Below are 72,089 nucleotides of genomic sequence, written 5' to 3'. Positions count from 1 at the left end.
AAAAAAATTTTCGGGAAAGGAATCAAGTATTGAAAAGGCAAAGGTTGTTGGAGTTAATGAAGGAAGACTATATAGAGTTATAACACCATCTCCTCAATCCATAGTTCACATGGAGATCAATCCTATTGAACTTTGGCATTAAAGATGTGGGCATATTCATTACAAGATAATACCCTCTCTTAGTCAAATGGTAAAGGGAATCCCCAACTTCAAGGAAGACCATGAAGGAGTATGCAAGGGATGTGCTTTGGGAAAGAACACTAAGAAACCTTTTACAAGCAACGACACAAGGTCTAAGGAGATATTAGACCTCATTCATTCTGATGTTTGTGGGCCCATGTCTAATAAAACTCTTAGAGGTCATATTTACTATGTGACCTTCATTGATGATCACTCTGGAAAGACATGGCTCTATCTCTCAAGACAAAGGATGAAGTATTTGAAAATTTCAAGGAATTTAGATCTGAAGTTGAGACCTTAACTGAAAGGAAGATAAATACTCTGAGATCCGACAATGGAGGTGAATACACTTAAAAAGAACTTATTGCATATCATAAAAAAACAGGTATTAAGAGGGAGCTCATTGTTCCCTACAACCCTGAACAAAATGGAGTAGCAGAAAGTAAGAATAAAACCATTGAGGAATGCATAAGGACTATGATATTTTATCAAAATATACCAAAATTTATATGGGGAGAAGCAATGACGAAAACAATATATATACAAAATATAAGTCCTCATAGAATTTGTTATCACAAACCCAACCCTGATAGGTTGTTGATCAAGAAGACTTTGAGTAACTATTTCAAACCAAACTTTTGGCTGAGGCTTAGCCTCCTCAACCTAAGAGGGCTCTCTCATTGGGTTAAAAATTTTACTTTGAAGATTAGATGGCTAACTCTATGGAAAATTCGAACAACAATGTATAAATGGTTTAAATACTAGTTAACAAACTTCCATTGGGCTATGGAGTTAAAGTGTGTTTCAGTACAACAGTAAGATCAATTTCACATGGAAGTCAAGGCATAGAGGGTTTTAACATAAAAGCAAAACAGAGATATAATGTAAAGAACACAGCGTACAAACACATGAAGGAAGTTAGAGCATCATCAATGAATTCTAAGTAACATGTGTCTATACTGCTGCAAGTAAGTATATGAATGAAGCCATGAGGAAAATCAAACATTAAAACCCTTTTTGAATCCTGACTAGTGAAAACAACTCTTTGAATTAACCTGAAAACATACAGTCACATACAATGACACAATGTGCTTGTTTCTTTGAAAATTGCCCCTCTTTAGTGCATTACATCTCTTGTCATATATAGAGTTCATTACAAGCTTGGATTCCTTCCTCCATCATGAGGGGAATTCGAATTTCACTTGACCTGACACCTATTGATACTTAAACAAACTATTAATTACAACTAGTTGTTAACTAACAGTCCTAGAGACCTAATACAACTAGGAGTGTAACTCCTTATTATGACTAAACCACCTTAACTAAACATTGAATGCATTCTTTGACAGCTGCAACCTCATGAGGTCGAATTTGATAAAGCCTCCCATGTTGTCACCTTACTGTTGATGATAAACCCTATAAATTAGGGGACATGTTTCCCTGTTTTTAGGTTTAGGATCCTTGAAAATTGGTACGTGGGACAGAGCCTTTATCTTCTCATCCATGACATATTTTATGAAACTAAAGGAGGTTTTTGTATTCCATGCTGTCTAGAACAAAAACCTCTCTTGGTTTTTTAAAACACTTCTCCAACTGTCCAGAATCTGTCCTTGAAAAACACGTGTAAAACCGGAAAAATCTGTTCTCTGAAATTAGGGTTTGAAAGAAAACTTAGTATCTCCCAACTGATAACACTTATGAAGAAAGTGATATAGGTTATTGTAGCTGGAGAGTTGATGAAGAGAAACCTCCTTCAAAATTCCAAAATACCTTTTCCTGTGACTAGAAACTGATCTTGAAAAAGACTGCTAAAACTAGAAGACAAAGCTTGACTTTCAACAGTTTCGTAGCGCAAGTTTAACCATAAATTCCTCCCACCTCAGAACGAATTTGAAGAAACTGAAAGAGGTTTTTGTATTTCAGTATGTTAGGAAGAAAAGCCTCTTTCAATTTTCAAAATTGAGTTCTCAGCTACTCAGGAACCCTTCTGGAAGTTGACTAGTAAAAGCAAAAAATAGAGTCTTTTATGCTGAAACAGGCTTTTTCAGTGGTTTCGTAGCGTGCTACGAAAACTCCTAGTACAATGGATTCGTAGCGCAAAATAGGCTTTTTACTCAATATGCACTACGAAAATGTGGATTCGTAGCTAATTTCAAAATTTCTTCAAAATGATGTGAGATATGACTTCTAAACACATGGTGAGGCTTCTAGGACATGGAATGTGGTTGTCAAATTTTATTTGGAAAAGAGAAAGCCACTATTGATATGAGATGAATCAAAACCTATTATAAGACTATGACTAGAAATAAGGCGAAATTTCCAAAGTTTAGAATAAAATTTTTTAGGGTGATAATAGAATCCTTGATAATATGACATCAAAATAAGCATTCGTAGGGAAGAAGCCATGTGTAGACAACCTTTGAATCTATGGGTGTCTTGCATACATTCATGTTCCTAAAGACAAGCGAAAGAAGTTAGACTCTACAAGTATAAAATGTATCTTCCTTGGTTACAATGTTTCATCAAAGGCTTATATAATCTACATCAAGGAAGGAAGACAAATCAAAGTTAGCAGGTATGTTATGTTTGATGAAAACCATGCCTACAAAAGATCCAAGGATATACCAATCGAATATGATGAAGAAGATATGCCTTTAATTGAAGAAGAAGAGAAACATGACAAGTCACGTATAAACCAAGAAGAAGAAGGACCAAGAGAACCTATTCAACCTATGATCATTCCTGAAACAAAGAAGAGGCCAAATTGGTTAAAAGATACACTTGAAGATGTTGAAGGACATGGAGAAACTAAAGGATCTTTCATAGAAAGTAAAAGACCGAAAAGATACTCAGGATATGTTGCATACATGATGAAGTTAATCGAAGCAAAACCAACAACCTTTGAAGAAGCCACTTTTCAAGAAGAATGGAATAAAACAATGTAGGAAGAATATCAATCTATCATGAAGAATGGGGTTTGGGAAATCGTTCCTAGACTTAGTGACAAATTTGTTGTCACTTCCAAATGGATTTACAAAATCAAACATGTCATTGATGGAAGAATAGAAAAATACAAAGCTAGATTTGTTGCAAGGGGTTTCTTTCAAAAGGAAGGATTAGATTATGAAGAAACCTTTGCTCCTACTACTAGGTATAGTACTATTAGATCGTTGGTTTTGCTAGTTGCTACTATGGGATGGAATATCCATCAAATGAATGTCAAAAGAAAATTTCTAAATGGAACGATTGATGAAGAAGTATATACTGAACAATCAAAAGGCTTTGAGATAAATAACATGGATACTCATGTTTGCAGACTCAAGAAAGCTCTATATGGCTTGAAGCAAGCTCCTAGGGCTTGGTATGCAAGAATGGATGCATATATCTTAAGGATTGGGTTTGTCAAAAGTTTTGTCAATGCAAACCTCTACATCAAGATAGTGAAGAATGAACCAATCATTATACTACTATATGTGGATGATTTATTTATTACAAGTGTGGAGCACAAAATTCTAGAATGCAAGAAAATGTTGGCAGCAGAATTTGAAATGAAAGATCTGGGACTCATGCACTATTACTTGGGCTTGGAATTTTGGCAGAAACCCAGTGAGATATATCTTAGTCAAGGTAAGTACATAATCAAGATGTTACAGAAGTTCGGTATGATGCATTCCAAGCATATGACCACTCACATGATCACTAATACTAAGGAGTTGAGAAGCTTCAACTCTAGTCTCGTCGATCCTACAAGTTGTCGTAAGTTGGCGGGCTCTTTGATGTACTTGGTAAATACTAGACCTGACATATGCTTTGTTGTAAATATTCTTACTCGATTTCAATTAAAGCCTCGTCATGACCATTGGATAGATGACAAGCATATCTTGAGATACCTACATGGTACAATTCATCACTGCCTGAAGTATGATGGAAAGGAAGTTAAGTTAACAATTTTGACCGATTTTGACTGAGGTGGCAGTGAGACTGATGGAAGAAGCACTATCGGTTGTTGTTTCGGTTTGGGATTTGTAATCATTTCATGGATGAGTAGAAAACAAGATCTTGTTGTGTTAAGTAGTACTAGTACTGAAGCATAATATGTTGTTGCATGTGCAATAGGAAAAGAGGCAGTTTGGTTAAGAAAACTCTTGTCAGATTTGTTTGGAAAACCTCTAAATCCTACAGTGATAAATTGTGATAATCAAAGCAACATTAAGATGTATTAAGACCCTATTTCATGTTAGGGTGAAGCATATAAATAACAAGTACCATTACATTATGTGTTTGGTACAAGATAGGGTCGTGAAGCTACAATATATTCCGATGAATGAACAGGTAGCTAACGTGTTGATGAAATCTCTTTCGAATAAGAAGTTTTAGTATTTTAGAATCATGCTTGGATTGGTTGATGTTACAAATTTAGTTGATAGGGAGAGATGAAGCATCTTGTGGCAACAAGATGCTTTGGAGGACATTTGGTCGACCTATGTGTTGATGTTTAGATCCTAAAGTAGGGAGGGTGGCATTGGTCATGGAGCTCCGACCTTGGATACACACTTAGCTCTTGGGTTCGTGTTAGAGCTTAAAAGCCTAATGGTACCTACAATGGATAAAGATTGAGTACACGTTAGTCCCACCAAATTAGATTACCTTGGTCAAGTATCTAATCTGCGACACTGTGTGTGCTAGAACTCTTCATAGTTCATATCATTTTGAGATCTTCCATGTACCTATATGTGTATGTAATTATGAATACCTCCCTAGTTAAGAGGGAGTGTTGAAGAATGTAACTAGTAATTTCTGAATTTAGGCTTCTATGATCCATAATGAATTAAGAAAAGTCTTTCGGTAGAAATCACATAAGAGAAATTTCCCTTATGTGATTTCTACCGAAAGACTTTTCTTAATGTAACTAGTGTGGGTCTTCATAACTATATTTGTCAAAATAAATTATATTGTTAAAGAAATTGACTTATTAAAGCATGGGTTTCATGCTTGGGTCAATGATTCTTAGGTCAAAGCCTCCATTGAAGACTTCTAGGTTTTGTCTTGAGTCAATAGAGTCATTGTCATTTTTATAGACCCTTCTTGGTCTTTTGTATTATGTAAAAATATTCATTTTTGAGTCAAAAGAGTCATTTGTCACCTCCACACCAAGTTGGCCCTATCCTCAAGAAGTCGGCCTGGATTAGGGTTATTCGACCCAACAAAAAGGCTATATATAAAGGCAACTCGACTCATTTCAAGCACACAGTCAACAAGTTCGATCTACAAGACAAAGAGGTAGAAAAAGAAGAGAAGAGTTGAGGGAAGAGAAGGAAGAAATAGTATAAGTCAAGGATTGAGTTTTGGGGCATCTCTATCTCACATGTGTGAAGTTACTTGATTGTTTCTAGGGCTGAAATTTATGAATCTACTATAGGATCAAAACTTTGTAGCTGGGGGCTGAAATTATGGATTGAAGTTGCATTTGAGAAGCTAACACTTGGAGACTTTGGTAGGGATCATCTACTGTAAGGAAGGGTTGACTTCGTGACTGGAGGAGGTCTTTGTCTATGTCTAAAAGGTCTTGGATTGTCTCACCTTGATTTGAATCTACTAATGGAAGAATTGGACTGGGTTTTCCCCTTGGGGAGGATTTTCCCTGACTGAGTGCCTACATCTTGTGTCTCTTGTTCTTGTGGTCTTAATATACATATAGTTTGGTAATTGCTCGATGAAAGATAAACTAACAAAGAAGTAAAATAAGCCAACATAAATCATAAGTAAAAATCAAGAAAGCATAATCAAACCCTAATTCTTATAAGCATTAATTTGTCAACGGGAGATTCTCGTCCCATGTTCATGGATACTTAGAGTTGTACATGCACAGTATGTGCATTATCATTCTATTGATGACCTTTATCTGGCCATCAGTATGGGGGTGGAAGGAAATTGACTTAGTGAGCTTGGGATCCAACAGTGACTAGAGGCTCGACCAGAATGCGCTTAGGAACCTGTTATCCTGATCATATATGATGGTATGTGGGATCCCAAAATGTGCCCACACCCATTTGAAGAAAATCTTGGTAGCGACCTCTGCCATGATACTCCTTTTGTAGGCAGCCAATATGGCCATCTTAGAAAATATATCAACGACCACAAACACAGTCATTACCATGCTTGGTAGAAAGAAGGCTACACATATAGTCCATGGAGATGGATTACCAAGGTCGATTAGGAGTAGGAAGAGGGTTGTACATGCCTTGCTTCTTAATGGTTGGATTGGTGATGACACAAGCAATGCAGGATCTAATATATTTGTAAGCATCCATTCAGAGTTTCCACTAAAAGAAAAAATTACTTCTGCAGTACTGCCACCATCTTCTCCATGACAAAGTACCCTGCTACGTGACTATAATGTGCCTCTTAAATCAACTTGGCACACCCACTTGAAGGAACAAAAAGATGTCCTTCTTCATCTTCCCATTGTCATTATTTGTTTGTGGCTTCAATGGGTTGTCCTAGGTTGTTCCACCTTGGCTCTTTCCTTTTTTTTGTGGTGTGTGGGTGCCCTTTCCCTACTTCAGATTCACAGAACCAAAGTCTCACATATTATGTTTAATTTTTTTCTCGATTCGGGTAGCATATCAGTATGTTGCGCCAAGCGAGGATATGTCCAGGAACTCCATCTCCATCTGGATGTATTTGTGTAGACAACCATGATACTTGAGCACCAGATGACACTTAGAGTCCTTGATACCCAACTCTGTGTGCAAAGTATAAAAGATATTCATGAACTATGGCACATCTTAGCCCCTTTCTTGTCGTAGTGTGGTCCATCTTATATATTTGTCTTTGTAGCTTTTGACACGATAATATTGTTGCTTAACGACATCCTTAAAAGAGTTCCAAGAGGGTGTAATTGAAAACAATGCAAACTCCTTTGTGGTCCTTTTATCATAGTAATTTTTTGACCAGTCCTTGACGTGTTAGCAACTTTAAGCCATGCAAAAGTAATCTTCTCTTTATCAGAAAAATCATGGGCCAAAAAATAGCCTTCCAACAGACTTAACCATTTATCTACAACATCTGCATCTATATGGTCTTCAAATTTAAGAATATAAAAGTTAAATTGTACCTTAAAGGGGGTGACACCTTCGAAGTGGTTGCTTGATGAAGATGCGTCGCCTATTGGTAACCGCTAAAGGATCTGGGAAAAGTTAAGTTCATTTTGTTCCTCTATCGCTCGAGAGCTTCTTCGAGCAACAATTTGATAGGATTTATTTCTCCCTCATCTTTCTTTTATTCTTCCATGGGAGGCCATCGGGATTGACAAGGAAAGTCTTGCAAGGATTCAAACAGTTTGAGTCCCAACTCCTTATATCCCCATCTCGTTGGGGACAACAATTCATCTTGGAGGTGGAAGTATAGAACTTTCCTCCCTTCCATCGACATCTTATATATGGTGGTGAATCCTAGATAAAAAAAAAGTATAGTTGCGTCCATCCAATAATCTTGTGCCTACAAGAGTTGATAACAATGGCCAATGCCACAACCGAAGGCTAACTGAGACAATCTGCAATGTGATTAGTGCTACCCTTCTTGTATTTAATGTTAAAATGGAATTGTTACAGATATGTGGACCATTTTTTATGGAAATCATTCTGTAATTTTCCCTATGTCTGCATAAACTAAAGAGGTCGATGGCCTGTGTGGATGATCCTCTCCATCCCGATAATGTAATGTTTCCACTACTGATAGGCCTGAACGATGGAACACATCTCATTATCATAAGTGGGGTATCTTCGGATAATATTAGAGATTTTCTCACTGTGATAGGCCATTAGATGTTGTTGATGAGTGAGGATTACACTAATAACATAGTCAGAGGCATTTGTCTCAATCTCAAATCGTTGTTGTAGGTATAGCAATGTGAGGACTGGTGCATAGCAAAGGCAGTGTTTCAACTCAACAAATTCTTTCTATTATGACCCAGACCATTTTTTTTTTTGCTTTTGCTCCACCCTTGGTAACTTGACTTAAGGGCCAAGTAATATGAGAGAATCCTAACATGAATATGTGGTAGAAACCAATAAGGCCCAAGAAGCTGCGAAGCTCTGTGAGACTTGTTGGGTTTGACCAATCCCGAATGACTTGGATCTTAGCTGGATCCTCATTCAAACTTGGCTCATCGATAATGTAACCTATATAGTGGACCTTGTCCATGCTAAAGGAGCAATTTTTCAAGTTCGCACATAGTTTGTGTTGCAGAGTATTAAGGACCTGCCAAATATGTTGCGAGTGCTCTTCCCAACTCTTGTTGGAGATGTGAATATCATCGAGATATACAATTATGAATGAGTTGGTGAAATGCCGCAATATGTCATCCATCAACCTCATGAAAGTTGCAAGGGCATTTGTCAAAACCAAAGGGCATGACAAACCACTTGAAAAGACCTTCCTTGGACTTGAAAGTAGCCTTCCACACGTCTGTGCGTTATGTTGGAACTTGGTGATAGCCAAACTTATAAATAAATATTGCTGAAGTACTTGGACCCCTTGAGCTGATCAAGAAGGTCGTTAATCAGTGGAATCGAGTACTTGTTTCTAATTGTGATTTTGTTTAGGTCTTGATAATCAATATAAAGTCTCCAGGTCCCATCCTTCATTTGAATGAGTATAATTGGGCTCCCATAGGGTGAGGAACTTCATTAGATGTGCCCTTTTTGTAGTATCTCATGGATCTGTCGCTTTATTTTCTTGATTTACAGAAGAGAGTGAGAGTAGATTGGCCCATTGGGTAGAGGTGCACCAGGAGTCAGATTGATGGGATGCTTGACCTAACAGTGCAAAATAACCCCTGTGGGTGAGGATAAGATGTCTTTATAATCTTCCACAACCTTATCCATTTTCTTTTGCCCCGCTGAGGATCCCTATGTGGAGGCCATAGATGTGGTTGTGATCTTCCCCTTACTTTGAGATTAAATCAGGAGGAAAACAAATTTCCTAGTATGGGAGATGATCTTGCTACATTTCTTAGCAGAGATAAAAGAAATGGCAATAGGCAGAGATACCTCTGGTATCCTATACAATTTTTTGCCCAAGGTAATAATAACAAGATGAGGTTTGGATGCTTTCACAAGTATAGTCAACCTAAAATAACATCACAAACTTAAAGGGGAGAAACATCACACAATACCTTTTCCATGAAAGCCTTAATGTTGTAGGGTAGGTGACATTGTTTTTGGTCTCAGAGATCTCACCCTTGGTGGCGCCACCCGTGTTGAGAAATGGCGACAATAAATTCCAGTTTAATTTGTCCTTGAATTAAACTAAGAATTAAAATCGAATTCTATTCTCATAAAAACGTGTAAATAGTTAATTAAGTTTAATTAACTTAATTAGCTTAGGAATTTCGAGCTGGAAGTATTTCTGTAGTCATGCATATGTTCTCCCTAAGTTTTAGGGGTCCAATATGAGTTTAAAATGAGTTGGAAATTAGATCACTCATTTTATTGAGTTAAGGTCAGTTAAATTAGTTCTAAATTGTTTTTGGAACTAACAGAGGACGAACAGTCAGTTGGTGCACTAATGCATCCACTAGTGCTACTCCAGTTAACTAAAGATTCCCTCATGAGAAACTCATGCATGTTAGTTCACAGAAAGACCCAGTTGAGACTAGAGTGTAGGGACAATGTACTACGAGTGGTACTATTTATTGGAGTGTAAATATCATGCATGCATCAGAGATTGATCCTATGTTTGGATTGCACAGTTTTGGAAGAATGAATTCTCTTTAAATACAGGCTATTCATCCTAGGAATTATGCAAGAGATTAAGAGCTTGGAGAACTGCAAAATTGTCTAAGTGTTGGCCAAGGGCTAGGTTGTGAGCTGAGAGAGTTGAGCATACTTGTGCAGAATTGTTCTAGTGAGAACAAACTTTGTATCTTCACTCATATTTCCGATATATGCAATAAAGTTAGCGGGGTTTTGAGCAATGACTTTCCCCAGATACATCTTGTGTTATGTTCCATTGATTAATCTTCTTCTTGTTCATATTGGTTTCATCGATCTATTGGCTTCCTCTGGTTGAAAGTAGAAGTATATTCTTGTCATGTGCTTTAGTACATTGCATGAGCTTGTGAATCTATAGAATTTTCTACATGGTATCAGAGCTGAGAACACTGTATTAGAGGAGATTTCTAAGTTTTGAGTTTTGGGTTACAGGTGAAATTCAAATTTGCAATACATACTTCAGGATCGACATATGGCATTCTATGGTTTGCGACTCAAGTATGACTTGGAAGGCAGCTCGAATTTTATAGCCTGGAGGGACATAATGGAGGTTGTGCTAGAGGATAATGGCTTGAAGGAATTCATTGATCAAGAAATTCCTAAGGCAACAACATCGGATGCACATAATTTGGCTGAATGGAAGAAGTGTGTGGTGAAGGCGAGGTGGATAATCCTTAAGGGAGTTCAAGCCCACATTGTCTCGATTCTCCATGGAAAGGAAACTTCGTATGCTACATGGAAAGAATTGACAACCTTGTTTAATAACAACAGTGACCAAAGGAAATTGGTACTGAAGGACAAAGTATGAAAAATAAAAAATGGATAAAGGTGAGATAATTCCAATATACTTGACCAAGTTCACTTAGTGTCGTGATGAACTTGGAAGTGTTGGAATCACGGTTGGCGATGATGATATGGTGAGTCTTTCTCTTCTAGGACTCCCAAAGAGTTGGCATAGTTATCAGGACTCTGTCAATGGTTGAGAGAAGCTACCATATTGGGAACAACTGTGGTCAGATTTGATGCAAGAGGAGATCAGGAGGAACACCAAGGATGGCTGTTTATCAAAGATTAATGATGAAGAGAATTGTGCCTTATCGATTAAGGCGATGAAGGGGAAAGGGAAAGACTCCCATTCCAAATTGAATTATTATCATGGAGTTAAGAAGAAAGACATGACGAAAGCTAAGTGCTTTCATTGTCATGAGCTAGGCCATTTTCACTACAAATTGTCCAAGAAAAAGTCCTCAAGAGGAGAGGTGGGTGAGGCTTTGGCCTCTCAATTCGAATTGGACTTTTCCCTCATTTCATGCATGGTGTCATAAATGATGGGAAGTGTATGGCATTTAAACAGTGGAGCTTCATTTGACATGACTAGAGACAAATAGTTATTCAGTGACTTGGAGGAGAAAGATCTCTAGATGCATATTGAGATGGGTGACGATGGGAAGTATAGTTTTACTGGATTAGGCACGATTACTTTTCAGAAGGAGCATGGGACTCCACTCACCTTGAAGAATGTTATGTATGTTCTCGGGCTGAAGAAGAGCTTGGTATTTGTTGCCATGCCTGAGGATAGAGGCTATGATGTGATATTCTCGAAAGGAAAGGCATTCCTTCGACACATAGTCACGGGTCAGGTAAAGAAGTTAGAGATTCAAGTGAAGAATCTCTATAAGCTGGAGGTAGAGCAGTGTGCTTCTTTGAGAACAAAAGTAGAAAGGGTGTAGAGCCGAGACATTGGCAAGTTGTGGCATAGGTGATTAGACCACTTGAATCACGGGGCTTTGAAGATATTGCAGCAGATCTCTACTCGTCTTCCCAAAGGTACGCTTGAGAAAGTTGATGCATGCAAGGGGTGTACTTTGGGAAGATACACCAAGTCTTCCTTTCACGAAGAAGACAATTGAGCAGAGGCTATTCTAGAGCGAGTCCATTCAAATGTGTGTGGACCATTCTTGACATCATCCACCGCCAAACACAGGTATTATGTTATATTTGTTGATGACTATTCTCTTAAATGTTGGATATTTTTCATGCAGAAAAAAAGGATCAAACTTTCACAAAGTTTTGTGAGTTTAAAGCATTAGTGGAGAAAGAGTCAGGCAAGAAGGTTAAATCTCTACGAAGTGATAATGGTGGTGAGTATGTCTCAGACGAGTTTAAGAACTTCTATGCAACGGAAGGGATTAAACGAGAGTTGACGACACCCATAACCCTCAGCAGAATGGGGTGGCCGAGAGGAAGAACATAAGCATAGTAGCGCCAACAAAGGCAATGTTGCATGGTTAGGGCCAACCACTACACTTGTGGGCTAAGGCATGCAACAAAATGGTTTATGTTTAGAACTGTAGCCCACATTAGATGCTTGAGATGAAGACACTAGAGAAGGCTTATTCCGGTAAGAGGCCAGATGTTGGTCGCTTCAGGATTTTTAGATCATCGGTATATTACCATGTGACCAAAGATGCATGGAAGAAGCTTGAGTCGATATCAGAGTTGGGGATATTTGTGGGGTACACTGATACACCTCATAACTATTGAGTCTACTTGCAGACCAGCAGGATGATAGTTGTTCGTAGGGATGTCAGATTCGATGAGGAGAAGGCCATGTGAGATTCCTTTGAGAGGGAGCTTGAGCTACATGCGATGTAGAGCTTTTCGCTTGTAAGGTTGAGGAGCCTAAGATTGATGTGGAGCAACCACATGTAGAGGATCCAAGAGTGGAGACATCCACTCAGGCAGAGTCTTCTAGAGAAGGAAGAAAGCAAATCAGAGAGGCTGACAAATTGTTGGATGATTCACATGTGAATGTGGGAGCACCCACTTCTTAGAACAGGCATAGGAGGTCATCTGAGAGGTACACTGAATACATGGATCTTATGGTCGAATGTGTTGTGACAAAGCCATCTTCCTTTAAGGAAGCAGTGCAGTAGCCGGTTTGGGTTGATGCCATGGTGGAGGAGTATGACTCCATACTTCGTAACAGTGTTTGGGGATGTCGTCCCGAGACCAGAGGACAAGTCGGTGGTGAGCTCCCGTTGGCTTTACAAGGTAAATCAAGTTGCAAATGGTAGTGTGGAGAAGCATAAGGCTAGATTTGTGGCCCGTGGATTTTCACAGGTAGAGGGGATTGACTATGATGAGACCTTTGCTACTATTGCAAGGTACTTGTCAATTAGACCTATATTGACACTATCAAAACAAATGGTTTGGAAGATACATCAGATGGATGTAAAGACAACCTTCCTTAATGGCATGATTGAGGAAGCGATGTACATAGAGCAACCTGAAGGTTTTGAGACCTTTGATCGTGAGTCGCATATGTGCCAGCTCAAGAGAGCGTTGTATGAGTTGAAGCAAGCACCCGGTGCTTGGTGCACCATGATAGATAGCTACTTCACCGGGTCAAGCTTCATGAAGAGTGAAGCGGATGCGAACTTGTACCACATAGTGGTGGAAGGTAAGTTGTTGATTATTGTACTTTATGTTGATGATCTCATACTGACAGGTGATGATCAGCTAATCAAATCTTGAAAGGAGGACCTTGCAAGAGAGTTTGAGATGAAGGACATGGGGCTCATGCATTACTTTCTTGGCATGGAGGTATGGCAAGGAGATGGGGAGTTGTTTGTGTCTCAGGGCAAGTATGCGAACGAGATACTCAAGAGATTTCACATGGAGAGATGCACACCCATGGAGACTCCTCTAACAGGTAACTGGAGGAAGGAGGATGCTACTTCAGGGGAAGTAGTGGAAGCTACTATTTACAAGCAGCTTGTGGGTTCACTCATGTACTTGGTGAACACACGACGGAATATGTGTTATCCATTTAACCAACTTAGTCAAGCAATGGCTAGGCCTACCAAGTTGTATTGGAAGGCAACAAAGCATGTGTCAAGATACCTCAGGGGAACTTCTCAGTATGGATTATGGTACAAATGGATAGAGGTAGTGAAACTTTAAGGCTTCATCGATGCAGATTGGGCAGGGAGTCCATCGACAGGAATAGCACATTATAAGGGATCTTCAATATTGGGTCAGCTGTAGTTTCTTGGTACAACAGGAAACATAGATTAGTTGCACTCAGTTCGGTAGAGGTAGAGTACATGGCTGTGAGTTAGGTATCATGTGAGGCCATCTGGATGAGGAAGATCCTGGTTGGTTTGTTTGGTCAGTAGATGGATCCAACTGTGATTTACTGCGATAATCAGAGTTGTATCAAACTCTCTGAAAATCCAGTTTTTCATGATCAGTCCAAGCATATTGATATCCGATATCATCATCTCAAAGATTGTGTATTGAGGTGGATTATGTTGTTAGAGTACATTCCCACAGAGGAGCAAGATGTTGACATTTTGACAAAGGCATTGTCAAGATGTAAATTCTAGTTTCACAAAGACAGGATCGAGGTACCTGATAATACCTTTTTTGTTGAGAGGGAGTGTTGAGAAATGGCAACAAGAAATTCCAGTTTAATTTGTCCTTGAATTAAACTGAGAATTAAAATTGAATTCTATTCTCATAGCAACTTGTAAATAGTTAATTAAGTTTAATTAACTTAATTAGCTTAGGAATTTTGAGTTGGAAGTCTTTTTGTAGTCATGTATATGTTCTCCCTATGTTTTAGGGGTCCAGTATGAGTTTAAATTGAGTTGGAAATTAGATCACTCAATTTACTGAGTTAAGTTTAGTTAAATTAGTTCTAAATTGTTTTTGGAACTAATAAAGGACTAACAATCAATTGGTGCACTAATGCATCCACTAGTGCTACTCCAGTTAACTGAAGATTCCCTCATGAGAAACTCATGCATGTTAGTTCAGAGAAAGACCCAGTTGAGACTAGAGTGCAGGGACAATGTACTATCAGTGCTATTATTTACTGGAGTTTAAATATCATGCATGCATCAAAGATTGATCCTATGTTTGGATTTCGTAGTTTTGGAAGCATGATTTCCCTTTAAATACGGGCTATTCATCCTAGGAATTACGCAAGAGATTAGGAGATTGGAGAGATGTAGAATTGGCTAAGTGTTGGCCAAGAACTAGCTTGTGAGTTGAGAGAGTTGAGCATACTTGTGCGGAATTGTTCTAGTGAGAACAAGCTTTGTATCTTCGCTCATATTTATGATATATGCAATAAAGATAACGAGATTTTGAGCAGTGACTTTCCCTAGACACATCTTGTGTTATGTGCCATTGATTTATCTTCTTCTTGTTCATATTGTTTTCATTGATCTATTGGCTTCCGTTGGTTGAAATCATAAGTATATTCTTATCCTGTGCTTTAGTAGATTGCACGAGCTTGTGAATCTACAAGATTTTCTACAACCCGATGGTGTATGGTTGTCAGTGTGGTGTTGTTAGCAGGTCCAACCACTTAACGACCTCTTTTTGGGATGAGGTTCTTTTGACTCCCACTATTAGTAATGAAACGCAACAAAGTCCCCTTTTCCCACGATTGTGAGTGGAATAGACACTCACCTTCATCTCAATCTTCAAGCTCCTTATGTTGGACCTTGGTGGTAGCAACGATGGCACTTGGTTCTGCATCAATGGTATGTTCCCGTTGTTGGGGTATAGTCCAAAGTTGGAACCTACATTTGACTTTGAAGCTTTCATCTCGGCCCTAGTGACTAGTTTGCATGACACTCATTTGTGTTATGAGTGGGGCTCTTATGAAACCCACACCACTTTCTCATGTCCTTCTTTGTCTCCCATTTCTATTATTTGTTTGTGGCTTTGATGAGTTGTTCCACCTTAACTCTTTCCTTTGTTCTGTGGTGTGGGGGTGCACTTGCCGTGCTTCAAATTCGCAGAACCAAAGTCTCACTTATTATGTTTAAATTTTTGCTTGATTCAAGTAGCATATCAGTATGCCATGCCAAGCAAGGATATGTATATGAACTCCATCTCCATATGGATGTGTTTGTGTAGATAACCACGATACTTGAGCACCAAATGATGCTTAGAGTCCTTGATACCCAACTTTGTGCGCAAAGTATAAAATATATTCATGAACTATGACACATCTTGGTCCCTTTCCTACCGTAGTGCGGTCAATCTTATATATTTGTCTTCGTAGCTTCTGACATGGTAATATTGTTGCTTAACAAAATCCTTAAAAGAGTTCCAAGAGGGTGTAACTGAAAACATTGTCGACTCCTCCATGGTTCTTTTATCATAGTAAGTTTTTTACCAGTGCTTGACGTGGTAGTGGCTTTAAGCCATGCAAAAGTAATCTTCTCTTTATCCAAAAAATCATGGCCCAAAAAATACCCTTCCAACGAGCTTAACCATTTATATACAACATATGCATCTATATGGCTTTCAAATATAATAATATAAAAGTTAACTTGTACCTTAAAGGGTGTGACACCTTCGAAGTGGTCGATGGATGAAGATGTGCCACCTATTGGTAACCGTCGAAGGATTTGGGAAAAGTTATCCATCATTTCGTTCCTTTGTCACTCGAGAGCTTCTTCAAGCAACAATTTGATAGGATTTCTTGCTCCCTTGTATTTATTTTATTCTTCCATGGAAGGCCATCGGGGTTGGTGAGGAAATTCTTGCAAGGGTTCAAACAATTTGAGTCTTAACTCCTTATATCATGATCTCGTTGGGGACAACAATGCATCTTGGAGGTGGAAGTCTAGAACTTGCCTACCTTTGATCAACATATAATATATGGTGGCAAATCCTATATCATTTTTGTATAGTTGCGGCCATCCAGGAGTCTTGTGCACACAAGAGTTGAGAAAAATGGTTAGTCCCACAACTGAAGGCTAATTGAGACAATCTGCAATGTGATTAGTGCTACCCTTCTTGCATTTAATGTTCAAATGGAATTGTTGCGGATATGTGGACCATTTCTAATGGCAATAATTCAATAACTTCCCCTGTGTCTACATAAACTGAATAGGTCGATGACTTATGTGGATGGTCATCTCCTTCCCCATAATGTAATGTTTCCACTACCAATATGCCTGCATGATAGAACACATCTCCTTATCCTAGCTGGGGTATCTTTAGATAGTATCAGAGATTGTCTCACTGTTATAGGCCACTAGATGTTCTTGATGAATGAGGACTACACCAATAACATAGTTAGAGACATATGTCTCAATCTCAAATCGTTGTTGTAGGTCCAGTAATGTGAGGATTGGTGCAAAGCAAAGGCAATGTTTCAACGCAACAAATGTTTTATTTTGTAACCCAGACCAATTTTTTTGCTTTTGATCCACCCTTGGTAACTTGAATTAAGGGCCAAGTGATATGAGAGAATCCCAACATGAATCTGCAGTAGAAATCAACAAGGCCAAAGAAGTTGCGAAGCTCTGTGAGACTTGTTGGCGCTGACCATTCACGAATGACTTGGATCTTAGCTGGATCCACATGCACACCTTGCTCATCAATAATGTAACTCATATCGTGGACCTTGTCCATGCTAAAGGAGGAATTTTCAAGTTCGCACATAGTTTGTGTTGTCGCAAAGTATTCAGGACCTGCCAAATATATTGCAAGTGCTCTTCCCAACTCTTGTTGGAGATGAGAATATCATCAAGATATACAACTATGAATGAGTTTGTGAATGTTGTAATATGTCATCCATCAGCCTCATGAAAGTTGCAAGGGCATTCATCAAAACTAAAGGGCGTGACAAACCACTCAAAAAGACCCTCCTTGGACTTGAAAATAATCTTCCACATATCTGTGGGTTCTATTGGAACTTGGTGATAGCCAAACTTACAAATCAATCTTGTTGAAGTATTTCGATCCCTTGAGTTGATCAAGAAGGTCATCAATTAGTGGAATCAAGTACCTATTCATGATTGTGATTTTGTTCAGGGCTTGATAATCAATACGGAGCCTCCAGGTCCCATCCTTCATTTGAATGGGTACAATTGGGCTCCCATAAGGTGAGGAACTTCATTAGATGTGCCCTTTTTGTAGTAGCTCCTGGATTTGTCACTTGATTTCCTTGTTTTACAGGAGAGAGTGACAATAGATTGACCCATTAGGTAGAGGTGCACCAGGGGTCAGATCGATGGAATGCTTGACCTGACAGTGCAAAAGTGCCCCTGTGGGTGAGGAGAAGATGTCTCTATACTCTTCCACAACCTTATCCATTTGCTTTTTCCCCACTAAGGAGCACTATGTGGAGGCCATAGATGTGGCTGCGATCTTCCCCTTACTTTGACAGTAAACAAGGAGGAAAACAAATTTCCCAGTATGCGAGATGATCTTGTTGCATTGCTTAGCAAAGATCAAAGAAATGACAGTAGGCGGGGATACCTCTGGTATCCTATACAATATTTTTCCCAAGGTAATAATAACAGGACGAGGTTTGGATGGTTTCACAAGTATAGTTGGTCTAACAAAACATCACAATCTTAAAGGGGAGCAACATCACACAATACCTTTTCCATGAAAGGCTTAATGTTGTAGGGTATGCGACACTGTTTGTTGTCGCAAAGGTCTCACCCTTGGTGGAGCCACCTGATGGTGTATGGCTACGGATGTGGTGTTGTCAGCTGGCCCAACCACTTAACGACCTCTTTTGGGATGAGGTTCTTTTGACTCCCACTATTTGCAATGAAATGCAAAAAAGTCCCCTTTACCCACATTTGTGAGTGGAATAGGCACTCACCTTCATTCAAATCTTCAAGCTCCTTATGTTGGACCTTAGTGGTAGCAATGATGGCACTAGGTTCTACATCAATGATATATTCCCCTTATCCGGGTCTGGTTCAAAGTTGGGACCTACATTTGACTTTGAAGCTTTCATCTCGGTCACGAGCGACTACTTTGCACGACACTCATTTGTGTTATGAGTGGGGCTCTTGTGAAACTCACACCACTTTCTTGTGTCCTTCTTCGTCTTCGCATTGCTATCATTTGTTTGCAGCTTCGATGGGTTGTCCTAGGTTTGTTCCACCTTGGATATTTCCTTTGTTCTATGGTGTGGGGATGCCGTTGCCCTACTTTAGCTTCGCAGAACCAAAGTCTCACTTACTATGTTTAAATTTTTGCTCGATTCAAGTAGCATATAAGTATGATGTTCTAAGAGAGGATATGTCCAAGAACTCCATCTCCACCTGGATGTATTTGTGTAGACAACCATGATACTTGAGCACTAGATGATGCTTAGAGTCAATGATACCCAACTTAGTGTGCAAAGTATCAAAAATATTCATGAACTATGGCATATCTTGGTCCCTTTCCTGCCGTAATGTGGTCCATCTTATATATTTGTATTTGTAGCTTCTGACATGGTAATATTGTTGCTTAACAACATCCTTAAAAGAGTTCCAAGAGGGTGTAACTGAAAACAATGCAAACTCCTCCGTGGTCTTTTCTCATAATAAGTTTTTGACCAGTCCTTGACGTGGTAGCCGCTTTAAGCCATGCAAAAGTAATATTCTCTTTATCAGAAAAATCATGGGATGGAAAATACCCTTCCAAAAAACTTAACCATTTATCTTCAACAACTGCATCTATATGGCCTTCAAATATAAGAATATAAAAGTTAACTTGTACCTTAAAGGGGGTGACACCTTCGAAGTGGTTGCTGGATGAAGATGTGTTGCCTATTGGTAATCACTGAAGGATCTGGGAAAATTTATCCATCATTTCGTTCCTCTGTTACTCGAGAGCTTCTTCAAACAACAATTTGATAGGATTTGTTGTTCCCTCGTCTTTCTTTTATTCTGGCATGGGAGGCCATTAGGGTCGACAACAAAAGTCTGGCAAGGGTTCAAACAGTTTGAGTCCCAACTCCTTATACCCTGATCTCGTTAGGGACATGCACATAAAAATAGAGAAAGAGCACACTGCTTTGATACCACCGATTTAGATTTATGAATGAACAAAATGAAATACATATTTAAAACCAAAAACATAGAGATACAATGAAACCTAACTTCAATTAATAACTGGTGTATGCTGAAAATTGTTTACATGCATAATGAAAGCGAATTAGCTCGAACGGTAGTAGCTTACCTTTGAGAAGAGATGTGTCAGCTACATGCCTTCTGAACTGTGTTATAATGAGGTTCTAATTTTTTCACCAAGAAACAATTAGAAACCCTAAACATTTAAAAACCTAACCTTAGGAGATGAAGTGCCAAAAGCTTATGGGCATCGATGGGGTTAATTGAAATGTCAACTTCTTGGGGTCATAACTTTGGCATATGATCTCCATTTGGCATGCACAATAGCTCGTTAGAAAGGTCTATTTGAGGAAAACAACTTTCGACTGCAACTGTAAGTTAATGAAAAGGTATTCCATTTCCCCAAAAAACGTCATTTAGAGCCTCAAAACAATTCCATAAGTTTAGGACCCGAAAAATTGCAAAAGATAGGAAACCACCGAAATAGGAAACTATGCTGAAAAATAAGAAACTGATAGGAAACAATGTTGAGGGTCCAAGTGGAATAGGCAGGCGGCCACCAATATCCACTTGGATCACAATGGGAGACAAATTTTAAATTATAGAAAATATTTCAAGATGCTGAATATAACATTTATTCCACATAATAATGGGGGGCACCTTGGATAAACATGGTCCAGTAAAGGCCACTACAATGGACATCATCCCTAGTTGAGGCCCACAATTAATTATAAATCTCTCACTAAGATTGGAACCTTAGATTACAGAAATAAAGTCCCTAAAAAACACCAATGAACCAAAACACAAAATCTTATTTTTTAATAAAATACCCACAACTAATTATAAAGCCATAGTATAACTAGCCAGAGGAATTGCTCGGAAAGTTATGAAAATTCTTGTCATATTTAGAGAAAATTCAGCAAGGATTTTTGTAAATCCAAGTTATAGTTGTTAAACTTCAAAATTTTAGGTGTCTTAGACGTTTTTGATGGTGCTGAATCCATTTCCACCATCAAAAACACGATTCAAACACGGTCTCTACAAGATTTTTTGAAATTTTTTTACCCGAATTTCGACCACTTTTGGCCGTCTGGGCTATTCCTCCACCTCGTTAGACAACTCTAATTATAAATCTCTCACTAAAATTAGAACCTTAAATTGCAGAACTAAAGTCCCTAAAAAAAGATGAACCAAAATACAAAATCTACCGCATACGACATATCTATTTATTAAACCTAAAAATTATATTCAAACTAAAAAAAATATACAATATTTTTTGATAAATAATTTTTTTTTTTTTTTTTTTTTAAAATTACTTTTTATGGTTGATTTAACCCTATGTATGTATCTATTGAATGTGGAGAGAAATGAAATTCTTTCAGGTGAATTTTAATAAAAAAAATACAAAATGTAAATTTTACCCGTAAATAAATTTTAATTTCCTAGCACGACACTTTGCAATTTCAAAAATATCTAAACCGCCTTCTCTCTCAGATCCATACATCACAAAAGAAACCTAATTGAGTTAAACACACCCTTTCATGAATCATGTCAGCCCTTCGATGGTGTCATTTGACCCTCGATAATCAACATGATAAGAAAAACAGTGTAATCAGAATACTATGAATGGCAACCCTGTGAGAGAGCAGAAGAAGAAGCTTGGTTTCGCTGTTAGTACTCTCTATGGCGCCGCTGCAACGCGCATCCGCTATTTTCAACCATCGATTGCATTTGTTGCGGACGACTCAAACTAGTACTCACGTTTACTCTCGATTCCTTCACAACCAATTTTCTGGTAAGTAGATACTTCTTCCTTTGATACACACTAAAACCCTAAACCCTAATAAAAGAATTGAGCTTTTCGTGTTATAAGGGTTTATTTCCGTCTGTAAAGCAATTTAATGCAGAAATCCCACTCATCATGTATTTCCGACAATGAAACAAATCACCGGGAAAAAAGCCTAGACGTGTAATAAAATAATTTTTATCTCAGACAGTGAAAAAAATCATTGGGAAAAATAAACCCTAGATCTGTAATACAATATAATTATCTCAGCAGATTTTTTTTATTGCATTGCTGCATTTAAACTGATTTTTGATTTTGAGCCGTAGAAGCAACATGACCCACAGTTTAGTGCAGGGATACATTTGTATGCGAATGGTTAGTATTTTTGCTCATACTTCCAAAAAAATGAATTGACTGTTAGACACTTAATGATTGGGTGAGTAAATTGTAAATATGTAAATAAATGAAAATGAAAATGAACAGTTAGACTACGAAATGACCTTGGAAGATGAATACCAAAGGTCACACCTCCATGTTATATAACTCTGCTCACATTAATGCAAATGCATCAATTCGGGACTTACTCATTGGCTTGACATGGTATCCGAGCCAAAATTAGGCATTTCTGCTCCACTCAGAATAACTCCTCTGCAAATCCTCTGCCGGCTCTGCCCTTTCCACGCCAGTCTTCACTGTCTGTTTGCTTGTCTTGCTCATTACTCTGACACGCCCTTTCCATCCAATCTTGCCCGTTACTTTGCCACGCTCTTTCCATGGCAGTCTTGCTTGTTGCTATGAAGCACTGACCTAGAACGTGAAATTCCCAGCTTGACTCCTCGTTCAATGATCCATCGAGCATTATTGTTAAGCCTCCTACTAGAACAGTTCCCATTTCTCGAACAAATCCCTCACACCAATCAACGATATACATGCACTCTCTTGCTTTGCCAAACTAACAACTCTCTCGACCAACTTCCGCTGTAGTATTTATACCATACCATTCAGCTATCACTCTATCATTGTGGCATCGACCTATCGGTCAACACTTGCTTTTTGTGTGCAATTTGTTTTCTAAAAGAGCACTGCTGGTGGATCTCCCCTCGAGTGCCAATGAGAGGGTTTTTCTTAGAGAGGATGGTGAGTGCTTGGGTGAAGTATTTGAAGAAGTAGTCCTCACTTTTTGCCATCTTTTTTCACATACAACCTTGTCCCTAAATCTGCATACAGTCATTGGTCTACTATGAGGAGCCCCTTGTTGTTAATTGTAGTAGTTGTTGTCTAGCTTCATAGGACTTCTTTGGTTGTTTTGCACATACTGCGAACACTTATGCTTTACATGCCCCATGTGCCCAGTGTCCAGTGCTAGATCTACTTCCGAGTAGAGGCTATGTACCAACTTCATGTAGGAAGCAGAAGTAGCTGGGATGTACCCACTAGTTTTGAATGCAAGACTCTCAACTAGTGGGTCGAGAGGCTCAAATGTCATGAGACTATGGTGAGGCTCCATCAAATAGCTAGCAACACAAAAAATAAAGAAGGCTTCTAAGCACAAAGACAACAATATAGAAACAATGGTGAAGAATTGTTTGCTATTTGTGTCCAACATTTGTGGAAGTATATGTAAATGTGGCTGCAAGTTAGTCATCATATAGTTTCAATTGCAAGTTCTTATGGTGAATTGAAAATGCTAGAAGATCTATATGACTCACACTCAAAATTGGAAGTTGTTCAGTTGATGGTCAAACTCTTCAACCTTGACTTGAAAGATGATGACCCCTTGGCACTAGCCTCCGAAATTAGAGCCATCATGCATGATGTACATGCCACTAGAGTTCAGATGGACATACCTCTCATAGTCTTTGTCAAGGCCCTCTATCCCATACACTCTCACTATCTTGAATCCCTACAAGCTAGTGCACAACTCAGGGCCATTACTTTTGACTTTCTTGTGGAGAAGTTTGTAGAATGGGAGAAGGCTTTTGGGAAGAGGAAGACATCATCTTAGTCCCTTGAAGAAGTAGCGTGTCTTGCACAGAAAGAGAAGAATCAGTCTCATGATTCTCCTAAAGGAAGAGGTAGTAGAGGAGGACGTGGAAGAAAGAATCACAAAGGCAGTGTGGTAAACATCATCAAGGAGGAAGATCTGATCTCCACTACATTCGCTTTGACAAAGATGGACATGACGCATCCACATACAAAATCCCCTAGCAGAGAATCAATCAAGATTGCAAAGAAGTCAAAGGTAAAACACTAGATCCAACAAAAGGTAAAGCACTTGAATTTACTTGTTATTGGTTGCCCATTGCAATATTGGAGTAATTGAAGATTTGTTCATACTTCCTTTGCTTCTTGGAAAGATGCATGGTTGCTTGATAAAGGTGCAACTTGCCATATGGCCTTTTAAAAGACTTCTTTGAAGACCTCAATGATAATGTAGATGGTGCACTGTATTTTACAAACAAGTCAAATCTCAAGCCATCCAACTTGGCACCCTCAGGGTTAAATTTCCTATAATTTCTAACTTTCTTTTGCATGATGTACTCTACCTTCTAGAATTGCAGAGAAATTTGTTGTCCCTTGTTCACATTCGCCAACAAGGACACTCCATTCATATGTTTGATGGAAAAATAGAGATAAGAAAAGCATCAGACAACACAATTGTCATGATTGGAATAGAGGAGGAAACACTGTTGAAGTTGCAAGGAACATCTGCTCATGCACAAAACTTTGCATGCCTTTCTCAGTACAATGAAGGTACATTGTCATCCAGTCTTCTATGGCATGCAAGATTTGGACATCTTAATTATGATAGTCTTCATTTGTTGAAAAAGAATGGTGTTTATGGTTTTCCAACTATTCCAAGGAAACTGAAGCAATGTGATGCTTGTATCCTAGGAAAACATAACAAACAACCATTTCATGATTCTACTTCCAGAGCATGTAGAAAACTTGCACAGATTCATTTTGATTTGTGTGGCCCTATGCCTATTCTTTTTGCAAATGGAGATAGATGTATGATGACTTTTAATGATGGTTACACTGGGATGTGTTGGGTATACTTGTTGAAAAGTAGATCAAAAGCTTTTGAAACTCTCAGAAATTTTCATGCATGTAGTGAAAATGATGCACAATCACATATTGGCTCCTTTCATACTGATAATGGGAAAGAATATACTTCTAATGTATTTGAAAACTATCTTTGCAACATGCGATTCAATGTCAAACTGCTGTTCCTTACAATCCTCAACTAAATGGCATAGTTGAAAGAATGAACATAACTATTTTGAATATGGCTCGCTCCATGATGTTTTTCAAAAATGTGAAGTTGAAGTTTTGGGCTGATGTAGTGCTATGTGCAATATATGTCAAAAACAAATGTACATCTCATGCTCTTAGAAATAAGACTCCTTATGAAATGTGGTACGACCACATTCCTTTGGTAAGGCATCTCGGGATCTTTGGTTCCACCTACTATGCCTTGATTCCTAAGGAACAAAGAAACAAGCTTGATGCAAGGAGTTGTAAATGCATCTTCTTAGGGTATTCAGATACCAAAAAGCACATTGACTTTACGATGAGGTAAATAAGAAATTTATATTGTCTAGAGATGTGATTTTTCTTAAATTTTCTAGGATTGACAACATTCTTGAATGACAATTTGATCATTTGGATAGATTTAATCATGCAAAAACTTATCATGAATTTGATAATGAGATTCCACATCTTGAAGGGGGGATTCCTATCTCGGACCAGTATATGGAATCTCCTTTTGAAGCGTTGTCTCCCCCTAGTGAAGGCCTAATCATTTCTTCAGATCAAGAAGACCCTTTAGGTGATGTGATTGAGAGGATTGGAAGGTTGAATCTTGATGCTGGCCCAACTTAATTGATGGAGCAACCTGAACCATCTTATAAAGGTCCCCCAAAATGGCTCACTAATCCTGACGAGATTGAAAACATAGGAACTAGAAGCTCCACCAAACAAGATGGAGGTGATGTAGATAATTTTGATTTAGTTGATGATATGGATGTTTCGTATGATTGTGAGTTGAGTTCGTCTACTAATTTTTGTTGAATTTTGTAGCTATGGTTGGTCTTCATAATTTATATTTTAGCCCCTGCAATAATTAATATAAGACATGTTTTTCATGTTGGTATCAAAAGAGAAAATTTTGAATTTTGAAGTTTTGGCTCCAAATTTGTCAAGTCGACCTTCCTTGAAGTCAAGTCGGCACCAGTGAAGAGACACCCATACGGACAGACAGGACATTATATTTAAGGCACTCAACCTCCTCCACAAGGCACCATTCGATCTCACACAAAAGACAAGATATATTCTGGGCATCCAAGCGAAGAAGAAGAAGGACGAATTCATTTAAAGTATCTCTCTCTTTCCTTGACTTTGCATGTGTGACTTTCTTGGCATATTCTGGGTGGCACAGTTGAAATTCTAGGCAATATATTTTGGCCAGAAGGGCTGAATTTCTAGGCTGCTTTTGGAAGGTTGAAATTCGTCCTAGGCAGATATGAGAGGGCCGATTTTGTTGGGTAGAAGATTGACTTGACAAGAGGGCTATTTGACCAGGTTTAACCATAGCATCATTGGTTAGTTTGACCATCATAGTTGACTAGTAGGATTAGGTGTTTCTCTTGTTGAACTGAAGAATATCTCTAGAGAAAAGGTTGCTGAGTTTTCCCCCAAGTGGGTTTTCCTAGGGTAAATCTTGTGTTCTCTTTATGCATTGTGATCTCTATTATCCTTGTTCATTTATGGTTGAATTTCTGAAGTGTAATTGCTTAATGATAAACTGGAAGTGCTAAAAGAGTATCTACATCATTAGAAGTAGTTATCAGTTTTTTTAGAAATTAGTGCTTGTATCTATTGCACTCGAAAAATCAACAATTTTGAACCAACTTCCTTTAAAGAATCTATTTCACATGATGAATGGAAGGAAGCAATGCAAAAGGTATGATGCTCTCATAAATAATGCGTTAGTTTTCTCTGAAGCCCAACAAAATGATTAATGTGCCAGTGAATTTTTATACCCATAATTTTATTTTTACTGAAAACTAGAAAACTCAAACATGAAACCTACGCACAATTAACACAGTCGAGCTTCTAACAAATTATGCACAACAGAAACAAGAAATCCAAGCACATATACTTTTACACAACTTTTAGCCTGGAAAACCCTAGTGTGGGGAAAAACCAACAAAGAGGGATTTTATTAGGCTTTAGAGAAAATGCCTAGGAAATAATTATCTAGAAAATGTACATCCAAGAACAGCCACAAAAATTGGCCCTCTATCATCAACAGTGGTTTGGCCTGAAATACGACCTCTCTCTAGTAGAGTATGACCCCTTTTCTTTAGCATATCTCGGCCTAGGTCAACCTTTCCTCCAACAGGAAGCTTACCCTCAATACTGAACCTCTCTCTCTTGCAAACACCCTAGGGTTCAACCCCTCTCTTGTTGCTCAATACGACTAGCCTACGACCCCTCTTTATCTAAACAAGACAATCCCTTCTCTCAACTACTCAACCTTCCTTCTTCTCACCCAAATCGACCCTCCTCTCTAACTTGATGTGATCTCTAATGTGTGCTTCACCGTCTCATTCTAGGAATTTATAATTTCTCTCATAGCCCTATTTCCTCCTTGAGATCTTCAAAGAAAAGATGAAAGGCCAAAATTTAATCTTATCACTTTCTTTGAATTTGTTAAATGGAAATATTAATTTCCAAAATTATAAACTTTAGAAATATGAGTTACCAAGGCAATAATATCTAATTAAATTAATTATCATGCTTTTCCTAAGTTTGGACTTTTAGGAAGAATAAAAAAATTTCCGAAATAATTTTTTTTTCAAGATATCTTTTGCATTCTTGGACACAAGGCTTATGTAGAGACACCTATTTGAGTTACAGTTTCAACACTCCCTCTTAGCGAGGAATGTGTTTTGCACCACCGCCAACTCGTCCTTGAAGAATACAAACTTTCCTTCATTAAGGCCTTCGTGAGGATGTCTGCAAGCTGCTCATTTGTAGGTACATATTACAGCGTCACTGTGCCTTTCTACACACAATCCCTAATGAAGTGTTACTAGTTCTTTATGTGTTTCAACCTGTCATGGAACACTAGATTTTCCGAGAGCTTGATGTACATCTGATTGTCACAATGTACATCTGGTTGTAGGCATACCCTACTTTAATTTGAAGTAAAAAAAGTGATCACTTAAACCATACTTGGATCCCTCTTGTATTGCATAAAAGGTCATCTAGTGTTTACACCAATGTTCCACCAAGGTTCCGGGACGAGGGGGCGAGGGAGCGAGGGGGCGCGGGAGCGGCCTAAGCAAAAGCTCCCTACCATTTTTTAGGAAACGTGGGGGAGCGTCAGGGTCTTAAAAATTTATAAATATAAAATATAATTTATTAATTGAGTCCACTATGACAATTTAAATTGGTTTGAATTGAAAAGCTGCAAAGCATGATCATTGATATGAATATCATTTGACATTATCCAAATTTATAATATCATATAAAATAATAAATTTAAAATTCTAATTTATAATCATACATCAATGATCATACATTATGATTAAATCATTAAAGTTTAAAGTTTAAACCATATTGATGTTCCACTTCCTAGTATCCTACTATGAACATCGAATATTGAACAGCGAATATTTAATATTAACATAAAAATTTAAAATTATAAAAGTAAAGTTTGATACATCATACATCAAGAGTCCAAATTTTATAGAATTATAAAAGATTAAACTTTTAAAGTCAAGTCTGATACATCAAGAGTCAAAATTTTATAGAGTGAGAATCTGAATAACTGATAACACAAATGATAAGAACTGAGAACATCAACATATCAAAAGATAAACAAGCATAATGCAAAATATGCCTCAAGGTAATGCTCAAGCCTCAAGGTAATGCCCCGCTAGTCTCTGCATCCAGCTGCTGCATGAATAAATCAGTATCAACCATATCACCATCTGAATCTGAATCACTAGCATTCTCAAACATGCTAAGTGGCACACCAACCAACCCCATCTGTCTCTCATCAAGTCTCTCCTCCATATCTACCTGTGCATCATCCTCTGGATCAACATCCCATCGTGTTGCTGGTCCCTTCAAATACTCAGGTGTCTTCCTATGCTCAAGACGTAGGGCACTATGCACAGCGACTAACTTCTCCGCTCTTTTAGAGGTAAGCCTGTTCCTCTTGATAGAGTGGATGAAGCTATATGTGGACCAATTCCTCTCTGCTGCAGAGGAACTAGCAATCTGAGACAACAAACGCATGGCTAGATCTTTGAGCTCTGGAGCATCATCCCCATGCATCCTCCACCAACCAATTGGGTCATCTTGGGCTAGATCTATGCGATCTTCTCGAGCACCACGTGTGTTGAAGGGCCCACTAAGAGATGCAAACTGAACAAACTGTCTTCGAAATTTTGACCCCTGCTCCTCACTGTACATCTTTGCAATTGCATCTAGGAAGCCTTTCTTTACCTCTGGATCATCAATAGGAGGCACCCTCCCAGGTCTCTCAACATACCATTTTGGGTTTAATGCATATGCTGCCATGTGCAAAGGTGTGTTCATGCGATCCCACCTACGCTGAATGATGGGTCGAATCTGGGAAGTATAGAACTCTAATGAGGGCTCCCTCTGCTGAATCGCTACCTTCACACGACCCAACATGCTATCAAAGGTCTCATAAATTTCTCCAAGACTAGGAGCATCTGAATCTGTGTAACGAATGACCTCCACAATAGGGCCTAAGAATGACACCAAATAAGAACAATCTGCCCACCAATCATTGTCCAACACCTGAAGCCTGACCTTCTTCTCGGTTTCTGTCTTTGATTCTGACCACCTTCCCCACTCTGAACTCACAACCAAGGATTGTAGAGGTGCTTGTACCTCTATCATCCTCTCCAATAAGAGAAAATAGCTAGCATATCTAGTATCAGTGGGCTTGAGGAATTCCTTCCTCGTGTGAGCCCTGTACATAGCCAAGGAGGTGTGGTGGTTGCAGATAAACATCTGCACATCTCTTGCCGCTGACACCAAGTCTGATATCCACTGAATCTTGCCAATGTCCTTCAGTGCATTATTGAGTGCATGCACACAACAAGGAGTCCAAAAAATGTGTTGATACTTGTTTTGAATCAATAACCCAGCTGATCTACAAACTGCTGCTGCATCTGTCACAACCTGCACCACACTATCAGGCCCAACATCCTCTATAGCTTCTCGAAGAATCTCAAATTGGAAAGATGCATCCTTGCGCTTTCCAGAACAGTCAACAGCTTTAAGAAAGAATGGGCCTAACGAAGATGTCACTATGATGTTGATTAGTGGGCGTTTTCGGATGTCAGTCCATCCATCCATAACAATAGAGCAACCAAACCTCAACCATGTTTGTCTCATTCTCTCTTTCTGTACATTAATTTTGGACACTTGTCTATCCAAAATTGTTGTTCGTAGTTTATGTTCTCCAGGTGGTACATATGAAGGCCCTATTTTTGCAATTGCTTGGACCATTTCCTTGTAATAAGGAGAACGAACAACATGGAAGGGAATCCCATTAGCAAAAAGAAATTTGCCAATTGCATCATCTGTGTCATCTCGATCTAGAATGTTGTACATCCCAGACACTGTACCAGTACCACCCATTGCAGAAGAACGAGATGCACCAGTGGAAACCTTTGTCTTTTTTGATGAAGCACTGGATGGATCAATATGTCTACCAGAGAACAATCCTTTTCCAGTGGATGCCCTTTCTAGCCTCCAAAGTTGCTCTCTCAAAGCTGAATCCAGGTTCTTTGAGGGACACATATTCACTCCTTTACCTGTAATAGCCAAAATGTGTTGCTTCACCCTGGTATAGCTGCCAACAAAGTGATGTCCACAAATATTGCAGACCCAATCACGTGAGCCACCACCAACTTTTGGATTCTTTTTCGGCAGTCTAGTTGCATAGATTAGAAGTGGTTTTAGAGGATTAAATGTCCCCTTTGCAAATTTTTCCAGCTCTCTTGGCGGGCCTCCAGAATCTACACCATGCCTATTCTGGTATCTTGCCCCCTTGTGACCACTTTCAACTTCTTCTTCTGCATCGTGTGGCTCACTACCGTGGTAGCTACTGTCACTGTTAGTGTTTTCAGAAGAAGTTTGACTTTGACTCATAGTTGTAACTTGTAACTTTGTAAGTTGCAAGTTGAATGACAAGTCAAAATGTATGTTGCAGCCTGTAGGTTGCAACCTGAAATGAAAAAAAATAAAAAAATAAATTAGAAACACTACAGCCACAACACATGCCACACACATTGCAGTTTTCAAGTTTTGAAGTTTGAACACTGATTTTTTTTTTAATTCACAAGAAAACTTCACAGAAATTTAAATTATGGATTACTACTGCACCTGAAAATTCACAGAAATTATGGAGGTTCAGGTAATCAATGGTTCGTTAAACAGATTTTGGTCCTTGGAGTATCCACTCCAGAATTCATTTAAAATAGGGTATCCACTCCAGAATGAGAATCTCAGAATTCTGTATAAACAAAAAACCAAGATCAGAAGATCAAGATTCTTAAAACAATTAAATTATTAATGCCAAATGGCAAAACCACAACTATGCTGTTAATTTTAAAATTTAAACATCTGTCTAGGTGAAGGTGTACCACTGTACACTGTACAGGTAACAGCCCTGATGTGGTCTTTTTAAGTTTTTAATATGGTTACTGTTGGGCTGGCAATAGTAATGATTAATCACTAATAGTAATCATTCAAGATGACAAGGTGGCTTGGCTACCAGTGTGGCTACTGCTCCCTTGAATGCAATCATCTCTTCGTTTAGATCTGCTTTAAAGTTTAATGTGTGTTAAATAAAAATTAAATTTTCATTGGTACAGTTAAAACTTAATACAATGACTGTGTTTTCTAAGAAATATATATAAATTGCATCCTCAACAAAATATTGTCATCCATAATACACAGCCTGAAGTGGTCATCAATTCTAAGTTCTAACCATGCTAGTAAACTGTAAAAGTAATTATGCTTTCGGTGTGCATCATTGCATGCATCTTGATCTAAACAGTGGATCATTTTAACCTGAATCTATGTTGTAAATGTTCCGTTGTTAGTTGACTGAGTATATTTTGTGATTTAATAGAAGCCTCATTGTAATGATATCCCTATATCAAGGTAAGGTTGGGTTTGGTTTGTCATTATCGAATTCGCATGGGGCCTAGAAGTGGAAACTAATAATATAGCATAAACTATCACACTGTATATATGTATTTACTATTTAGCTAGCGCTGGAAAATAATATCAATAACCTCCATTGTAGAGGAACTTCTGAAAGGAAAGCCTTTGCCAGGTAGAATATGCTTTCAAGAATACAATTGTTTATCCTTCCAGAGGCCCATTTCTAATATCTATTGCTTCCGTATATTACATATCTGATATCCAGAACAGGTATTCGGTATTCCCAGGTATATTACTATATTCAGATATCTTAATACGACAGGTCATAATTTGACAAATCAAGCCGGTGAACTGCTTTCAGGTGAGGTTAGAATCAATTATCTTGGATTAAGGTCCTCAACCATTAGGGGATAGATAAAAGGTGTGTGTGAAATTCACCAATGTCAAAGAAGAGAGAGTTGGGAACTCAGCTTAAGATCAGCGTTAAGTTCATTGAACTCCCTCAATTCTTTTCGGCTATTAGTGGCTTTCTCCCACCAATGGCTGCTCACAGAAAAACTTAAAACCCAGACTCTCATACTAGCAGATGAAGTTATGGCCTACAGGCTACAAGCACAAGGTTGAACAGTTTCTTGACAAGGTTAACGACATGAAACAAAACCAGAACCAGACTAGAAACGTAAGAGGAAGACTTTCAAATTACTTTGGCGTATAGGACATGAGAAACTCCATTAATATAAGGTGATTAAGAAAGGCGTTGGGCCAAGACGGGTGATTCAAAGGTGAAGCTGGAAAATGCCAGAGAAACACTAAAAAATTACGCCGAGAATCGACCAGGCTGAAGATTTAGATAACACTAAAAAATTACGCCGAGAATCGTTATGTTACTAACCCGTTAACACGCAGTGGATTCGTCAACACGCAGTCCGCTGGAGGTGCTGCTCGACCGCGCACGATGGGAGCTGCAGCGCTGCTGCTTCAACTCGTAGACAGGAGTCAGGACGCTAACACTCAGAAATCGGACTCGAACTTGCAAACAGAGACTCGAACTTGCAAACCTGTGTGTCGTTCATGGTCCAACCTGCCTTTTTTATAAGATGAAACCGCCATTTCTCCCGCCATTTTCCAAAACCCTAAAGCTAATTACGCTGTTAACAGTTTAATTAAAGATTAAAGATCAAATACGCACTTAACGCTTAATAAAAATGCTTTTTATTTCATTAACGACCCCCCACGCCCCCTCTCGTCCCCCCTCGCCCCCTCTCGCCCCCTCTCGTCCCCCCACGCTCCCTCACGTCCCCCCACGCCCCCTTTTTTGGAAACGACCCCTCAGGGAAGGGAAACGTTTCCCTGGCACGTCCCCCTGAGTTTCCTGCATTTTGGGAGCGTGGGGAAACGTCCCCTACTCGTCCCCAAGTCCCCGGAGCGCGGGGGAGCGAGGAAACTAGACCCCTAGGGGGGGGGGCGAGTCCCCGTGGAACACTGGTTTACACTGAAGGCATATCCAACCATTGGATCAATTCCCTCATGCACTTTATCTAAAGCTGGAAAAAATAAACCTAAAACAAAGCTTCCCTAAATATGAAAAAGTAACTTAAAATTAGAAGATAACTAATTCTAGAGAAACTACTTTTCCTAAAGCCAAACAAGTAAATTTCTAAATCTAGATTGCTAAAATTAGAACTGCGATCCCTTTATAAGATGAACTGTCTTCCATAGTCAATGTACCATATAGGATTGAAGACACTGGCCTAACTTAGGTTGTACACATTGTTGCTGCAATTGCATGCTACGCTCGGGTTTGTAACATGGGCACCATGGCTAAAGGACTCTTTGGAGGTATAAACTAACACCCCCTCTTACCGAGGAAAGTGTTCTTTGCCAAACACAAGATGCTCCCTTTGCATCTCAAACCCCCCCTTTGCTAGGGGCTTGATTGACTTATTGACCTCTTGCAAACTGAAGAAACATGACATTGGATCATTGCTTTCTTTTGTACTTTGAACTCTCTTCAAAATTGTAAAGGTGAAAGCCTTTTGTATAATCAAAATTGCATCAACAACTTGTCAACATGTCAACTTCCCTAGTCAAACACTTATCACACCACAAATTGAACTCTTTTGGGTTTGTTGTGATAACAAGATCATCTGTATACGGGCCAAGACAAGTGTCAGAGCCATCTATTAAATATTGACATATGCACTAAACTCTTAAAAGCCCAACATGAGTACAAACTCATTGATACTGAAACTTCAAACTAGTGGTGCATGCATCAACCCATCTTGGCAAATCCCTCTTTTCAGTAGAATCCTCCAACTAGATTAAGAGTCTTATCTTGGTCAACTCCCTTGGTGAGAGAATCCTTTTGTAACTGTCTCTTTAAGGCTAGAGGAACCCTCCTCCATCATGACATTCTGACACACTAGCTTGACTAGATTTATAAGTAGGTTGTAAAGGTTACCTTCTTGACTCCTTTGGCTAAAATTGACCAGATCCATGGCTACTTTCTTTTATGATGACTTGTTGACCATCAAATAAGAGAGAGAAACCAAATATGAAAAGATAATACAAGGAGTAAGATACTTATCTTTGGAAAAATGGTGAAGGCTCCCTCTTAATCCAATCTCGAGGGATACCTATAACTTCATCAAAACAATTCAAAAATGTTTTTCCAAAGCATGTTAAACCTATAAATACTAGAAATCAAAGCGTAAAGGAAAACAATTCAAAACTTAGAGTAGAAGGATTTGTAAGGGATAGAGTCCCTAGAAAATAGGTTTTTGACTTCAGATCATTCCATCTTTTTCTTCTTTGGCAATGTTTGCTTGATCCCTATTTCTTCTTGGATTCTCAGGACAGTTACTTCTATAGTGACCCATCTTGTGACAATTGTAGCATTCATTCTTGGATAGATCTGTCTTCTTCCTTGGCCCTTTGGACTTCTTGAAGGTTCCTTTATTCTTGTGATGAGTGGAATAGGCATTCAATATTTTCTCATTTCTAGTTGCTTACTAAGGATATTCTGACTTCTTCTTTACTGCATGCATTCTCAAATGTAGGAGTATCCTTCCAAATCTCTTGAGCGGAATCTATGTTGGATATATATGGGATGAGGTTAGCCTTTATTCCATCCACTATTAGGCTCATGGCCAAGATCTCTGCTTTTCTAAAATTTGCTTTCACTGCTTCACTTGATTCATCTGTGGGTTTCTTTACTTTTCCTTTGACTAGATCCAAGACTTTATTCTTCTCAAGGATGAGATCTATCATCTTTTTCCATGCCCTACAATTGGAGGCTTGTTAATCTTAGATAACAGTGGTATGTTTATGCTTAAGAGCAATTTACTTCAATTTTCTTATTAGCCCAATATCAATTTCCAAATTAGCAATCACATCAACATGACAGTAAATGCAGATAGAACATAAATAAAACAGTAGAAGACAAGCCAAGGCAAGAGGACACAAGATATGGCGCCTGCCAGGGACAAACCCCAATGTGGGGAAACCCTTTGATCAATTCTTCTTATTATTCTTCAAAAGTTCAGTAGAGAGAAATAGTACAATATGCAATGTTCACTTGCCCAATCAAAGTGAAATCTGTCCAGTCAAATAGTAGCTACATGAAGCCCTAACCAGAAAGTCAACACTGGTCAATATGGTAGAATTTGATCTCCAAAATAGCTTGGTCAAACCTAGTCAACTCGGCCTCCGACAATAAATCAAATCAGCGCAAAACAATCAGAAAATACTAAGTCAAACGTGGTCAATGCAAGTAAACATTGCAGTCAAACCCTTATGCAGTCAACGTTGGTCAAACAATACGGTCTGCCTCAATTTCTGTGCCTAGAAATGGGGCATGCCCAAACAGAAATTTCCCTCACAAAACACAGTCAAACAGGTCAACGTTGTTGGTCAAAACGCTGGTCAAACTTCCCTAAAATTCGGTCAACGCAGAATTGTCTTCTTCTTCGCATGTGTGGAGAGAGGCTGTTGTGAAATCCTTACCCAATCATGTGAGGAGAGAGAGATGTGTGTGAAGTGAGTGATGTCCAAATGAGGCAAAGGCACCTTCTATTTATATGCAAACGTTGAGGATGAATAAACGTGACTGTTGGGCTTTTGAGCCTACATTAGTTCGCTAGCCGACCTTGACAATTTGTCCATAAACAAAATAAATTCATAATTCCATTTGTACATGTCAGAATGAGATGATCTTTAGATCAATCCTACGCCTCTCGGAGAGAGGAATCCAATAAAAATATCAGCTGCATCATATCCCTGTCCAAGGTGGAGTTTGGCCCTAGTTGCCAAATTTAACACTCCCTCTCAACTAGGAAGAACTCCACCTGCCAAACCATCTGACAATTAGTACCATTCTTGTCATCTCTGCTCTGCTCTGTTGAACCATGAAGAAATAATGAAGAAGAAATGATCGAGAATGTATCATACCATTCTCCTCTGACTCGAAGTCAGTCTCCAATAATCGAGTGTATCATACTACTCTCCACTGACCCAAAGTCAGTCTCCAATAATCGAGAGTGTATCATACTACTCTTCACTGACCCGAAGTTAGTCTCCATTGATCCCAGATCAATATCAGACATCCTAGCATAGGGAGTATTGTAGTACATGATGCATCCATTGGTAGTACTATGGTCCCTATCCTCATTTCCCTACTCATTGGCCAGATGAGAGGTACTTCCCATGAGTCCCAGACTGCATGGGTAGGATGTACTGGCAGGAGAAGGTGAACCACTCATCCTATGCCATAGGAGCAGGTGAACCACTCATTTTATGCAGATCTCAACATGGGGCATCACAAGGGAAGTTGAACCACTCAACCTATACATTGCGCACCACTAGGGGAAGGTGAACCACTCACCCTATGGTCGCTCATCGCTCCAAGAAGTACCCCAAGCCCCTCGGAGCTCTTAGAGCTCAACATCCATCTCATACGAGACCCTCATAAGAGGGTCTCTCCACAACTCCAAGTCGTTCATTGAAGGTTAAGAATTTGACCTCCCCCAGGGGCTTCATATGAATATTTGTGACCTGATCATCAGTCCTAATATGATGGAGCCTTATTGCTCCTCGTTGTACCATATCCCGGATAAAGTGGTCCCTGATATCAATATGCTTGGAGCGGTCATGAAACACGAGATTCTCAGAAAGACGAATCCCACTTTGGTTGTCGCAATATATCACGGTGGTATCCAGCACATGTCCAAACAACTCACTAAAGAGCTTCCTCAACCAAACAGCTTCACAGGAGGCCATACTAGCAACAATGTATTCAGCCTCAGCGGTGCTCAAAGAAACCGACTTCTGCTTCCTGCTCATCCAGGATATTGAAGCAAAACCTAGAGAGAAGCAACATCCAGATGTGTTTTTACGATCCACCACACTGCCAACCCAGTGAACATTAGAATAACCATGGAGCCTTACATTCCTGACAGTGTATCTCAGTCCATAGGTGATTGTGCCCCGAAGATATCTCAAAAGATTCTTGGCAACAATCCAATGAATGTGATGAGGCTTGACCATAAACTGACTTAATGTGTTCATTGTAAAACACATGTCTGGACGGGAGTTCACCAAGAACATTGGGGCCCCCCACGAGTTGACAATATTCAAAAGGATTTCCCAAATCGGGCCCAACAACACTTCTGCATAACTTCTTGAAGTTAAGTTCCACCAGAGTAGTTACGGACTTGCAGTCCACCATCCCAAATATTTCAAGTAGCTTCACGGTGTATTTTTCTTAAGAAAGGAAAATCTCACTTGGCTTTTGCTAGACCTCCAACCGTAGGAAGTAATGCATCAATCTTAGGTCCTTCATCTTGAATTCGAAAGCCATCTCCCTCTTACATTGATGAATAAGAGGGTCTGCACTAGTCAAAAAGAGATCGTCCACATAAAGTACCAAGATGAGAGGTCTATCATTCTTAACCTTAAAATAAAGATTTGGATCAACTTCACTTCTCGTAAATCACAACTTCATCAGATAGCTGTCAATCCTCTCATACCAAGCTCGGGGAGCTTGCTTCAACCCATAGAGGGCTTTCTTCAATCTGTATACATGTGTTTGATGATCTTGAACTTCGAACCCCTCGAGTTGTTCAACATAGACTTCCTCCTTAATTGAACCATGTAAGAAGGTGGTCTTGACATCCATTTGTTATAGATTCCATCCTTGCGAGGCAGCGAGGACTATAATCGAACGGATGGTGGTATATGGGGCCACATGTGCAAATATCTCATCGTAGTCCACACCTTCCTTTTGAGAGAAGCCTCGAGCAACAAATCTAGCCTTGAACTTTTCAACACTTCTATCAGCTCCATCCTTGATCTTGTAGAGCCATTTTGAGGTGACAACAAATTTGTCCTTGGGTCTAGGGACCACGTCCCAGACATCATTCTTCATAATCGACTCATACTCTTCATTCATAGCATCCTTCCAAACTTGGTGCTTCACAACTTCTTCGAATGTGCAAGGCTCAGATTAAACAATGGTGCTCATTGTAGTTAAGTACCCTTGGTACCTATTCAACTTCTTACTTTCACGAAATGTCCCCCTAGGTGCAATATGTCTCTCGACATCTTCGAGAGTTTCCCTGAACCATGAGGGTCTCCTTTTTGAGGAGGGCTCATGAGGGGGTGGATTAATGGGATCCATTGGTCCTTCAGCATTGGGCATCGGCTCATCCTGCGGTTCTCTTTGCTTTCCTGAATCTGCTTCTTTGTCCTTCCTTGAAATAGGAAGGTGACTAATCTTCCCAACGGCCACATCCTCATCAAAGGTGACATCATGATTTATCTCCACTTCTCTTTGATTAGGCACATAGATTCTATATGCCTTAGAAGTTTCACTGTAGCCCACAAATGTTCCTTTCTTCCCAGAAGCATCCAATTTGCTTCTCTTTTCATTCGGCACATGAAAATATATGGGACTACCAAAAATTCTTAAGTGAGAAACATCAGGTTTCTTACCGATGAAAACTTCTTCAGGAGTTTGGAGTCCAACGCTTGACGAGGGCATCTATTTTGAACATACACGACAGTGTTTGCAGCTTCGGCCCATAGAAACTTCAGAAGGCTTTGATCATGAAGCATGGCACGAGTGGCTTCTATAATAGAACGATTCTTCCTTTCAACAACACCATTTTTCTCAGGAGTATATGCGGTAGTAGTCTCCCTCTTAATGCTAGCTTCTCTACTATAGTCATTGAACTCATTTGATTTATATTCGGTTCCATTATCGGTCCTCAATATTTTGATCTTCTTCTCGGTTTGATTTTCGACCAAAGCTTTGAAAGAACAGAACCATGAGAATACTTCGTCCTTCTTCAAGAAATATATCCAAGTCTTGCGAGAGAAATCATCCACAAAGATAGCATAATATAAATATCCTCCCAATGAGTTCACGGGCATCGTTCCAGATAGATCAAAATGAACCAATTGCAATATGTCGGTAGTCTTTCTATCACTTGAGGGGAATGGTCCCCTTGTATGCTTTCTTTCGACACACCTTTGACAAACACCTTCATGTTCTATTTTAAATTTGGGCATACCTGTCACCATCTTCCTCACATCGGGTAGAGCCTTATAATGTAGATGAGCAAACCTCTGGTGCCATAATTCGGATTGAAGTGATTTGTCGCAAGACATAGCTCCCAACAGACTTCCTCCAACTTGATATAGGCTATCAACCCTGAATCCAAGTGTAAATGCATCTTTGAAATTTTTATTCCACACATGTACCTTTCCATGGATGAATGCCACCTTGAATCCTTTGTCCTCCATTGCCGAAATAGAGACCAGTTTCTTATTTAGATCAGGTACATAGAGTACTTCTTATAGATGAATGGCGTTACTTTGATTCAATTGAAGAGTAACATTCCCAACTCCTTTCACGGGATAGGTGGCATTGTCTCCAAGGATAATTTCCAAATTTGTATAATTTTCAATCAGATTTCAAAGAACTTCCTTATACCCAGTGAAGTGCCTTGATGCACCACTATCAATCAACCAATTTCCTAAAGTGTTCGGAGGAGATGCAGTAGAGAGGTAAGATATAAGATATAATTCTTTTTGCTTGTTATCAACAACATTAGATTCATCATATCTGGTGTTTCTTGATCTCTTGAGAGGGCGACCATTTCCATTTTGAGAAGCGGGAGCATTCCTTTTTTCTCTGTTGTTGAACCTGCCATTCCTTTGATTATTGTTGCCCCTGAAATTGTTGTTGTTGTGGTCGTCATCATCATGAAGTGTATCCCTTCTATTAGGACACTCCCTAGCATAGTGGCCAAACTTGTTGCAAATGGAGCATTTTCCCTTCCTTCCATTCTTGAATCTCGACCTTCCTTGACATTGATTCTTTGAAACTGCATTGTTCTTCTTTTTAGCATGAGCGGAGAATGCAGTAGGATCATTCCTATTTGAAGGCATATCTAGTTCCATCATCCTTGTTTCTTCTTGAGAACATCTAGTCAACAATTTTTCAAAACGTAGAATCCTGTTGTTGTTAAGAATAGTGGTGTTGAACACGTGCCATTCATGAGGGAGTCCTCCAAGGGAAATGAGAGTGAGCTCCCTATCAACAATAACTTCTCCAATCGAAAGAAGATCATTTTTAATCTCAGTAATCCTCATGAAGTAGGATTGAATGTCTTCACCTCTTCCCTTTTTTATATCCTTCAACTTGTTTTTGAGAAAGAGAACTTGGTTTGCATGCCAACCAACCTGTCATATATCTCCTTTGATGTGTTCAAATTAGAGACGTAAGCAACTAAATGCTTATGAATAGAATCCCTGATGATCTTTTTTGCTTTGACTTTACCCTTCTTGTACTTTGTCTCAGCAACAACCGGTGCATTAGAAGGAGGTTTAGAAATCTTTCCCTGCACATAGTCCATAACATCTTGCTCTTCTAAAGTCAATCAAGAGACATCTTTCATGCATGATAATCAAACTTATTATGAAGCTTGTAATCATATTTGAACTAGGATGTGGAGGCCATTGACTGTTGTCTTTGGCCAACAAATCTCAGCGATTGCTCTTTTCACTCTTGCTTGGGTTTTGTCTTCACCTCAACTTTGATACCATGTTAATTTTAGATAACAATGGTATGTTCTATGCCTAAGAGCAACTTACTTTAATTTTTTATTAGCCCAATTTCAATTTCCAAATTAGTAATCACATCAACATGACAGTAAATGCAGATAGAACATAAATAAAACAGTAGAAGACAAGCCAAGACAAGAGGACACAAGATATGGCGCCAGCCAGGGACAAACCCCAATGTGGGGAAACCCTTTGATCAATTCTTCTTATTATTCTTCAAAAGTTCAGCAGAGAGAAAGAGTACAATATGTAATATTCACTTGCCCAATCAAAGTGAAATCTGTCCAGTCAAACAACAGCCACAGGAAGCCCTAACCAGAAAGTCAACAGGGTAGAATTTGACCTCCAAAATAGCTCGTTCAAACCCAATCAACTCGACCTCCAACAACAAATCAAATTAACCCAAAATCAGTCTGAAAATACCCAGTCAAACTTGGTCAATGCAAGTCAATGTTGCAGTCAAACCCTTCTGCAGTCAATGTTGGTCAAAGAGTACGGTTTGCCTCGATTTATGTGCCCATAAATGCGGACTGCTCAAACAGAAATTTCCCTCAACAAACACAGTCAAATAGGTCAACGCTTCTGCTCAAAACGATGGTCAAACTTCCCTGAAATTTGGTCAACGCCAAAAATTGTCTTCTTCTTCTTTGCACATGTGGAGAGAGGTTGTCCTGAAATCCATAATCAATCACGTGAGGAGAGAGAGATGCGTGTGAAGTGAGTGATGTCCAAATGAACCTTCTATTTATATGAAAACGTCGAGGATGAATAAACGTGACTGTTGGGCTACTGAGCCTACATTAGTTTGTTGGTCGACCTTGACAATTTGTCCATAAACAAAATAAATTCATAATTCCATTTGTACATGTCAGAATGAGATGATCTTTAGATCAATCCTACACCTCTTGGAGAGAGGATCCCAATAAAAATATTCGCTGCATCATATGAGCTGTCCAAGGTGAAGTTGGCCCTAGTTGCCAAATTTAACAAGGCTCCTTTTGATTTGTTTTCTCCCTTCAATGAGTTAGACATGGTTCTAATAGATCTTTACGCTGCCTTTTTCCTTCTTCTTCACCTTAGCTTTGATACCATGTTATAAAATCAGATAGGCAAAAAGATTTTCTTTATGTTCATAATTACTTGTGATATTCTTATGTTCTTATTAACTTTCTTGTGGTCTTCTTTTATCTTAGTTCATCAAGCAATTACCAATAACAATAACACGAAGATTAAAGACACCAGATGTAGGCAGACAATCGGGGAAAAACCCCTATCTAGGGGAAAACCCAGTCAACAACTCTTCCTTGAATATTTTCACGAGATGATTCAAGACTCCTGACCTAGACACAGACTTCCTCCAATCACCAAGTCAACCCATCCCTTCTTCTGTAGATTATAACCTTCCAGTAACAACTTTGACCTAGAATTTCGACCTTGCAACAACAACTGGCAACAGTGGCTGAACTTCAACCTAGAATTTCGACCTTGTAGCAACCACTGGCAGCAGTGACTGAACTTCAACCTAGATGCAACACTTCGATCTTGAAGAAATGCTTCGACCTAGAGGCAGTAACAAAATTCTGACCTCCCCAACAATAGAACTTCGACCTAGTAGCAAAAGAACTTCAATCCTGATGCAGTGATTCGACCTTCTAGCAATAGCCCAACAATTTCACACGTGTGTGAGAGATGACCCAAAAAACTTTGATCTAGCAATCCTTCTCCTTCTACAATTTTGTACACTTCTGCTTGTATATTGAACTTGTGAGTGATACTCCAAATGAATCGAACTGCACTGTATATATAACCTCTTATGGAGTTCAAATTACCCTCATGTAGGCCGACTTGATCAGGTAAGGGCCAACTTGGTGTGGAGGTGACAAATGACTTATTTTACTCAATAATAATTCTTTTTACATGATTCAAAAGGCCAAGAAGGGTCTTATTAAATGGACACTGACACTAATGACTCGAGACAAAACCTAGAAGTCCTCAATAGGGACTTTGACCTAAAACATGATGACCCAAGCATGAAACTCATGCTTTAATAAGTCATAATAATAATAATAATAATTTTTTTTTCTTTCTTTTGATAAATACATTTCATTATGACTCAAATACAATTATGAAGACTGAACCTAGTTACATTCTTTAACACAGAAGGGTTTGCTTGTCAAGGGTAAGGAAAAGGAAGAAGGGTTACTTCATCAAATCGTCATTGAGAAAAGAATTTAGCTCTCATCAAAGGAAGAGTCGAAGAGAAGGCTACTAATCTCTCCTGGAAGGAGATCTACTTAAAGGGCATCTTTGAGGGAAGCATCAAAGGATCTTGATATCATTCACCACTCTTGGGAAGCTGTTGTTAGAGGAATCCTAGGAAACATCTTTCAAGGACATTATTGAAGTCTCTTCAAAGATCTTCAAGGCATCAAGAAGGTTGGAGACATCATCAAGGAGAATATTGGTTATCAAGTAAGTATCATAGAATTACTCCATGTCTGAATCTATAGGTCATATGGGTTCTTTCTGCAAGGAAAGCAATAAGCTTGTTGTGTCCTTGAATTTCCTAGCATGGAAGAAAATGATTGACTTGGCACTTACCGGACATGAGGTAATGGAGTCTGGTGAAATCATAGCAAGGACGAGACTCAAGAACTAGCGAAGTACAAGAAAGGGGAAGTAAGGGCTCAAAGGATCATAGTTGAATCCATTAAGGATCCTCTAGTTCCATTTGTTGTAAATTTGAAAACTTCCAAGGCCATGTATGACAAGCTATTGAACTTGTATTTTGTAAGTACATCAGGACAAAATATGTCTTTGCGGAATAAGCTATATAAAATGAAGACATCAAAGGATGAGGACATGGCATCCTTTCTCATGAAAATTTCTCAATTCATAGACTATCTGCAGGGGCTTGGAGAATCGATGTTTGATTCGAAAATGACCATTTGAGTACTAAATGCATTGCCACCAGAATGGAGTAGCTTTGCAACAAGCATCTACTCTAAGAAAGCTTCAACTCCTTTTAATGAGTTGTGGGCTCAATGCATTTTGGAGGAATCTAGGATCAAGGTTAAGTATGACATTGGATCAAATGAGCTGTCTCAAGCCTTTTTAGCTCAAGTCAAGACGCTGAAGAAGGGAAAGTTCGAGAAGTCCAAGAAGAAAGATATGTCCAAGATTCAATGCTTTAAGTGCAATGAATATGGACACTTTAAGAGGGACTGTCCAAGCCAACAGAACAACAAGAGAAAGGAAAGAAGTGAGGCTCACATAGCTGAGGAAACAAGAGAACCTGAAAAGAAGTTGAAGAAAGAAGATGTGAAAGATCTTTACTATTGAAGAAGGCACACTATTTGTCAGGTTCTTTATGAGGATTAATCTTTCCTTTAGGATAGCATGCATTGTTGTTTATTTTAAAAGAAATCTTGATTTTGCATAACATCATAGAGAGAAGCATGTGATAGTAGCATATGTAGAGTCTACTTGGTTAAGTTGCTTTGTAGAAATCATCTAGTCTTTAAGAATAGATAGATAGACCATTTTGCATATTGTTCATCTAGGCATTATCTAACATTATGTTAGAGGCAGTCATCTTGCTTAGATGGATCATCATGATCCTGGAAGGACCATCATTTTGGAAGGTTCTTGGGAGAAGCATTATGACAAGGTTAGTATACATTCCATGTAATGTGGGAACAATACTATTAAAGGGATGAAGGAATGCAATGGGTCAGGATGCAGACTCATTATGAGACATATATCTAGATGATGGAATAAGAGGCAGAAGGATACTCATTAGAAGTGAATAAAATTCATATGGAATCTTGTAACATGCTTAGTTTGATTGTATGATGTTTAAAAGAAAGAATTTGACTTACTCAAGGATGAACAAAGAATTAAGATTTTCTCTAGATTATGTAAGAATAATTATTAATATCTAGTATAATCTCCGGAAGAAAAGTTCTAACTTGGTAATCAAGTTTGATCCTTGGGCACTTTGATGCATGAAGGAAGATTCAAGTGGAGATGGATTATAAGGATGTTGATGCTTGGATGAGAAGGTCGTCATGATGCGGTAAGTCTAAGTTTAATTCCTGGTGGTTATATGGTTAAAATATTATTTTTGCTACCTGGAAGAATGTTACAGGGATACATGATGACAATTGAGGCCAATTCAACTGTATGAATGGAAATATATGAAGAATGTTGAGGGAAGCTCAATATTTGGTACCCGCCAACTGTGAAGTCAAGATGTGTCCATCTTGGGATTGAAAGGTAGCAACACAAGAAGATAACCTGAAGGTCAAAGGAGATCACTTTCATGAGGAAGCTATGATCAACATGAAGTTTGGAAAGGCTCAATATAATGCCTTCATCATTGATGACAAGATGAAATGATGTACAAGAAAAGTGACCTGTTTTTGTCACAAGATTAAAGAGTGAAAATGGCTCCATGATACCTCAAAAGGAAGCAATCTTGATGCAAGAGATGCGAAGGAAAGAGGGAGCCATATGGCTATGAAGAACAAGTAGCTGATACTCTCATAAAGACAAGCTGTAAGACTTGTGGTGTTGACTTCCCAATTTGAAAGGAAGTCTGGAATCTCCTCTGGTTTTTGAAGGAGTAAAGGAGTCTCCTTCAAATAGGTGCAAGGATCTATTCCCCAATTGAAAGGGAATAGGGATATCCTCTCTGATTGAGAGGGAATGATGTTGAACATCACATGTGCATTCTCCTCTTCAGGTGATGAAGAGAGAATGGTGGAGGATTGGATAAGCATATGTGGTTTCCTTGAGGACATAGAATCGAAGAAAGGAAAGGTATCGACACTCTTTGAGGGTGGGACATGTATCCAAGAGAAGAGTGGTCGAAGAGGACCGATATTCTTTGAGGACTTGGGAATGGAGATCCAAGATAAGGATAGTCCTAAAAGGACATATCTTGTGAACATCTGAAAGGGGTATGTGCCTTGTAGAGGTAGTGCGGTACCACACATAAAGCCTCCCAGCATAATTCTCTCAAATGAAGTTGAACTTGTCAAGATAGTCCTAAGTGATAGTGCTAGTTATAGTGATGATACTTACAGTTGGCTTATCATTCCGACTCTTCTTATGAGAACTCTTCAGTTTGAGAATGATGTTTTACTGGTTGTACAATTATGAATACCTCCCTAGTTAAGAGGGAGTGTTGAAGAATGTAACTAGTTTCAGTCTTCATAATTGTTGTTGTACTCATTTCAATATGTATCATATGTAAAAAAACAAAGAAGAAAAGAAAAAGTTATTATTTTAAAAGCATGTGTTTCATGCTCATTATTGATGGTCTTCTAGGTAAAAGCATGTTCTTCATGCCTCTGGGGTTTGTTAGGTCTTAAGATTTATTGTCATGAGTCGAAGAAGTCAACATCATGTTTATAAGACCTTTTTGGGAAAAATGTAATTGGAAATATAATTATTTTTGAGCCTAAAAAGTCCTGGAAACTCCAAAAGTACAAGTCGGCCTTAAGGAGGGAATTCAACCCCTTGAGAAGGCTATAGAAAGGAGTAGTTCGACCTTATTTGGAACACACTCATCCACAAGTTCGATTATAGAAGAAGAAGTTTGATCTTTAGCTGGAACGCAAGAGAAAAGAAGATCGAAGATCTAAGAGACAAAAAGAATCCAAGAAGGAAGCAAAATCTCTGTCTTTGGGCACTATCTCTCTCACACATGCGAGGTTCTAGGGTTTCTGGTGCTGCAAAGGGAAGCCGAAGTTACAGGAGGACGAAGTGCAGTATCTTGTAGCTGGAAGGAAGAATACTCTATCTTGACCTCGTTGACCTTGAGAGGCGCTGTCTTGCTCTAGCAAGGTCTCAGGAGGAAGCTGAATTAGTGTTTCTATAGCAGCTACAAGGCCGAAATTACAGGGTCGAAGTTGCAAGAGGAGTTGTAGTATTGAAGCTGGTAGGTCGAAGTTTGCAGTTTGAAGTTGGTTGGTGCAAAATCAAAGAACGACTTGTTGGAGGGCTGACTCGGTACTTGGAGAAGGACTTGGTTTGGGGTTTGGGTCTTTGTTGTCTCATTTGAAGCAGATTCTATAATAAGAGAAGAGTTTTTTGGGTTTTCCCCTTGGAGGGGTTTTGCCTTCGCTGAGGGCCTAAGATCTATGTCTTCTGTTGTTACTATTTATGTTCTTGATATTTGTTTGATGAAACAATCTAAATAAAGAACACAAGAAGACTAAGTAAGTTCACAAGCAAGTATTAAGGTTAAGGAAAATTGAAATATAACATGCCAGGCTGCTGTGAAAATTCCTACACTGAAGGAACCCCTACTACAGCAAATTTGAATCTACTTCACCAACTTGATTTTTTAAATTACATTCATCAAGTTATTCTTCTGAATACTGAAGCAAATTACTTTTGCAGCCTACACGAATTAAATATTTGATCTCATGAAACAGAAAACAGAGCAAAGAACAAGATACATAGGACAAACTTATTTTTGGACACAATAGTCCTCGAAAAAATCCAATGTTGGAAAACCAATGTAGTAGCTCTGAGGGTTTATTATTATGCAGGAGAAATATTTGAATACAAATCTAGGATGCTCATCTAGCAATCCTTTACAGAGAAAATACTAGTGAAAAATCTAAGTGAGTTTTACCTCACTTCACCCGACAGAATTTCGTTGATCTGACACAAGACTGGCTACCCCGACTATTTTTGTGTTGGCCCTGCTTAGGCTCTGCGTAAGCCTTTCAAGCTCTGCGTTAGCTTCTCTGCCCTTTGTGTCAGCTCTCCCGACTGTTCTGACAATTCCCGACAATTCCGGCTGTTCCTGATAGTTCTGGATTCTGTGTGATTGGTAGCTTTTCTGCTCCGCGCTGGCCCTTTTGGCTTTGCGTCAGGGCTGTGTGGGCCCATACAGGCCCAACGTTAACTCTCCCGACTGTTGCGCTGTCTCTCTGCAAGCTCTCTCCACCTCTTTGTCAGTATTCTCCGGAAAGTCCTTCTCCCGTATTGTCACTACCCCTCTGCTGTTGAATGATGACTTAGTTCGAATTTCTCAGCTTTCTAGCTCCAGAAATCAAACTCTAGATCAGTTCTCTCTTTCTGTGTGTGTTTCCAAATGAACCTCAAGTCTCCATTTTATACTTTCCCTGTTGAGTCTTCAACGACCGAGATTAAGTCTCTAATTAATGACTAAGATTAAAACATGACTTGGTCTACCTTCTAGATCAATCTCACCCATATTTTGATTAATACCCATTAATATTTTAATTTACCTAAGTTTAGACTTAGGAACTCCATTAAAAATATTAATTATTTTAATAAAATACAATCCAGGTGGAATTTCACCAAACGGTTTTTGGGTTCTTTAGAATTCATGTGCCTTAGCCTCTCTACCAATTTTCAAGGCTAGAGCACTTCCTATGTTACCAAAAACTAACACTCCCTCTTAGCGAGGAAAGTGCTCTAGCAACAATGTCCACTTGCATGCTGCTCTGTTTCTGAAGCACCTCCTTTTTGCATTGCTGCTGCCACCAACACTGCACCGCTGCTGCCACCAACATTGCACTGCTGCTGCCACCAACACTGTGCTACTACTGCTACTGTACTGCTGCCCATGACGCTGCCACTGCTGCATCTGTACTACAAATTCCTCTCAAACGCTGCATCTACTATGCTGCTAGCACTGCCACTGCTAACACTGCATCCGTACTGCAACTCAGTTGCTGAGAGAAGCAACTGAAAAACATCAAAATTAGCTGAACTTAATTGAGTTCAAGATAACGCAATGAATGTTGGAATCTGATTGTTGCTGACCCTCTGAATCTTCTGCGCTATGCCAACTGCACCAACCTTGCTCTGCGCTGATCAGTCTCTGGTCCCAAGCTATTGTGTCTGTCCTCCAAACAATCCACTGCATCATCTAACACTAAGTCCATCTCACTACTGCTGAATCTTGGGCTCCCGTAGCAAGGAATTGATCTAAGAGGTGGACTCCTCAAGGATCCTGCCCACATGTAGTCCTCCTTACTACAACTCAATATCACCCCATCTCCCTCTTGGAGATGCATGGGCACTCATGGCATACTCTTCCTCGTCTATCTTCGCGACTGCAACCTTTGGATCATGCTTCTCATCCTTATCCTTTTGCTTCAAAGGACACTGAGATGCAAAGTGACCCATCTCGCCACATCTAAAACATTTCACCTTCGAAATGTCCTCCTTCCGCTTCTGTTTCTACTGTCCCTTCGATGCTAGAGCTGCGTTCTTCTCCTCCTTCGTCTTTGTGCCACTCCCACTGCTGCCACTGAGGTTGACCTTCACTAGGTCCCTCCTTAACTCCTACTGTTGAAAAGCAACCCACATCTCCTCCCATGAAGGTAGTTTTTCTCTGCCCAATATGCTTTGGAAGAAAACTTGCCATTCATCCAAGACTCCATTCAGGGTTATCCTCACCATCGCAGTTGGTTGAGTGGACCCCACTGCAGCACGTTGGTCTCTAGTGTCTTGAAGATGTTGAAGATAGAGGTTCACCCCTTCTCCTTTCTGCATCATGGTCCGCTGCAACTTCTGCTCTAAATACATCTTCCACTGTTCGGAAGAGCCTTCATACAGGGACGACAAGGCTTCTCACATCTCTCGCGCTGTATCCTTGCCTTGCAGGTGTGAGACCACATGATCTCGAACTCCATCGAGAATGAGCCTCTTTGCCATCCCCTGCTCAACCTTGTACTTCTTCTTCTGATCGTTGTGAGCAAGAACAACTACAACACTTGATGTAGGCTTTGAGATTGTATTCCTCCAGAACAGCTAAGATTCTAGTCTTCCATATGACATAATTGGAAGCACCTTCCAACCTGTTCTAATCTCTGACCCCATGCGATGCCATCTCACCCAACTGTCGAACTGACTCCTCTAGTCACTGCTCAGCTGCTCAGCAAGGTGAAAAATTCGAACTTTCTGGCGGAAAGTTCTCTGAGAAAATTCCCCTTCTACATGTCTTCGTTCTTTTCCAGTGGATTTCTGCCCCGACAGAAACTGCGCCTCTTCAAGTACTACTTTGAGGCTTTGCGTCACTCCCTCTGCCTCTGCAAACTCTCAAAATTGGAAATTGTACCACTGTGTCATCTCACTTAGAGAGAGATTTCCTTGGATCTGCCTCCCGACAAGTACTGCGCAATCCCTTCAAGGGGATTCGAATTGCTGCCAAATGCAGCTTTCGGCCTCACTTCTCAGCACTGGATCTGCGCTTCCTGTTTCAAAATAAATGCTCTGATACCATGTGAAAATTCCTACATTGAAGGAACCCCTACTGCAGAAATTTTGAATCTACTTCACCTACTTTATTTTTTAAATTACATTCATCAAGTTATTCTTTTGAATACTGAAGCAAATTACTTCTGCAACCTACACTGATTAAATATTTGATCTCATGAAACATAAAACAAAAAACAAAGCAAAGAACAAGATACATAGGACACTTATTTTTTGACACAATAGACCCCGGAGAAATATTTGAATACAAATCTAGGATGCTCATTTAGCAATCCTTTATGGAGAAAATACTAGTGGAAAATCTGAGTGAGTTTTACCTCACTTCACCCGACAGAATTCTGCCTTATCTGACACAACACTGGCTAACCCTGACTATTTTTACGCTGGCCTTGCGTAGGCTCTGCGTCAGCCCTGCATCATCTTCTCTTCTCTTTGCGTCAACTCTCCCGGTAGTTCCGACTGTTCTCGACAGTTCTGGATTCTGCGTGACTGGCAGCGTTTCTGCTTTGCGCCGGCACTGCTGGCTCTGCGTCAGGGCTGCGTGGCCCCAAATTGGCCCAGCATCAGCTCTCACGGCTATTGTGCTATTTCTTTGCAAGCTCTCTCCACCTCTTTGTCTATATTCTCCAGAAAGTCCTCCCGGATTCTCACTGCCCCTCTGCGGCTGAATGATCACTTAGTTCGAATTTCTCAGCTTCCTAGCCCCAAAAATCGAACTCTAGATCAATTCTCTCTTTCTGTGTTTGTTTCCAATTGAACCCCCAACCTCCATTTTATACCTTTCTTGTTGAGTCTTCAACGACCGACATTAAGTCTCTAATCAATGACTAAGATTAAAACATGACTTGATCCGCCTTCTAGATCATTCTCACCCATATTTTGATTAATACCCATTAATATTTTAATTTACTTAAGTTTAGACTTAAGAACTCCGTTAAAAATATTAATTATTTTAATAAAATACAATCCGGGTGGAATTTCACCAAACGGTTTCTGGGTTTTTTAGAACTCATGTGCCTTAGCCTCTCCACTAATTTTCAAGGCTAGAGCATTTTTGATGCTACCAAAAACTAACAGATGCCACATTAAATTTTCCAACAACTTCCTCATCCAATTAATCTCGCATGCTTCCAAACTGGCAGCCATGTACTCGACCTCCGCTGAACTGAGTGCAATTGATCTCTGCTTCTTGCTGTACTAGGAAACAATTGCTGACCCAATACTGAAGACATCCCCTGAAGTACTCTTTCGATCTTTGGAGATCCCAACGCCTCACTCCATCAACCTGTTTATACCATAACCCATAGTTTGTTGTGCCTCTGAGATACCTCAAAACATGCTTTGCAAAAACCCAATGAACTATTGTCGGTTCCATCATGAACTGATTCAGTTGGTTCACTGCCAAACAAATATCAGGTCGTGTGTTGACCAAATACATCAACGACTCAATGTGTTGCTTGTATATTGTAGCATCTACTCCCTTTGATCTGCTAGCATCCACCTTTCTCCAGTTTGTGACTAGAGGAGTGGTTATGGGCCTACAATCCTGCATATGAAATCTCCAGAGAATCTATGTAGTGTACTTCACCTGCCCCACGAAGATCTCACCATCACTTTGCCAAACCTCTAATCCAAGGAAATAGTGCATAAGCCCCATATCCTACATCTCAAACTCCCTTGCAAGGTCCTCCTTGTAATCTTGGATCAAGCTCCTGTCAATATAAGGTCCTCAACATAGAGTACTAGAATGAGCAAAGGCCTCCAACCATGAGTACAGGTCGGCATCCGCCTCCCTCTTAATGAATCCCAATCCTCGAAGGTAACTGTCAATACAAGTGTACCATGCTCTTAGAGCTTACTTGAGCCCATATAAAGCTCTCTTCAGCCTCCACACATGTGTGTCTTTGCTGAATTGCTCAAACCATCTAGCTGCTCCATATAAATCTTTTCTTCAATCACTCTGTTGAGGAATGTTGTCTTCACGTCCATTTGGTGGATCTTCCACCCCATCTGTGCTATAAGTGCTAGAATAGTCCTGGTGGATGAATACCGTGCTGCTAGGGCAAAGGTCTCATTATAGTATATGCCCTCAATCTATGAGAAGCCCTTGGCCACAAACCTGGCCACGTACTTCTCCACTGTCCATTTGCTCCATGCTTCACCTTGTACACCCAGTGTCAACCTACTACTGATTTTCCCTTTGGTCGTGGCACAATCTCCTAGACATCGTTCTTCATGATGGAGGAATATTTCTCCACCACGACATCCTGCCAAACCTTTTGAGAAGCTGCCTCCTTGTAACAAGAAGTTGCCTCATAAGTGCCGTATATCCTATGTATCTTTGTGGCTGCTTTCTCTGCTTGAACATGGTGCTAGGAGTCTCAACCTGCTCCTGGGCCTCCTGAATCAACTTCTCGACCCACTTGGCTCTCTTTTTCTTTGGTTTGGAAGTCTCCAATTGAGTAATTGCCTGCTCTCATCCCTCATCAACTTGCTTTGTATCATGTTGTACGACCCTCTTGCCACCCGACTGAGACTCAATCTGTGATCTTGGCTGAGGCTCCTCGAGAGCGAGTAGCTCCTCCATCTCAGGTACTCCAACTTGCTCTCGCTCTAAGGACTCCATCAGAGCTTTGGACTCCGTAAACCTCACATCCTGCCTGAGAAATGTCTTCTTGAGTCCTGGTAGATACAACTTGTATGCTTGAGTTGTCTCACCGTATCCAATGAAAATACCCTTTTTAGTTGTGGGTTCCAGTTTTTTCCTGCTATCTTTGGACACATGGCAGTGAACTTTTGTGCTAAAGACGCTGAAGTGTGAGACATCAGGGTTCTTGCATGTGAAAGCCTCCTTTGGTGTAACTTGTCCAAGCACCTTGTGTGGACTCCTATTCTGCAGAAATACAACAATGTTGCATGCCTCTGCCAATAAGAATATAGGTAGTCCTTGATCATGTAAAATGGCCTTGGGCAATCTAACTATACTACGGTTCTTTCTCTCAGCTACCCCATTCTACTAAGGGTTATGTGGTGCTATCAATTCCCTCCTTCGCACACAAATCCTTGAAGGCATTGGAGACATATTCTCTGCCGTTGTCACTCAATACTTTGATGTTCTTCCTGGTCTGGTTTTCTACCAAGGCCTTAAACTCCTTGAACTTGGTTAAGACCTCATCTTTCTTCTTCATAAAGAATATCCAAATTTTCCAAGAATGATCATCTATGAAAGTAGCATAATACTCATGTCTCATAAGAGACAGAGAAGAGAAGGGTCCACATACATCTGATTGCACCTGCTCCAAAATACTTTTGGCTCTGTTGTCTCGGCCCTGAAAAGAAGTCTTGGCATACTTGCCAAGTGTGCATCCCTTGCACACTCCATTCTTGTCAAAGCTGCAAGCTAGTACTCCTATGGCTATTTGCTGAAGAATCTTCAGCGCCCCCATGATGCAAGTGTCCCATGCACCTTCGCCAAAGTTCACCAACATCTCTACTTTGCTCACCCCCTGCCTTGCTGCTTAAGGTTGTGCATGTCTCAACTTGCAACTTGGAAAGGTTCTTCATCCTCACACCTATCTGTGTCATTGATCCAGAAGCTAAGTGCTTGAGGCAAGCCTTACATCTATTGAGGATGACATCATAACCCTTGTCTTCAAGGGTAGATACTGAAACAAGGTTCTTCTTCAGGCCTGGAATATAGTGGACATCTTCGAGATGGAGAGAGCTGCCATACTTCCTCTCAAAGTTGACAATACCAATTCCCTTGGCCGCGTACTTGCCATTATCTCCTAGCTCAATATGAACGTGCATGTCCTTCTCCTCCAACGCGCTGAAATACTCCCTTTTCCTAGTCATGTGGAAGGATGCTACAGAATCAATATACCATGTGCTGCAGCCTACTGAGCTTGCCATGCAAGCTATCAATGAGAAATCTTTCTCAAATTGAGAAGCAAACCCATCTTCCTCAGCTGATGCAACCACATGATCCTTAATAGACTTCTTATTCCTATTAGGACACTTAGTAGCATAGTGCTCAAACTCATGGCAATGGAAGCACTTGATCTTGCTCATATCCTTCTTTTTCTTCTCGCCATTCTGATTGGACTCGCCCTTCCCTTTGCCTTTGTTGCCCTTGGCTTTGCTGCCTTTGCTTGCGAGAGCAAAATTTTCCCCGTCCTTGGTCTTTGTTGATCTACCATATCTAGTCCCTCTCCGGATCTCTTCCTGAATGCAATCAATCCATAACCTTTCCCAACTAGAAAAATTTTCTCTCTCACTCATTGTATCCTGGAAGCCATACCAAGACTTATGAAGTCCTAGTAGAGCAAAGCTCACAAGGTCACTCTCTGGTACAGTGACACCCACACCACCTAGCTCATCTCAAACCTGAGTGAACTTTGAAAGATATGTGACGATGGGCTCTCTGTCTCTTCCAGATACTCCTTAGCTTCTCCTTAGGAGCAAGCTTCCTGGCATCACTGGTACCCTGAAATAGATCCAAGATGGCTTTGAACATCTCATATGTTGTCTTCTTCTCATAGAGATGAGGAATAATATGATCTTTGACCCCCTCTAGAATAATCCTCTTTGCCTTGATATCATTCTTAGTATGTTGGGCCAACTGTTGGGGATCTTGTGGTGGCTGTATAATATTCTTGATAAACTCTCCCACCCCATTATCTTCCAACACTATTGTGATCCTTTCCTTCCATGAGGAGAAGTTAGAGGCTCCCTCTAAACAGTGATCTGCTCTCAGTCCTTGGTACACCATCCTCCTTGTCCAAAGAACGGTTCTTCACAAACCTGATCTTCTTGGCGCTGGTCTTTACGCTGTTCTCTGCTCTGATACCATTTAGATTTTCTGCGAAATTTTGCAACGGCTATGATGAATAATTTGAAACTAAATTCCTTTCACCAAGGCACAGAATTTCTCCACAGTATATAAGCAGCGGAATAAAACGCAGAGATAAAGAACACAGTCACACAATTAACTCAGTATTTTTCTTGGGAAACCCAACTAAGAAAACCCTCTCCTTGCTGTACAATTTTATTGATAGAGTAAATAGATCAAATACAAAGCAATCTGTCTATTGAGAACAGAGATGTTCTCCTGCTGATCTAGCCTAGACTTGCCTGCAAAAACTTTGATCACAGATCCTACTTCCTTGCGCAGTCTCTGCCCCTATTTCTAGCGCAGTTTGGGTCCCTATTATTTAGGGAAAACCTCCTAAATCCTAGCGCAAACCAACAGCAAGAAAGTCTCTCTACCACACCGTATTGGCTCCTCCAAAGTACACACTCTCAACAAGAAGCTCTCTCACACAAACTCGTGCAACAATAATGATTACAAACTTGTGCCTTCGTCCTCCTTTTATCAATTCGATCCATGCTAACTGTGTTCGAACTGAAATCTCTCCAATCATAGCTTGGAGTTGTAACTCGTCCTTGCCTCAATTGAAATTTTGGCATGATCATTAATGGCTGCTGCTCAATCTCCAACGAAAGGAGAATATGTTGGTGTTGGTGATGTTCCTCCATGTCTAACAGCTACTATCATTGCTGCATCTGCTGGAAGTGAGTTTGCCATTGCTTGAAATAGCCCTGCAATTTCAAGATCAAATTTTCATTGTGGAAATATTAAGCAGAAGATAAGGGCCCCAGATAAGATAAGATATGATAAGATAATTGTATTAATGTCCAATGTGTTGAATGGTGTTGTCATTGATGCCAATGTTGTCTTTGAACACTTATAATATTTGTCTATGATTATATTGATTGGAAGTTCTACTGGTCAAGAATCCCTAGAAAGGCGTGAAGCTCCTGCAGCATAGTCATGATGGCCCGCTTTTGATGAAGATTTTGACAAGGAAGATTAGTGCTTTTGGGGCACAAGACCTCCTTCATTTGCTTCTCCTCGTTGTGCCGATTCCAGTGGTAGGTGGCACCCCATATAACTCATCACGGTTGAGGAGATATGCTTGATTAAAGATTGAAGCCCCACCTTGTGGATAAAAGCCTTAAACAAGCAGCTTATTGATGTATTTATTTGTGGCTTTTTTAAAAAGAAAATTAAATTAATCTATGATGGGTTTATACTAGTCAAATTTGCTTGCAAAGGAAATTCCTGTCAAAGGCAAAAATATTATTTAAAATCAGGTAGGCTGACATAAGCGAATTAATTTTGGCTCCCAAACATTTCAAAATTTGAATTTCATTTTCAAATTTTGGAGGGACAACTTCCCTCCTTTTTGGACAGGTTGGCTCTATTATGAAGACCCCTTTTATCTCTATATATAGTGGTTCATCTTCACCACAAAGACATCAAATCAACGCATATTCATTCATGAAACCTCTGCGGCCCTGAGTAGTCACGACAATCTGGAGGTGCAGGTCGAAGGTTGAAGTTTGAAGTCTATCTTGTTATGGTTCTTCGCTGGATTGATTGTTTCTGATGCTATCTTAATCTTCTAAGAGAGGCCAAGTGTGACAAAGAATTGTGGTTAAATCTCTACATCTTTCTACTGTGATTTTTCGCCGGGGTACTGAGCATTTTCTGGGGCCTACTAGGCCCTTTTGGCAGACGTCTGTGATATCTTCTGAGGTTCCTCTCGTGGGCTTTGCTGAAGCATCTGTGGTGTGTTTTTGGCCCTCCAAGGGCTCTCTTCTAAGACAATTTTCTGAGTTTATTTTGCTACAATTAAGCTGCAGGCCCCGAGGACACTCGGCCCTGTTGAGAGATCATTTCAGAGGACATCCACATTAATATCTGAGGCTAATCTGATATGATTTTTTGTTAGACCGAGATTACTACTCAGGTTCTTTTGAGGCTGGCTCCAAGGTTTTATTGCTGAGGGTATTCATTGATTTCCAGACTTGACCCTTATGTTTTACTATGGACACACATCTCAACGTAAGCCCTGATCTGAGGTAATTACCGTAATTTAGGGCTCTCTGAGGTCTACTATTGGATCCCTGAGATTAGGGCATAACTGAACCTTTTCGGACCTGCTAAAAGAATTTTGTTGAGGCACGGATTAGGACTGACCACGTACTACATTCAACTACCTGAGGCCTGGTCTTTTTGAGTTTCTGAAGCAAATTCATAGCTCTCTTCTAATCTGAGGATTAACTTGTGTGGTCTATTCTGAAGCAGATGTAGGATACCTGTTATCTTTAAATGTCTGTTCTAAGGAAGGACGGCATCTTTATTTGGCACATCTGAAGTCAGATCAGAAACATCTTTTCAGGAATCTGGATTAGTCGACTCTCGGTTGACATATTGAAGAATAAATTATGGTAAGTTAAATCACTGGCTAAAAGGAATTCCTTGTACTTGTCTAAGGTTCCTTTTGGAACAATTATTAAGCCCTAACTCTGTGACGAGTACAGCATGAATTCCTGTTACATTTTGAAGGCAGAACAGAGGTTTTCAGTTGGAAGAAGTGGGTTTAAGGTCAAGGACTTTCTTGTTGAATTTCCATGACCTTGGGTCTAGGTTAGAGTTTTAAAATCACTGACGCTACCAAACCAAGAATCTCAACCATAAACTACTTTGCACAGCAGAAATATAAAGTAGTAAATCACATACACACAAATATACACACTTTTTAACAAAATTGCACAATATTGTACAATCCCAATCTTCATTATATTAAAACAAATCTGAATAATACAACAGCTTATGATATACAAGATACAATGAAAAACTTCGTTGCGCAACTTCGATGTCGTATCTTGTCCTGCCGGTCCTTCGCCCCTGTACTGCTCACTAGTAGTGCCTTAGTCCATCAAGGCCACTACACATCGAGACTCCAAGAGGGCTGCCTCCTAACAACACTGCAAGTCGATTCTGCTACAATGAACATGGGCTCATCAAACTGCTCTCTGGGTAGGCCTAATTCCCGAGCTCCAATCTGCCTTCTAGTAGCCTCTTTTGTCCATCAAAGAGCTACACATAAGGCTGCAATACTTCACCCAATCACGCACCAACAACGTCCTTCTTGTCTGCTGCTCTAGGGCTACTTTGGGTAGCCAACACACTGCCCTCTAATCAGATCAATGGTACCCAATCACGTCACTGCAAGATCTGCTCCGATGAAGACACACGATCACCCAATCTCGTCTTCAAATTGGCTCCCACAGGCTGCAAGGTAAACTGATCCAATCTGGTCAACACTTGACCCAACACTCCTCCACAAAACGCTGCTGTCCTCCACTGTTGTTTGTTGTTCCTGCAACTCTGGTTAGGGCACAAACTTCAGCCCTTAACCCTCCATGCAGTCAGCAACAAAATCCTTCAAGGGCTGTGGTTCTCCAAGGATAGGCTCCTCCACACCCACGCTGCCTCAAGGAGGCTTTGTTAACCCAACGCTGCCCTTGAAACAGCCTTAGCTGCTGGCTATGGCCTGCGGCCTAGCACAGCAGCAAGCTGTGGCTCTCGGCCTCCCTCAAATCAACCCAACGCTGCCCTTAACACAGCTGTGTAATGTCCTCTGCTCCTTGGCCTAGCAGCCCAGCATCTCGGCCCTAGAACAGTTGTCTTTTTAGCCCTTAAACAGCCCTTAGAAGGTCCACAATCATGCCCAGAACTCGGCCTCCAAACAGACCTCTCCCACGCTGCTCCTCGGCCTCCAATTCAGACTTATCCTCACGCTGTCCCTTGACCCTTTCTTGCTGCGGCTAGGGCATCCGAATTTCAGAGCTATCTTGGATGAATGTTGCACAAGATGGATGCCTAAATGACTCCAATACACCTCATATTTATACACAAAATGAGGGCTCCACGAATTCATGAAGAGACCCATCTATTGGACGAATTTTACATCAAGCCTACATGACTTGAAAACCAATAATTACTAGTCAACTTTAAAAATTCATAACTTCGTTTCTAGAGCTCTGATTTGAGTGATCTTTGGAGCGTTGGAATCAGCTCGCCAAGCTCTATCACCTCAAATTTTACCAAGCTCAAATTCATCATAGTTTTGACCCAAACATCAATGGGTGCAAAACCCCATACTTGGGTTCCAAGCCCACAAGCTGCCCTTGTGGTGCTTTGCCCTCCAAACCCTGAACCCTAGGGCTTGGAGTACCCTCCAAGCTACACAAATCAATATTTCTTCTATTGCTGTAGCAAGAGTAAGGCCTGATCAAGTCGTTTCAGACCAGATTTCTTAGAGACATATTGAGTAACTCAGTGATATTGTTGTGGGCAATATAATTAATTGATTCCTGTAGAAAAGTAAGGAAGAATGTCAGAAGGAAACAGTATATTGAGGGGAACTTCAGGCATCCTTTTCAGCGGCACACTTTGGATCAACAAGTTTGAAGGCATCAGTGATATCACTAATCAAAGGTATGTCTATGATTTGAAAGCTACATCGGTAGTTCTGAAGATCTGTTGGAGTAGACACATCCAAGGAAATCAAAAGTCCTCAACTGCTAAAATGGTTCCTATGCTACAACCCTAAGTGAATTGCCATTCCCTGCATGTCTATGCAGATGAATTGGGGTTTGACAAGGAACATATGATTGTATTGGGCTTGATATATTAGCTAATCTTGTGAGAAGACTTGTACTGTGTATGCTGCCAAGGTTATGTTACTAGAAGTATATATATCTACTGAGAAAGTATTTGTGAATCAAATTCTATATCTGCTTATATTACAGAGAGATATTACACAAAGAAGTGCATTGAATGTTCCAGGACCTAAACTATAAAAATGTTGTTTCAGTGATTAAGTGCTGGTCTTGTTAACATTGTCAGGGTTGTAGGAGATGATGTTCTTAGAACTGTTGCACTGTATTGTTGTCGGAGCTTTTGGATGTTGTGACTTGTTAAGCAAAGAAGGCTGATTGATTGTGAAAGCCTGTTCAAGTTCCAGTGAATCAAATGTACTGGTTAAAGCATTGACTAGATACTGCTAGGCTTTAACCAGCAACCAAGGAGTCAGAGTTTGTTGCTACTAATGTGACTATGTATGATTGTATAACAGCTAGGGTTTGACAGTGTATATGACTTAGTTATTGACACAGTTATACAAGATGCAGCTTGATGATTTGTGGGACATGGTAAAGAGTGTATTGATGACTGCTGCTAATAAGGTTTGTCAATATTGATTGTTGAAGACAAAGGACAGAAGTTGTAATATATTTTTGCTGCTAGGAAGACGTATTGTTGAATCAGAATTTGTATTACTATTTAGGCCCGAGAGCATGGCTGAGCTAGAGTGAATTGCGGCTAGGGATTGATGGATTGATGAACGGTTCTTGTTGGTCATAGTATTGCTGAAATGCCTGTCTGCAAAATGTGTTTTATGAACTGATGCAACAGTGTTTGGACAATGAGAGTAGTGACTATGAGGTGCAGTAATCAAGTGTTGTGACCAGTGTGATCTATTTATTCATTTATCTTTTATTTTCAGGGTGGCAGGGTGGTGCTAGGGCAGGTTGGAACCTATGCAGGGTGTTGGAGCATCCTTTCAGTCGAAGTTGAAAAAACCAGGGCATTGGAGCGTTTTTCAGATTTCTAGTTGAGGTTGGTAAACTAGGGCATTGAAGCGTCCTTCTAGTTGGAGTTGGTAAACCAGGGCGTTGGAATGTCTTTTTAGTTGGAGCCTTCGTCTAGTTGTAGCTGGAGAATCTCGGAAGTTGGAGCTTCCTATTGATGTAAATTTTGAAGACCTATATTAAGAAGCATTCGATGGTTTTTCTCCTAGAAGGGTTTCCACCTAAAAATCTTTGATGTTGTGCATTGTTGAATGGTGTTGTTATATGTTCATGTGATGTAATGCTAACTTATGCCTTGATATGATGCTAATGATAGTTAAATCTCCGTGAAGTTAAAATTAACTAATTAAAGTGAAAACTGATTTATCCCCCTCTTAGTATTTCCAACACAGCTGATGACCAGAAAAGGAGGTCAACGGGACTGTGATAGGTACAATAACATCAGTATACAGTGGGAGTGCTAAAGTGGCTCCTAATCTAAAACCCCAAACAGACAACTCCAAAGAATGGAGAGATGGTCCAGGAGAAGGATGTATAAGATGAGTGGTTTATTGTAAGAAGCAATCCTGGATCACTGGAGCACTTTCTCGTAACATTTGAGGTCCAGAGTGAAGGTTGTTGATGGAAGAAACTGCTTTTAGGCTTGTGACCTTTGTAATGTCAGATTTAAGAGCATCTACTTCTACTCAAGGGCCATTTGTTGGCCCTCCCAGATAGAGGGATTGGATTTTGTTCTCATGTGTCTCCAAGCCAAAGAAAACCTATGTTGAGAGATGATCCTATCGGTATGGAGAAAGTGGCAACAGCATGTAGGACAGGTAGAGAGGTGAACCTCTTCCATTCTTGAAGAAGCCATCCAGTGCAAGTGGGGAATAGGGTTGAATTTGACAGCTGACCATCAATAGCAGTGACGAGGAAGAGGCATGCTCCTAGTGGTGGTCCAACGGAGAAGATCTTACAACGCAGGCTCTAAGAGGAGGTGGATCTTACTGTAGGGTACTTTTTCTCTCTCAATTTCTTTTCACTTAACACTGCAGTCTCCTTTATTTATGAAGATGTGTCAAGCTCTAGTTGAATAGGTTCCAGTGGGGTATGTACCTCCCAATTTGGAAAAACTTAGAACCACATTGTTGGTCAAAAACTTAAAGAAAATGGGGTTGATAAACTCTTAGAAATGTTAATTTTTATACCTTGGAAGTGTCCTTCAGCCATGGTGCACGTGTTAGGGACCTGGGAACACATTGCAGTTGCAGGAGCAGTGAATACAGACTCTGTTAGCTTAGGGCATAGTCTTCGGTCCTGTATGGCACATTGATTTTGGAAGACAGTTCTGCATTATAAGATGGACTGTAGTTCTAATTTTAGCTGTCCAGATTTAGCAATTTACCCAGTTTTAGGAGCAGTAGTTTCTCCAGACTTTGCCACTTTCCTATTTTTGAATTGAAATTTTCAGACTGAGAGAAGTTCTGTTTTTAGGTTGCTTTTGTGTAGCTTTAGATAAAGCACACGAGGTAAACTTAGTCTAGAGAGAGGGCACAGATCCCAATGAGGTTACTCTTCTTGCTGGAGCACTGCATTAAATACAGTTTCTTCATGCCCAGTTGAGAGTGCTAATCTCAGAGCCAGAAGTAGAGCAAGGGATGGATCTGCTTTTATTATAAATCCTAGATTGTTAGAAGTCCTCAGCACATGGTAAGACTCAAGAGTCCTAGTCTGATATGTAACCTACCTAATCAGGAAAACATAAAAACTGAGATCTCTATCAAACTGTAATCTAAAATCTACTGGATACTGAAACACATCCCGCTGAAGAAAGTAACAGCAACTTGCATGTACACATCTGAAACTCATGGCACATCACTGTTTATTACTCTCTTGTAAACAGAAAATACACGGAATGCTCCAAACTCTATCCTTTAGTGACTGCTTCCTACTCTGAGAAACTGAGTAAAATTTATTCCCCTACCTTTTCCTTTATAATCTAGGAGGTACAATGAATATAGACACATGCACAACAGTACCTTAACTGAAATAAAGCTAAACCCTAGATTTATTCTTGGCCTTGGTATTAGTGCCCTCAACCTACATTAAAGAGCTATTCGGAGGAAGTTTTGCCCACCCGAGGAGAGTGCAAGTAATGCATGCATGCCTCTCTCTCTTCTAGAGATCTTTGTCTTGTCTAATCTTGGAAACTTTCCATATGCAAAGCACCCTAAATGTCTGTGCATGCAACTACTAACTCGAGCAAACTCAGAAAAGTATCTAAACTGGAACTAAACTCAGGATGGTGCTTTTCACATGCATGCACCAATCTCTCTGTCCCCCTCATAAATGCTCCTGTGCCCTCGTTACTGTTGTACAAAACTGCTAAAGGAGGGTATACTCTTTTGCTGTCATTGAGACTGTTATACAGATAGCTGTATAGAATCTCTGCTGGACTAACTGCTGCAATAACTTCTCTTCATGCATCCATCTCTTCTCTATTTCCTACTGCCATTAATGGTGTCCCGCTGGACATGTCTTAGGTACTAAAAGTCCAACACTCCCTCTTACCGTGGAAGGTGTTTTCTGCCAAACAAAAGATACTCCCTTTGCATCTGGAATCTACTCTATGCTAGGGCTTGGTCAAACAATTGACCAAATATGAAGCTGGATCACTGCTTCTTTCTGTACTCTTAACTCTCTTCAAAATCTTCAAGGTGAAAAACTTCTGTACAAGGAACACTGCATCAACAACATGCCTACCTCCTTTTGTCCTTCATGCAGTCTTCACCGGTCAAATTCTTCTCACTTGGCATTAAGCATCTTTTACTGTCTATGATAATTGAATAGTATTGACCAGTTATCTCTTTCTCTAAGAATCACTCAGTACCATTATGCAAAGCTTGGTTATAAATCCAGTTGGTTTGAAGAACTATTGTTGACAGTCTAGTTATGGCCAGAACGATGGTTTTACATAATATTGGCTTTTCTATTCTAAGTGCCCAGGTTATTATACTGACGGCTTATTCAATAAATTTTTTCCTCAAATTGTGGGTGAATAGATTGTTTGCAACATTGCAATTTCAATAGGTAGAATTTTGGAATGCAAATTCGTTTCACATTCACTTTTGTTTGCTGCACACTCAGTGATACTGTCCTTGCTGTATAAGCTGGCCCTACCATGTCTTATTTTATTTGCAATGTTCTGAATAGATGTCTTTACTGAAATCATGGGGCTTCAAATGCTTGCAACTCCTTATGAATATACACATAGTGATAAGTAAAAGGAGGTTGTTGTAGTAGTAGGCTGTCATTGCAATCCATTTATTGTGCTATTAGCACAATTGCTTTACCTATTCAGGCTTCAAAACATAATGAAAAGTTGTTTGACTCATTGGTCTAGCGATATCTTGTTACCAATTTGTAGTGCTCTTATTTAGCATACTGCCCATATGCTTGTTGAGTTCTTGCCAAACTTGAGAAATAAATTTTGTTTGACATACTCACAAATTTCTTTCTTGGCCATTTAAATAGTATACATCTACAGTTAATGCTGCAGAAATTTTAGAAACCATAGCATATCTTTGAACTGCAAAAGATGAACCTACTTAGAAGATGTGTCCACTACAAAAATTGTTGGCCATTTCACATGATGTATTGGCAATAGTTCTTGCAATTTTGTTTGTGAATTTATATTTTTGATATAAGTAATTCCAATACGAAAATTTTGAAAAACAGATGCATACAAATGTCATTAAAGTGAATTCTTTTTATGTTTTTCATCATAGTTAGTGTAGTTTCTCTATTATTTTTTCTTACCATTTTCTGATACATGGTTGCCTGCTTTGTAATTAGGTTATGGCTCTCGCGTTTCTGATGGTTGGGGCCAATACTCTAGCCTCGGCCAGTACCTTTCACAGAACTCATCCTTTCAAAATGGAAGCTCCAAGTTTGTCTGGATTCCTAGAGCTCATACAAGGTTGTTTTCAAAAGCTAGTGGCAATGCTGTAGATCCAAATGATAATAAAATAACTATAGGGCCTCCAAAGTCTGATGAGAAGGATGATAATGTAGTTTATTATGGGCCAATTTCTGATACAATTAGAAAGGTGAAGTTGTTATCACTCTCTACCTGCTGCTTATCTGTTTCACTAGGTCCTGTGATAACTTTTCTTACATCCCCTGAGCTGAATGTAATTGTAAAAGGAGCTGTTGGAGCGACTGTTATTTTTATTAGTGCTTCCACAACTGCTACTCTCCATTGGTTTGCTAGCCCTTATGTGCACAAACTCAAATGGAAACCAGGCTCTGATAGCTTTGAGGTTGAAGTTTTATCATGGCTAGCAACTTATTTACCTAGGACAATACAGTTCTCTGATATTAAATCCCCGGATACAAATAGGCCTTATGTCACCTTCAAAGCAAATGGAAATTACTACTTCATTGACACTGAGCGTTTCCAGAATAAGGCTTTACTTGCAAGACTGACACCTAAACAACCAACTACATCACCAACTCTGAAGAACGTATAGATTACACAGACAAAGATGACTTTTGCGCAGTATTGCAACTAAGAGAAAAAAATGTCTTACATTTTGACCAAGAACATATCATTTGGCACTGGAGAGTACATTCTAGTGTTGCTCTCAGTTAACTGTTTATTGAGGCACATTTTCCCTTCTAGATGCTAGACATGGCTTGGCTAAAAGCCTTCAGTTTTGCTTGGTGTGTTTATATTAATAATTACCGAAGTTTGGTATCTTAGTAAATGAGAGTCAGACTTTAAAAAGAATACAATTTCTGTGGAATTTGAAATTCTTGTAAATGCATCAGTCCATAATTCTAGATGAATACTTGTAGGATTCAAAAGTGTATTAAATGACTCTTCTGCAATCAGAAAGGGTATATGTGAAACTTTGAAATATTTTAATGATATCACATCCATATTTAATGTTGAAAGGGAAAACAGGGCCTCAGCCATCTGCAGTTAAATTAATATCTTTAATGCCAGCCACTATTTCTTAATTTTTTGTTCATGCAGAGTTGAGCATGTTCCGAAATTTATCGTCAGACCAGGTTTTTTGTTGGTCTTTCAGGGAGTTATAAATAGGAAACATAGGCTGTGAAGGAAAAACCATAGCAAGAATGAAATCGTGGATTGTTTTATCATTTTAATTTATGCATTGGCATTAGTGAATCTTGATTTCAGTTTTCAGAGCATTTTCTCTGGTACATATAAATATCAGGTTTTTTTTTTAGTTCATACCCTTGAGTTATCAAGGTTGTGTGGTAGTTGTTTCTCAGTATTTCAGCTACCTATCATTGAGGACCTCTGCAATGCTAACAAAATATCAGGCAAATTAGTATTATTTGGTTTAATGTTTATGATAGATAGCTACTGAACTAGGAACGAGATATCTTGTTAGTTTGGAGTGAAATATGAAAGAAAAACCATCAGCATAGCCATGATGATGTATCAACTGCCCACTGTAAATGGGAGTGCTTCACGGTGTTTGTATTAGACTCCATTTTAATCTAAAAATACTCCATATATATCTATATTTATATCTTTCCTTTGGAACGGTAACTTTAAAAAATTCACTGTTTCACAATGTACAGAAAGTATGTTGGACAACATTTCGTAATTTCAGTTTTTCCTATCACGGTTTTGTACTGCTCAGCTTTGCACATCTGATCTCAAGATGTTCAGGGATTGAAAATGTTTAACTTGGTGGGTTTGAGGATCCCCTAAGCTATCAAACATATTATTTTGTGAATGATCTGGGTGATTTTTGATGTCCTTTTGGGAGCGATCTTAGTTTTGGCTTGCTTGTACATGATTTCAATCATAAAGGTTGTTAGAATTGCATCCTCATTTTTGGTATTCGTGTTGGTTGTTTCAAAAGATAAGCAACATACATTGCCGCTGCAATATGTTATCAAATATAATCAACATATACAAAAAAGACACTTTTTGAAATATACGTGATTTATGATTGTTCTTTGAAATTTTCATGATTTGTGATTGTTATAGGGATGCAAGCCATTTGGATTGACCCCTTTAACTGTGTATTCACCATGAAGTTCCAGGAAAAAATTATATAAGGTGGCGAGTTCTGAAATAGATTAGCCACGTACTCTAATACATGCGAATGCTGTTAGTAGCGTGACCATGGGTTGAACAAAATAAGTTTAGGATGCTACTCAGTGGGGAGTTATGTGACTGGCAACTTGGACCTAGGCATGGTTTGGGAATATTAACGTTAAATGTTGGTCAGTTTCTATTCACGATTCTTGTTAGGGATTTGAACCAGAGATATCCGACACTTTTTATGTTGAAGATTCACCAAATCAAAATGAAGCGTTGCTGTAATATCTTAACAACGAAACTTGGATTATTTAAATTTTCGTATTTTCTGCCTTACTAATTTAATATATAAAAGCAAACAATGATAGTGTTTTTGACAATGATTTTATGGAAACGTTGTTAATTTACCTTTCTAATACAAAATAGAATTTTGGATTAAAATGTTGGAAAAAACCATAAGATGTATGGTAAATTTTTGGGACCTCAGGGGAGAATCCAAGAGCATGTATGTTGAGAATCATGGCTTTTAAGATCTTAGAGAATAATTATATATATAAATAATGTAAATGGAAAATGACAAATTTGAAATAACGTAGGATGTTTGTAAGCATTGAGAATATGTTCCATATTTCAATATACATACTAGTGATGTTTAGGAGTTGACGGGCGATTATACACTAAGTAGTAAGTTTAACAAGGTTTATTCTGAACTTGGAATAAAAAACAATGGGTAAGACAAATTGTTAGCTACCACTTTTAAGTATAAGGAGATACTCAAGTTTTATTGTGCAATAACAACTTTCCAAATAATCCCCACATCAAGAAATACAAAAAACACATACAACCAAATATGATGTGCAAGTATAACAAATGCACATAGATTATTTCACGACATTGAGAGGCACTTTGCTTGCTACCTTATGTTTATTTTCTAGTATCTTGTATCCTCGATGTTGTCCCGACTTATCCATAACCATACAAAATCCCTGCAACACTATTAAATTAAAATCCTTGTGCGAACCATGACTGGAATAGCTAAGACTGGACCCAACTATGGGCGTGTCCGCTGCTTCGCTGAAATATTTGCCATTCCAAACAACACTGTCCCAATATGTTGTCTCATTCTTCCACATTAGCATGAACTAGACGGCTCCATTTCGATCCATGCGCAGGTTGAAGGGGCCATAACATAGATACCAAGGGCTCCTCCATGCCGACAACTTATGGCTGTTACTAACCATCATGTCTCTCAACCATTCATTTTGCAGATAGTCGAAGCTCTGCCTAATGATGTCAGAGTTATTCTTGGCACTCAAAACAACCAAGTTACTAGAATTTGTTATCACAGATGAAGAGGGCTTCTTCCTATTTCCCTCATAGGACCAAATAATGCATCCCCCATAAGACAAAAGGAGGTGCCCATCCTTTGTGAGATTAAAAATGTTGGATGCATCTTGCAGCAATTGCTACATGTTGGCCATCGAAACAATTGTTTGCTGTGAAGCTTGGGCATACCAAATACCTAGATACCATTTTTTATCGTTGTTGTGGTTGAGATGGAAAAATCCCAATTTGAAGATCTGGCCCTTAGAAATCTTGGTCTGATTACGCATGAGAGAGGTGTCAAACTCTATGTTCTTTGAAGCTGCATCTTCTGCATCGGTGGGCAATATACAGGAGTTGTTCTTTCATGGTCTTTTCGCTACCCATTCTAAAATTAGTGAGCTGCGTTGTTGCCACACCATGCTCATGAGCCCATTATAACATGTTCATGATTGTGGTCCCGCCTTTGTATGTTGTCTTGTGTTCAACTTGAATGAGTCGATATGGCATTACCCATTTCATGATTCTCATTAAATGTTGTTTGAAACTTTTAGATATGAGCTGTGTGGAAGTTTTCCCTGTCCGACATTTTGGGTGGACACAATCTGATATTAATGGGGGACTAACTGTGATATTCAATTTGAACAATTCACTTACTTCTTCACGGAGTGATGACTAACTGGAATTCACTTTGTACAAAGATTCAGGGCTTTGTGCTATTATATAGTCTCGCATTGAATTGAATTGAAAAATTTTAATGACGTCCAAGAGACCAAAACCATCTAACGGACCTAGATATCCAACCAACAAAACATCATACAATCAAGTTTCTCTCCATAACAACCCTCTTGGCGGGAATCATGGTAAAAAAGTTTGTTGCCTTGTGAAGCTTTCCTTCCACAAATAGCTCACATAGACTGTCCACTTTCATGTCGCTTTCGAACTGACTACAAATGTCCTTATAGGCAGGACACTACATGATAAAGTGCTATTCGGTTTCAACTGCTCCTTCCTCACAAAAGACACAAGTTCTTTCTTCCCACTCTTCCTTGGGAACTACCCATCTACCTGTTTCACATCTTAAGATGATGTGATTCGGTCCTTATCTGTGCTATTAAGATCTTAGCCTTTCCCTTGAGTGTGGCAATCAAATAGGCCTTTTCATTATGTAACCATGTTGGGTTGAAATGATTAACATATGTCATTTTTTTACAGCCAACCTGTTTTTCCCACGTGGCAGTCTTGAATTTTTCAAGTACCCAATTTTTTATTTCCACATTAGAATTAGGAATGTATCGCCAATTGATTCCCCATTTTCCCATCCTCTTGTCATGTTGCTACCCTCAAATTTTCCTTCCTACGCTTTAACTCTTTTGCCACAATCAACTTGGGCCACCAGTGTTCATCCATGCCATCCACGTTTTTTAAATATGTTAACAAACGAATGATTGTGAAAGCTTCCATCGGTAAGAAACCAGCCTTTGCGATCAAGTGTTTTTGAATTCTTTCTACTTGTCTCCATTTGTTGTTTGACAAGTTGCTCCACCAAACATCGCACCCATAGAGGACAACCAGAGTGACTAACAAGCCAAAAAGAGTTTTCTTGGTTTTCCAATCTCATAATTCTACTTTCCTACATCTGTTCTGAAGAAGGTAAGAAACTCTCCATCCCCCTTGAATCTTTTTAGTTCTACATGTCTCTCAACTGACCCTGTTGTGAAAAACAATTCCTAAGTACTTGTACTCTTCCACTAACTCTAAGGCTTTTCCCTAAAAAATAAAGCTAACTTGTTTTTTCCGCTTCAAAGAGAAGATCATGACTTTAGTTTTGCTAGTGTTTACTTGCATCCCCACCTCTTGACATAAGAGCTCTAATGCCTTCAAATGCTCTCTCAAACCATGAGCAGATTTCACAGTTAGAATAAGATCGCTTGCATATAGAAGCAACTTCACCACATATCCTGCGAATTGAACACCCTCTCCATTAGTGTTGTTCACCCATTCTTCCAGCTTATCAATATATAAACTGAAAAGCGTGGGGGGAAGAGGGCACCCTCGTTTAAACCCTATGTCACTAACAAAGCATTCAAAAACATCTTCCCTAGCTCTGATTTTTGCGCTAACTTTCTCGTAATGTTTATGCACAACTGCTCTATGCTCCCTTGGAATTTCGAGCTCTTCCATTCTTTCTAGCGCTGATCTCTAGGTATAGTGTCAAAAGCTTTCTTGAAGTCAAAGAAGTAGCAAAAGGCCTCCTCGCTCTGGATGTCCCAAACTTTTTCAATGAAGTCCCTAAGAGTGATGCAATGATCAATAGTAGAGTGCCTTGGCCTAAAACCAACTTGCCCTTTAGCTCTTTTACCCTCTTTTTCTGCCCAGTTGCTGATTCTATGCTCCAACATGCTCCCAAACAATTTTCCAAGAAGAGGATTGACCATAATAGTGTGGTAATTAGTGGGATTATTGATGTCTCCACTTTTGTAAAGAGGGATAACCACGCTCATAGTCCATTCCACTAGAAAATTTCCTTGCGTGATCTTGTTGAATATCCTTTTAATGATTGGGGCCAAGGTCTCAACACCCCACTTTAAAAATTTTGCCTGCAAACCATCAATGTCTTGAGCCTTACCACTTGCTAAAATTTTTATACCCCACTTGACCTCCTCCACTGAGAATAACTCGGTTGTAGAGTTGATTATGGGGGGGTTACTTTTCTCTTGATCTCTCTCATAGAGGAGCTTCACATAATCTAATCATTGCGTAACTACTATATTATTGTTTGTTTTCTGTCTTTTGTTGTAGCTTATGCCAAAAACCTTTGGGGTTGTTCTTTCCCAAAGAAATTAATTCATTCCTTCTTGTAGCCACATAACTTTCTTTTTTAGTTTTAATCAGTTTTTTATACTTCAGGGTTTCACTATTTGTTTCCTTCTTAAGAGACCTTTTAGCAGCGTTGCATTCTTCATCATACCAAGGATTAGTTGGAAAAGTGTTTAAGACCTTCTTAGGCCAAGATATTTTGCACACTTCTAAGGCCTTGTGGATTAGAGGGATCAACATATTGTTGCAATAACACTATGTTCTTGCACTATCTTCTTTGACATTTGTGTTGTTTTTTGTCATTTGAAAGTGTTGTTCCAGGGCTGTAGCAAAGAGCTCTTGATTCTCTTGGTTCATGAGGATTTTTCTGCTTGCATGTGCTTTCTTTTGAGATTGTTGGGTCTGCACTTCTTGTAACTCACTTGTGTGCATGCCCAACTTAATAAAGAGAGGCAGATGGTACGAGTTCATCTCAATAGTACAAGCCCCAATCCTGAAATCCAACAAATTGCAGATCAAGCTCTGGAGCATATCACATAGTCCACGACACTTTGACCATTGTAAGTTTTACATGTGATGCTATTAGATCTTGGCCAAGCTTTCATGCCATTGCAAATAACCATGTCGTAGAGGCTACATAAGCCTAACAACTCAATGCCAAAGTGGGACACACTCCCATTCCCATCCTGAGAGGTCCTTGTCCATGCATGATCCTTAATCTTCTCTAATCAAAGAAGGTTGTTGTCCATATTCTCATCACTTCCCAATTGAATAGACTAATTGTTTGCTGTCCTAGCTTTAAAGTCCCCAATTAACACTATATCTCCTAACATCCTGAAGGCAGAGATATCCCTTTTCAAAGCACCGAAAGGGTCTTCGTTATCTAAATTTGACTTCTTGTAAAACTTTGAGTTTTTTGGGGCAAAGTAACACGCGCCTTAATGTTACTTTGTTGTTAGTTATACTCAACCATATAAATTGCTTATTTGGATCTTCTTTTTCCACTTTTACTATTTTGCTCCACGCTTCTCTTATTAGAACTGTGATCCCTCTGTGCCCTTTACCTGTTCCTGTTTCTTCATTCCACATTAAAGCCTTATTGAAACCTTCAT

The 72,089-nt window shown here is 39.5% G+C and overlaps 1 protein-coding gene across 1 annotated transcript; it reads left to right on the top strand.

Annotated features, from left to right (window-relative positions):
* The first annotated feature begins 21,330 nt into the window (after positions 1-21,330).
* LOC149260189 (uncharacterized) lies at positions 21,331-65,593 on the top strand. Its single transcript, XM_089419810.1, has 2 exons — positions 21,331-21,644; positions 64,602-65,593. Exons 1-2 carry the CDS (start codon positions 21,533-21,535, stop codon positions 65,276-65,278), a joined length of 789 nt encoding a protein of 262 aa, XP_089275936.1. The 5' UTR covers positions 21,331-21,532; the 3' UTR covers positions 65,279-65,593.
* Positions 65,594-72,089: the final 6,496 nt, after the last annotated feature.

The sequence above is a fragment of the Pinus tabuliformis genome, chromosome 6 (genome assembly GCF_031772625.1).
Source record: "Pinus tabuliformis cultivar Carrire ecotype Pingquan chromosome 6, CPIR1, whole genome shotgun sequence".
Classification (NCBI taxonomy): Eukaryota; Viridiplantae; Streptophyta; class Pinopsida; order Pinales; family Pinaceae; genus Pinus; species Pinus tabuliformis.
This window is presented reverse-complemented; position numbering and strand designations above follow the sequence as displayed.

What these genes read in the sequence shown, in the direction of transcription:
- LOC149260189 (XM_089419810.1), top strand. Translation starts at nt 21,533, where the DNA reads ATGGCGCCGCTGCAACGCGCATCCGCTATTTTCAACCATCGATTGCAT. An exon ending in CCTTCACAACCAATTTTCTG is followed by an intron (nt 21,645 to 64,601) that starts GTAAGTAGATAC and finishes CTTTGTAATTAG; the next exon opens with GTTATGGCTCTCGCGTTTCT.